This window comes from Poecilia mexicana, unplaced genomic scaffold, assembly GCF_051168715.1.
Source record: "Poecilia mexicana isolate PSO_F unplaced genomic scaffold, ASM5116871v1 scaffold_9, whole genome shotgun sequence".
Classification (NCBI taxonomy): Eukaryota; Metazoa; Chordata; class Actinopteri; order Cyprinodontiformes; family Poeciliidae; genus Poecilia; species Poecilia mexicana.
The window spans coordinates 18,827,482-18,899,570 of record NW_028263378.1 but is presented as its reverse complement, the minus strand read 5'-3'; the positions used below and the strand labels follow the sequence as shown (position 1 = coordinate 18,899,570).

The window sequence follows — 72,089 nt, the reverse complement described above, 5'->3', positions numbered from 1 at the left end:
GTCGATTGTAGGTGTGTGGAAATACTGCGGTTCATCTTAAGCACCCAGCTCGGTTTTTCGTTTCTTACATCCAAAGGTTTTGTGCCCTGCTCCCCGCAATGAAATTGAAACAAAGTTTGCTTCCCGAGTTCTGCAGAAAGCTGCGACCTTTTCCGCAATATTCTATTCTGTTGTTTAACACCCGATAAACAGTCCCCATTCCATTGTTCAACACCTGATAAACTCAATTCGTGAGGGGCCAGGAAACAATTCTGCTAAAGAGAGAGGCAAGAAAATAGCTGCAATCAGCCAGCAGATTGCAGTGTTTCGTCTGCAATTTGGAAGAGTGGAAAGATTCCATCTGGCCAGTTTTGCAGCTGATATGCTACTGGTAATATGTTCAGCCTAGGTAAACTTACGATGGGCTGAATGGATGTTTTATTGAAACTTGTGTGTATAGCAGCCAGGAGCTTGCATGGTCTATTGGAAGGAAACAAACATTCCATTTTATTTTCTTTTTCCTTCATGTGTAAAAGTTAAAGTATCTGCCATTTTTTATTCCCCATCAACCTTGAGCAAATCACTTTCCGTAAGTGTAGACTTGCAGCTGCTTTTTAAAGAAAAGCACAAACTACATACACAGTGTTACTGAATAGGAAAATATAACCTCTTCAAGTGGTAACATGTTTAAGGTCCAAGTATTTCATCTCAGTGATTTTATTTTATTGAGATTATCTTGAAAACATAAAAGAGCAATCCAAAATCTATAGAAGAGAAAATAACCTCACTTTTTTATCTGCTCTTCATGATGCAGTCCTGCTTCTAGTGTTGATTCTCCACAAGTAGTGCAAACAAATGCTTCCTTTCACACTTATTGGCACCCTTATTAAAGATGTGACATTTCTAAAACCAAGTTTGCAATTGCAATCTCAGAATGAAATATTTTAAAAGTTCCTGCCTACAAATGAAGCATCACTGGCAACATAAGCCTCTCAACTACTGAGGACAGAACTCTAAATAACCACTAATAGTCACTATTATTAACTAATACAAAAAAAAATGCTAATAACAAAAGCAATTTTGAAATTTGCATTTCACGTTTTTAAGCTGATCAAGGCATCTATTCGTAATCCGTGACCTTCTGTTTCCCTGGGTCATAAAAAATTCTAAAACATTTTACTTAGGTGTAAATGTGAGCGTTTGTGGTGCATACAGTCTTATTATAGCTCTGAAATACATGTGTTGTTTTTTGATGCAGTCTGCCTCTGAATAGTGCATGTGCATTGGGATGAAGTGTGTGGACTTTACAGTGTACTGCTGTATCAGGACAGGGTGTCTTTTCACTTGATGCCATTATTTCTTTTAGTTTTAGTTATTTATTTCCTATGGCAGTGAGTGGTCTCAAGTGTTCATATAAGTATTAGCCAAAAATATTTAAGAAGTTGGTCACTTATAGTTTAAAAAATCCAGAATTTCAAGGTGAGTGAATATATATCAGAGCAGAATCTTAGCTCGGCACGAATAATGATACTAATGTGTCATTACTAGGATGTTTAAGTTGCAGTTGAATCATTTTTCTAGCAGTGGTGCACATGTGCCACAACACTGATGTGAAATTTTTCAACACGCTCAAAAACAACTGTGGCAGCCTGGCTTATCTGCTGAGCAAATTATGTGTGTTACATCATGAAGTGTGTGGTAAAATGATCGAAGTGTGTATTTTTTTCTGTGTCACGGTGCGTACCTACGGCGTTGAATAGACACGGACTGGGCGTATCAATTATATATATGGAAGGCATTGTATGTGGGATGTTTTGTGTTGTATTTGTCAGCGTTGGGGTTGGAGGACCTTTCGTTCCCATCGTTTCTTAAAGCTAAACAACCTCACAGTACTCTCAGATCAATAAAGCGCTTGTTGCAGATTACTCTACATGCCCATGCCGCTGGAAAACTAGACTTCTGAGAAGCCATCGGAGACCCAAAAAGACACAAGCAGGATTACAGTAAAAAGGATGACCTTATTATAGGCAGGAATGGGTGTGGCACAGTTTTTTTTTTCCTTGCATGAAGACAGAGAAAAGGGGTGATAATGGCAGCATGATATGTTTTATTTATTCATTTTGAGGATATGAAGTTATTATTCAATAGATGAGTGTGTTGGCTTGAAATGACAGCCCATGTCAATAAGAGGCAGACGTAAATGCACGTCTGCTCGGTGCGGAGAAATGAAGTGAAGGAAAGGGAGGGATTTGTGTTAAAGCTGTGAAACCGTACTGCTGTTTAAACACAAATTAGCAAAAATCTGCTGAAATACATGGAATATTAGCAACGGAGCCTTTCTTAGATTTTTGTCGAATCCTTGTCTAGTTTGGTCATGAGCTGTACAGAACACCAGATCTATCAAGTAATTAATTTACTTCTTCTACATTCTGCAATTAGTGGAATCGTTATTATTAGTAGTATATTTTGTTGCTTCATTTTATTTCATTTTTAGAAATATATATTTTACATATCGTGTCTCTTAGCATAAAAACATACAAATAAAATCAGAAAGTGGAAAGTATTGTCAACATGTAAAATCCCTCTTTTTTTAGACTAACACTAACCTGTGGAAGTGTGCAGTCACTGAAACATCTTTCTTCCTCTGTCTGTCTCTCTCTCTTTCTCTCACACATACACACACAAATACACGCACACTCACACACACAAACAAAGCCTTTTGTACCATCTTCCACACCAGCACTTCTCTAGGGGCCAATACTGTGCTGCAAAGCCCTTTAGAGGGGCAGCAAGCCGGAAAATGACCCCATGCTGTCACCGCTCGCCTCAGCCCCGCCTGGTTACGCCCGTTTCCCAAGGACCCACCGAGGGTCCAATGCCCCCAGGCCTCCCTCTCACACCACTCTACCTCCTGGGGCCAAACGTTAACAGGGGCTCCTCGCTGCGGACAATGGCTGCCGGGAGACGTGGGAAAGAAATGTCACAAGGCTCTCTGACAAGCAGAGTTCGACCCCCTGACCTTGAGGGCTGGTCCCACTGGGCCTCTTTATGTAAACACGGGCTTTCCAAAGAAAAGCATACCCTGTGTTAATCAGATTCATAACCCATGTGAGAAAATACCAAAGAAGTTGAGGTGTGAACTGGAGGTTTGAACTGGTGGCGACTTCTTCACTAAGGTTAGCAAAAAAAAAGAAAAGAAACTACAGCTGCTTATTTCCTTTCTCTGTTTTTGTACGTTAAAAAGAGTTTAATAGCTTGGTTCAACAGAACTTCAAATTATTTAGTCGGATTTTCTTAAATAGTATCTTTTCAATCAATGTTAAAGTCCTGAAGAGCGCCCTTATAAAGTTCAGCACCTAACGTACTCGAAGGACTTCTGTTTGAGGTCTCAGCTGCCTTGTAAACAGTCCTGGTCATTTAACCTCCGACCTTCTGACTTCTCAATCTGTCCAACACCCTCTCCATATGGGACAAGCAGGTCAAATGACGATACCACGGGCCATTCTGCGCCGTAAGCAGGGAGGGGTTGGACACGGGCCTGGTGGCCGTGTTGTGTTAAGGGAGCAATTTGTTGTAGAATGTGGGCTAACAAGGAGAACTGGATGACTCATTGTCATTGAGTTAACCACAGAGTCACAAGCTTTCAGTGGTTTTGGATTAAAATCTGAGCGGTGTCTTGGGTCAGTCCATTCTGTTACATTAATATTGTTATTTTATCTCTTTGTAAATAATATGGTCAAATTTATTGTAAAGTTCTGCAAGAAATTATTCTTCAGTCGCCTCAAGTGATGAGCAGCACCTGAATAAATTATTTATCATATTGATTTGTTTGTACATGAGTCACATAATCTTAGTAATGGGTAGTAAAGCGTCTGGTCACCCTATTTACCACTTCCTAATCTACTTCCTAAAGACTGTTGACAAGGTCCTGTTGATGACCCCTCGTTGGTATTAGAGCCCATGAAAAAGGTCAGACCATTGTGGTCACCAGGGGCCAGAGTTCACAAACCAAACAGCCTGACCTCATTCCCAGGAGACTCTAGCTGATGGACTCCCCCCGCTAGTTAGTGGAGATCATTATTAACTAGCGCTCAACAAGTGACAGATTGATGGTTATGGATTGGATGGACTGAGATGCTGACCTAACCTAAAACAAGTGGCATACATAAATATTTTTTTCAGGTATGCATTAAAATAAAATAGTGGGGGAAAGCAGCATCTCAAAGAAAAAAAGGCTACCAAATATCCTTAGCTTAATTAATTTTTATTATTATTATTATTATTATTATTATTATTTTTATTTTTATTATTATTATTATTAAATTAGGTCTTGGGGCAAAGAAAGAATGAGGCTACATTCAGTTCATTGTATAGTTATACACTTCATATATAATTCCTGTTTTTTTTACTATTTGTACTGTGAAGTGCTTTGTGACTGCAGTCTAAGAAAGGTGCTATGTTAATAACATTTTCTTACTATATTGCAACATACGCCATCTTTTAGTTTAAAAAGATGTTAGTTTTCAATAACAGAAGATATATTCAAAGTAGAAAATAATCTATGCATTTTTATTGTGTCCGCTCCTACATTGATTTTTTTTTTCCTGCAAAAAAAATGCATACCTAAGTCGTCAAACTATTGCATATGTATTTAGGGGTTTTGTTATTAAATTATGGGAATAAATCCTCAGATCTCACATCAAATAAAATCTAATATTACACCTTTATATTACACCTTAATTCCATTTATTGTGGTTCAGATTTCCATTTGTATTTGCTTCCATATTATTATGAATGTTTATTTTTTAAAACAACAGGCTATATGTACAATACCGTGTAATATTTAAATTATTAGTTATTAAAGTGGGTGTGAAAAGTCCTTAAAGTTGAGATGAATTTATGTAAAGGTTTGTATAAAGTGTCCCTTGGCAGATGGTTTCATTTTATACACAAAGAAGTCAAGTATGAAACAACTAAATCTACAAAAATACAAAAATGGTCAAAAATGACCAGCACTGCTATTGTTGTCATCATTGTCCTCGGCTCCACACGACATTTGTATCTCGTAAGTGTTGTGATCCATCAGTTGTTTGACTCAAAAATAGTCTGTCGTAGCATCAAGTCAGTAAAGAAAATTATACAGGATTATCATATTTATACATAAAAGATGAGCATACATAATTTATGCATCAATTTCACATGCGTAAAGAGGTTTTTGTTAAAAACAGCACCACTTCATTTAGGTTTCCTCATCGAATCGAAAGTATCTGAACTTTATGACAGATTGGTACCTGCAATTCCAGCCGAATTCGCTTCATCATTAAGACCATCGCTGCCACAACAGCTGGGTGTAAACTGTAAACCTGCAAAACCTACTGTATACAAGCATACATGAGACGCCGAGCTGTCCCCCATGTCTCCTTGCAGCCCTCGTGATCGTAAATCTGCTTGCATGTCCAATGATCGTTTATGAGCGCTTTACATGAAAATCATTCTCACAAACAGCGCCCTTCAGCTTGTAATGAAAGCCAAGCAACAAAGTTAAAGATCAATGTCACGACAGGGATTGCTTGCAGGTTTAGCGACGTAAAGAGCGTCACAGAGGGATCTATAGCAGCATGCTTTGATCTGGTGCGGTAGATGCATTTTTATCTTGCGTGCAAAAAATTTTATTGGATGTCTCAGAACACAAGTGTCAAGTCCAACACTCCCAAGATTTATCGATGTAAAACCAAAAGCCAGTTGAAACAAACTGAATTCCCAGACTGGGACGTGCATTCAGTCCGTATTGGAGGTCAAGGGGTTAAATGGCTGAGGTCATTCAGGCTTGAATCAGTGTCTAGGGAACTCTCAGATCAATATAAAGCTGTTGAACATGTGGATGGAAGAAGAACACGCATCAGATGGGGTGATTGGTCTCTGATCAATGGTTCAGATGCTGCTGGAGTTTATTTATCCAAAAAGAGACTAATGGATTTGTCATCTTGATGAAGCAATATTCTGAATAATGAACTATATCACATAACTAATAAAAGATTTCTGACTAATTTGAATTCAGCCACATTTTTAATGCACAGGAAACCAGCAAAAATATACTTTGCTTGCAGATTCTACCGACCCTCTCATCATTTTTTATGGCTAAAATATTCAATTTCAGCTCATGTGTTCCCAAAAGTTGAAACTTTTCATCTAATTAATCTGGGTATTTTTTTAATAGATTTTTTTTTCTTTATAAAACAATTCTTTCATCTAGCTGAGAGAAATTCCAGCAAAAATGTGAAAATATTCAGGCTGTGCCAGTAGGTGGCAATAATTCTCATTTTCAACGTCAATCAATTGCATCAGTTTTTTTTTTTTTTTTTTACAATCAGAATAAAAACAAAGGCATGTTTAAAAGTTTTTTTTTCTGGTTGAAAATGCCATAAGCACATTGATAAGGAAAAAAAATTACTTGACAAGATATGGCAATGCTTTGACAAATCAAGTAATTTTCAGTCAAATCGAAATTATTGTCTTAGTTCTGATCAGTGAACGTACCATACTAAAGTAACGTCATGCTGCCAATCAGTTTTGTCTGTCTTTGGCTGTGTTTTTCAGTGGAAATTAGAGTCAGTGTTCATTATTTCAGTGCTGCTTTGAAATAAAGTCAGAGGAAGCGCAAAACTGTAAGAAGGTACTTCAAAGGAAACTGTTTTTTTTGGCAGATCACTCAGTGAAAAGCAGCAACACAAAAATCGGACAGCAACAAGACTGAAAGGAGGACATTAAGTTGTCATCATTTGGTTGACATTAAAGTGGATGTAAATCATTTTTGGCTTTACGTCTTTTTTATGTTTCCTAAAATTAGTATTGTCAGGTCAAAACTTTACAAAAAAAAAAAAGAAAAATGGGGACTAGAAATGATTCACTAACGTCTGACTTGGCTCATCTCATTTTAAAAATACACATATATTTTTCGTAAACATACTAACCTTTCGTCTTCACAGCTATGTAAAGCATATTCCCCGATTTGCTTTATAGCAATTTCCTACCATTGTCTTTGTTATTATAAGGGTTGTCTAGACAACACCACTAAACCATAATGTTTAATACAGCCACATTTATTCCAACTGATCTGCCTCCCACAAATCTTAACTGCCTGGTGTCGATCTGTTTCTTGGATCAGGCCCAGCCCCGACTGCGCTCAGGCAGGTAAGAGCTCAGATAAGCACCCCACTCCCTGGCCTGGGCCACAGATGAAAACACGTCTCCCCTTTTTACCACTTTCATCTTTGGCCAACATTCCACCCAAGCATACCCTATGGCTCCTTGCCCCCTGCGTCCTCTTATCCCTTTTCCTCCTCCAGCCTCTGTCATGCAGGGGACCAAGAATGGCATGCAGGGACAAACTTGAGACCTTGCAAAAAGAGAGGAAAAAAACAAAAAAAAACAGGAGGGGGAAGGACATTGAGAGGTGGGGATGGTGGAGAAGAAAGGAGTTGTGAAGAAAAAGAGAAATGCACATTGTACTTTTCAAATGGATGGGAAATGATTCGCTAGGATTTGCTGACAATTATACGGTGGGGTTTAATCAATTCGGACCATTCACAGCGTGGAGAGGGCTGATCCCCCAGTACAAAGGAACAGACCGTGGGAGGGCGGTACCTAAGAAAGCTCTGGCCTGGTGTAAGTAACATGAGGCAACACTCCCCTCCCCACACATTGCACTGCAGCATATGGCTCCTCTCTGAACTTATTAGCTAGCGGATTAAGGCCAATCGCACAGACCCAAGGGCCTGTGGCTGCCTCTGCTGCACCCTCCCTTGCTCCCCCTCACCCCCAGGAATGAAGCTGAGTGACAGGGAGCATTGTGTTGGGCACCTGAATTGCCACACCTCTCACTTACCCTGTCATACAGTGCAGTTTGATGAGGTTATTTGCTAGGAGGAACTGAATCCAACCACTAGCCCTAGAGTCACAGAACAAACCACACAGAGCCAATCAGTCAGTCTCTAATGTTGCATTAAAGCAGGTCCCATCAAGAATTTTCACATCTTTACACCCCATAAGAAAAATTTTACTCATTTTAATGACCCTCTCACAAGTCTGCCTCCAAATTAGTAAGCTGCTCAGCTATGGAGAGGATTGTAAGCACCTGAATGTGAACACACAGATTAGGCCTGTAGATATGATGTCTAATTACCATCTCATTGCAACTCGACATGCAAGCTCGACATGAGTGCCGACGTGCTGGGAGAAAAAGGTCCATTTGACAGAGGTTGATTATAGGTCCATTATGCACAAAGTACTTAGAGATGGGCTGAGAGTAGGAATTAAGAGCTTGATGGCTACTGTGAGGGGACCTGGACTGGAGAACAGCGGTGCAGCAGTCAACAGGGTCTTGGGTTTACAGGAGGCCACGGCTAGGGGGAGGGTGTACAGTAGTTTCTGCTCTTGTTGATTGGTCATCTAGAGAGATCTGACAAAGGAAGAGCCCCCTACTTAAGTCCTCATTTGATCTGGAAAGTGGCAGGTGATCCTCTGAATCTTTTTGTGTCAGCTCACAGGGGTCAGATGACCTAGAGTGACTTGTCTTACCTGGCACCCATCAAAGCTCCTCATTTGGAGCACATGGTGAATCAGTCTCGGGTATCCACCCCTCTGAGAGCTCCACCTGGCCATAGGGTAAAGAGGTGAGCTCCACAGTGAAGCAGCAGGGGTGTTGGATCCCAGCTTTACTAATCCTATCCTACATACTGCGAGGGGTTGAAGAACCCAGGGGTCAGAGATGGGAGCAGAGAATCTACATCTTTGTGGCTGGACAGGATTAGAGGACCAGGGGGGTTTTGGTCCTCGTGATTGAGGCGTCACGCCTGGACATCACAAATGTATTGGTGGAACTAACTGAAGAACCAACATTTGGTGGGATTGTGAGGATGCGAGACTTACACTGTCAACGATCTTTAATGTGCATCTTTAGTTTATTGTTTGTACACTTGCTTTAAAGTGCAGCTCTTGTTGAGAAATAAGAGTTGAAGTTGAAGACGTAGAAGAAATCCGACATTTCCAGACAGGTCTTGTACTCCTTATTCTGACACTCGTTATGTGTTGCTTGTTGTTACTGGATTTCAAGGAGATTGCCTGTCTTGAGAGCCGATGATTGATGGTCTTTCACATCTTTGGCTGTTGAAACCACTACATCTCGCATAAAAAAACCCAAGACACAAACAGTGATACTGCAGGTCAAATTTTGGAGAGGAAAACACATACTCTGCAGGAAATTCATCAACATAGATCTTAAAGAGCATCCTGATAGTCAAGTAATTTTCTTAGTTCATGTTAACCCACATCAGGCCAATCAACACTTCTGCACCAATTCTGACACTCTCTCACCCTTGACAACACCTTGAAAGCACAGCTTCACTTATCAAATGCTTTTCTCATAACAGAATTAGTCACAGCACAGCCAAGGCATTCTCAATAGGGCGTACATCCTGGCTAAACACAACGCGCTGGTTAAAGGTTATAGGGAGATAATATGTTACCTGCAGTTGAAAACTCTGACAGCGTCTTTAATTAGAACGAAATTAGATTAGTTGGTCCATGTGATCCATGTTGAAAGTCTGCCAAAGACATTACTTCTTCTACATGATTAGATTTAAAAAATCTAATCATGTTGGTGAGCTCTTGCAGATATATATATATATATATATATATATATATATATATATATATATATATATATATATATATATATATATATATATATATATATATATATTTATATTTACAATTAAGGATTTACAATTAAGCCCAAAATTATTCATACCCCTTGCTTAATTAGCTATAAAGTAATGTTTTAATTTTACTAACTTTTTTTTTTTTTTTTACTGACTGAATGCAATAATTATATTTTGGGAGTAGTCCAGCAAGAATCCTCAGTTGAATCTGATAGAGAAAATGTAGCTAAAAATTAGGGTAATGACAAGGAGGTCTTCAAAATTCAAAGACTTAGGTCTCATTAAGATACATCATATCACATCATGCTTTTACGCCTTTTATTTATTTTGGTTGGTAATGCTGCAATATGCTATATATATATATATATATATATATATATATATATATATATATATATATATATATATATATAGGATTGAAACTCTGGATAAGAATTATAACTGAATAAGTACTGAATGAGATAAAATTCACATTGGAGAATTATAGTGCTTGTCTCTGACCACCTCATTAAATGCATGTTATGTTCAAGAGCATTTAGCAGAGGGCATTGGATAGCCATAGAGATAAAGCCTTGAATAGAATGAATGTAAGGCCAATGGTTAACATTTGAGATGAGCTCCATGCTGAACCTTGAGGTTCATTCTGGTGCATATGCTTCCATTACTGACTGAATAGGCAGATTGTGCTGGCAGGGATCCATCTCCCTCCACGCACTGTAGCCCCGTATCACTGTCTGAACTCACTCAAATCACGTTAGGCAGTCAAATCGGGTTAGCCACTCTTTAGCATCAAACATACTTTTGATTCAAAGCATCACTTCATTGTCACTCGACGTGTTGGCATGCCAGAGACTGAGTTGTCAGTGCTCCTGCACTGATCCACATCCACTAGGGTCAAAAAGACTGGGATACAGAGCTGCTCTGATTGTAGATTTGTGTGCGCGTGTGTGCGAGTGTGGCAGATAAGCAGGGAGTTGATAGTCGGACCATGAGACTTTTTAGGGAGGGTTGAGAAGAGTTACTGACAATCTGGCAGTCCTTCACAGTGACACGTGTGTTTGATGGTACACACAGTCTGTACTCAGCCTCTGTGACCCGCTGCTGTCACTGAGGGTCAAGGATGTGGCAGCGTGCCACCGTCTGCGCTGCAGAGGGATACGTTTTGTTCAGGGTGGGTTGGCGGGGGCGAGGACAGAGGTGGGGGTCGGAGTGAAAGACAGGGGTTGTGTCAGAACTGCCAGTCTTTGTGGTTGTTGCAGAGTATAGACAGATACTTACAACTTATACTTATTTTTCCTGCAAAAATAAATACATTCTAACAACACGGGTGTTTCCTTTATATAAAAACTTCATCCTGGAAACTGAATTTGCATGAAAGAAATGCTTGCAGGACGTACGTCCTTTCTAGAACAAAAACAGGGCGGTGATAAAACAGCAGCAGATGAGACGTGATGTTTTACATTATGTTTAATTAGAGATGCAACAATAAATTGGCCAGAGGTCGGAATCATACAGGTTTTCCCTGATTGGCTCTGAAAAAATAAATGCCTGGTAAATGTATTTATTTTTCTTCCATTTCATTAAATGCTTCAAAACTAAGACCTGGTTCCATTTTTAGTGATTCTTGATCAAATTAATGTTGAGTTTGATAAAAAAAAAAAATCTGTTTATTTTGCAAGGATAGAAACAACACATAACTACTCTAAAAGCATACTCCACCATGTTTTTTTGTTGTTGTTTTTTTTTTTTTTTGCAATATTGAGGGCATCTGTATTGATATGATTTCTTGAAAATCTCTTATGACTTTACATCCTAGAAATTGTTCTCAGACCTCACTAATGCCATTTTCCTGTACCGTTTCCTCTGACATTTTTTTTCTTCGTCTGGAGTGGTAATTTATTGCACACTATAGAGCAATTATGTTCTTGAGAGTAACCGAGTTGCACGTCACTCTGATTCATATATGTATACGCTCCGAGGTGGATTCAGACGCTCCGAGTGTGTGAGGCTAATAGCAGAAGAGTAGGAGGAAGAGGTGCATGGAGAAGTTAAAAAGGGTACAAGGCTAACAGTGGGTGTAGGCAGATTTCTAGGTTTGTATGTATGTGTATGTGTGTGTGTGTGTGTGTGGGGGGGTGTGTGTGTGTGTATGAGAATGCATGTGCTTATATATTAATGTATAGGCAAGCTTGAGGTGCACTAACCCTACTCTGGTAAAAATGTGTGGGATGTGAGGATGGTTGTGGAGCCCCAGAGCCAATCTACCCAGGACCCTCACTGCTGCCTGAGGGCCTCTTCAGCGCCTTCCTCCACCTGTCTGCCTTTATTTTTTGCTCTCCTGATACACCAAAGGTTTTATATTTGTACTTATAGCTTCAACTTTTAGGAGATTTTTTTTTCTATGAAATTTAACACATCATCAGAATTGTAAAATATGCATTGAGCAAATTAAGGTCGGAAGTTTTTTTTTTTTTTCATTTATTTGTACCTCAAGAAAAGAGAAAGTAAAATGTAAAATAAGATGCATGTATAGCATATAGTAATTAATGTACCAACATAACACTGATTTAAAAAACATACCTGGATCTGATGGAACCATGAGTTTTCTACTTTTCTGCAGTGCAACAAGAAGAGTCTCTGACAAACACCCTGCATACTCTACGCATCAACAAACAGCCACTGCAAATTGTTTGAAATATACATCACACAAACACTTTGCAAATGTAATTTCTTTAGCATTTGAACTTGGAGTGGTGCAACAAACAATTTGGCTATCACATTAAGATTGAGTAGAAGTAGAAAAGAGTGATGCAAAAAAGGCCCCCCCTCAAAAAAAAAAAAAAAATTATTGAGCTGAGCAGCAGAGAGAATACGGAGGTTTTGATCAGGAGTTTCTCTGGGATAATTGTCAGGATCCGCCGTTTGGAAGATGACTGACGAAAGGAGCGGCATGACAGTGGAATTTGTTGAGGAAACATGACAATGTGTCAAACATCCATCAGACAAAGAAATGCAATATTTATGGATTCTTGAAGAACCTTTCTCTACCTCTCCTTACGTACAGACCCTTGCATTTTGTCTTCTGCTTAAATTGTTTCCCGCCTCGTCACGTGTCTTTCTGATGTTATAACAGGATTAACAAGCAAGAAAAGCCTGTTACTAAATGTAGTGTTAATAATCGTTAGGAATCAAAAATACACAGCCAGGATCAAGCCTATTAAAAAAAAAAAAAAATTATATATATATATATATATATATATATATATATATATATATATATATATATAACCACAAAAAAAGTTATATTTTATGGAATCAAGTTTTTAAAGTAAACATAAAGTAGACATATAAATCATTTCATTGAACTATACACTGAATATTGCAATGATGAACTTGCATTTTGTTTATTGATCTTAATTTTCCATTTCCCACCACTTCCTCTGAGCTGTACCATTTCAGATCTGGATCCAGCAAAAGTCCATCCAACTAGACGAGTCTACTATTTGTGGGAAGAATTGAAATGCATGGCACATGGAATTTGATAGCCTATCAAACATGCCACCCAAGCAGCGCTTTACAATTGTGACATTATATACACTCATATTACAGAGAAGATTGCAATGTGATATATTGCACAGCTCCATTCTGTCACACATACAAATCCTAAATAAAAAATAGTAATAATAATAATAATTGAATGATTACAAAATCATGTGATGGTTTATATATTCAGTTGAAAAAATAAGAATTGAACCGGTCAATATTCTTCTCCGTAAATATATTTCTAATGAGTCTAGTGACAAGACCTGGCGTCAAAAGCAACCCGAGTAATTCCCACATAGAGAGAAATAAACACAAATTAGTCCATGACACATGCTCAGTAATGAAGAATGACACAGGGAATAACGAATAAACACGTGCAAAAATAGATGTGCTAAATGACATAGAAACATGCGGAAATCTGTCTGCATTTAGAAAGCAATCTTCCTCTGTATCAGTCCAAGTTAATGTGAGCTGGTTTAGTCCTGAAAAGTGGCCTATAAAAAATGTTTCATGACCATACTTCTGCACAAGAAGTACTTCATGGTAGATAAAATCGATAAGTTAATTCAACATCTCTGCAACATTTTTGTTGCAAAACATGCAAGTGATAATAGTTTCCGATGTATTTCTAAAACCAGGAGCAGACAGAAGATAATTTGACCATAAACTAGTGACGTCCAGGTGCAACTGTAAGGAGTCAAAAGAACAATCAAGAAAATTGAAGTCACAGACTACTTACAAAGAAAGACCAAAAATTAGTTTTTCCATGAGAGCATGAAGTAACTGACTCAACCGCCACAGCTTTAATGAACGGTGACTCCACAAGTCTCTGCTGTTGGAAAAAAAAAAAAAAAAGCATTTTGAAGTCTATCAAAAATTTTCTGGACACCTTGTGGAAAACCAAAAAATTAGGGATCTTATTCCTAATTTTAAAGATGAGACCATAATTGTTTGGAGAAGAAAAACATCAACAGTAAAGTTCAAGGGGTAGAGGCTATTTGTCAGCATATGATCATTTGAGACTTTATACAAACTTTATCATTTGAGAATTTTACCAAGATATTCTTTACAGGATCCTTAAGACAAACAATCCAAAATACATAGCCAAGAAAACAGAGAAATAACATAAAGCTTCTAGAATGGGAATCATCACAACATGAGGGTAATCTAAAATCAGTAGAAAGAACAGATGATCGTAGCAGAGGGCCTCAGACCCTCCAGAATTTAAGGACAGTTTATGTGGAAACAATGAACAATGTATGCCGCCAGTTTCTGTATGCAGGTACCGTCTTGAAGCTGTCTTTACCAAAACAGACCCTCTGTCAGAATTAAATGCATCTCAAGTGTCTCAACACTTACTCCCAGTAATTCCTCATGAATAATTACCGACTAATTTGTATTTGAATTCCTTTCGCAAGTGGGTTACTTGGGTTGTTAGCAACATCTGGTGTGAACGTCGTGTCAGCAACTCCATTAGAAATACATTTATTGTTAAAACTGTTGATGTGTTCAATATTTATTTCACCCACTGTATTTCAAATCAGAGTGCGGTTCTTGAACGTCAACTAATCAAGTTACGAACAGAAGAAACAAACAAGCATCGGCAACTCTCGTCTGCAGACTCGCACACTGTCACTCTTAATAAAGATGCAGATGTTTAGAGGAAGAAAGAAGAAAAAAAAGAGGAAAAACCTTTTTTTTTTTTTCCTGAGGCTACTGATTAATTAGCACTATCTGTCTGAAGACCTCCTGTTATGATTAGACAACTTGCCCCTCCCTCATCTCTCCCTCCAAACACATACACACACCCACAAGCACACACACACCTACTAAGAAAACAAAACCCACTAATCATTTGAAGCCTGTGCTTTGTAGGTGGGGCCCCCAGTCATTATCAGGGCCCCCAGCAGCAGCGGGTTTTGTTGGTTTTAGCTTTGCATCCCCAATCAATCCCTAACAGGAAGAGCTTTAATCAGGGTCTTAATACAGCAGTACAAGAGGTGGGACGGCCCTTTGTCCGGGCCCTGAAAAGCCTGATCAGAGGGGAGTCCTCTCGCGTTTCTTTACATTCACCTGCTGGGCCTTATTGGGTCTCTTTCTGAGAGAAAAGGGGAGCAGGGAAATGAATAAAGAACACGGGCAAAGTGTGGGCCGGTTCAGGCGGCCTGTACGGGTTAATCAAGGAGCTACTTGTCATCTCCACAGAGTCTCCCCCGGTCTCTTTCCCATGCCAATTCAGGCACGCCGAGGAGCTGGGCAGAGCCGAACAACAGCGGGCCATAACACAACATTGAGCTAATGATACGCTACTTTAAAACGAAAGCGTGAAGCGGGGAGGTGGGAGGAGAAATGGAGGAAAGCCAGGGGGGAGGGAGGAAAAAGTTGATGATTTGCAGAGAAATGCAATTTTGAGAGTCTGGGAATATGAGAGAAAGATATAGGAACTAAAATAGAATCAAAAATATTGTACAGCAGGATGTGATTTTGTTAAAAGCAAACACAACAAGCACACAGAGCGGGTGATGGGTCTGTTCAGGCTGCAGAGAATATTCAGCGAATCACCCATAATCCGCACTCTGTGGGGGAAAAAAAATGAACTGACATTTCCATATGTTAGTTTTTGTGTTTTTTTGTTTTTTTTTCTGTCTACTGTATAGGGACGTCAACCAGAAAAACGAAATCAAATTTCTTCTTCGGCAAAATCTGTAAAGATGATACGAGTTTAGACTATAGATTTCTAGAGGTTCATTAACAAATAGGTGTGAAGGAGGGAGCGTTTACGCTGCTTCAAAGGCTGTGAAGTGATGCTCTTACTCCATCTAGTGAAAAGAGCGAGCAAATCCCTTCATACATTTGAAGAACTGCGTGTGTGTGTGTGTGTGTGTGTGTGTGTGTGTGTGTGTGTGTGTGTGTGTGTGTGTATTTAGTGTTCTATTGCACTAACATTTTAAGAAATGCAATTTAAAAGATATGACCATAATTCAGTACAAATATGCAGACATATGAGAGCAGGAAAAAATATGAAACGTAAACATTTATGCGGATTGATGATTACATTAATCTACTTTGCTTCAGTGTTTCCACTAGACAAAGAAATCAAGAGGGCTTTGGGATGTATCCATACTTCAGTTGATTTGTGATGACGCATCCATCAGTCAACCAGAGATCTAAAGCGAACAAGGTCATCTTGATCAACACAGATAGGCCAACCATTGAAAAATCTCTCTCTCTTTTTTTCACTATTCATTAAATGCATTAAAACTAAAAAGTTTCATCATTATCCAGCCCATAAGTGCAGCAACTAACACTATATGCTTTAATACACTTTGCTGCAATTAACAAACCTGATAAAAGCTTGGGAGAAATGCTTCAATGCAACAAATAAGAATAAACTCATAATTCCTTCATTTTCCGTTAGATTCAGAACTACATCTATCGAGGGCACATTTCTTATTTTTGGTGTCTTTGTCTTTAAAAAAAAAACAAAAAAACAATCATGGTAACACACAATCGGCAGATCTCACCAAAGACGGACAATCCGTACTGGTTTAGAAAAAAAACCTTCATCTCTGCATCTGTTTATTTCCGTCTGAATTACTTTCGAAACAATGTGTAAAATTGGACACAGAATTTACATTAAAGATATTATTATTAACAATACTCATTATTGTTATTATTGTCAAGAAATTGCATTTCTACCATTGCTGATTTTCAACTGTCACTCATTTTTTTAAATTTAACCAAGCAGAGGTCCAAAACAGCATTTTCCAACATGTTTTCTGTTAAAAAGAAAAAAAAAGAAAAAGAAAAGACATAAGTTCAGCCCAACGTCTGTGACATTTCCAGGGATAAAAACGCTGGCAATTTGTGCGACACAGAAAGCTCTGTCGAATTATGCGTGTACTTTAAACGTCAAATTTGTCAGAGACAATGTAGACTGGCGCCTAATGGCTGATCTACCTGACAGGGCTTTTTGTTGAAGTCCACAGAAAGTCCACGGGAAGCCTTCTGTGCTCTCCAGCAGGGCCTGATGCACTTACAAGAATGTGCTCTATGTAACGAAAAGGGATGGCAGCAATTAGAAAACAAAAGAGGTGAGGAGGAGGGGGCCTGGTGATTGTAGCAGGAGCACTTCAACACCCGATTTTTGCATTGTCAATTAGAGAAGCCACACAGTGTCAGAGAAAGACAGAAACCCCCCCCCAGATATTTCCTCCTGGTTGATTTTGCAAAATGTGTATATATATATATATATATATATATATATATATATATATATATATATATATAATAAAAAAAACATTGTGGCTACAGCAAATGAAACACAAATCTTTTAAAACGTGTATGCGCATGATCTTTTAAAATCTAAATTGCTTTTACTTCTACAAATAAAACCTATCAGTTAATTTGTTTTCCTTTTCTGAAATGAATTGGGCATCCAAAATGTAAACGTGTCGAGGGAGGAGGGGACGGACGGGAGGACTTAGAAATCTACACTTTGGTGTGGCAGCAAAATTAAAACCAAATGCTACACGACGTTATGCACAAGCACACTTTCAGTCCATTTAAAAATTTAATAAGCTGAAAGCTTATTTGTCTGATTTGCTGGCTCTTTGGCTTCATTTTTGGCAGGCGTGCGCTGCAGAAGGTCACCAATTCACCTGTAAGGAGAGAATTTACCCTGCCTAATTTTTCCTGTCCTTCAGGTGCAGCCTGCCACCCTGCTTTGCATTTTAATGAAGACTACATGTTTATTAAATCTTAGCGTCCCCCCCCCCCTTTAAAAAAAAAAAAAAAACCTGAAATAAATGGCTTATGGTTACCAGGCAACGCAAGTTGATCAAACATCGCCCTCCCCCAATTTTAAGCTCATAATTCATCATCTATATTCAGGCATCAGTTCTTAATTAGATTAAGATGCATAACACTCCCCCTTCTCAGCTGAAATCCTATTTATGCAAATGAATTAACACACAAACACACACACACACACACACACGCGTCCACGTGCGAAGCTAGAACAATTTAACAATGAATTTTGAAACGCTTAAATTGCAGATGAAAGGCGATTTATGGCAAAGTTCATACATTTCTAAAAAAATATTTACTAAAATAATATAATAAAAATATTTTTTTGCTTTTGTGAGACCAGAAAAACCTTTATATCATAAACTGTAATAACAGGAGTTGCTTCAGATCCTGTTTATAGCTCAGGGAATTTAAAAACCATCGTACATAATACTTATAAAAATATAAACAAAATACATCAATTAGTAACCAAACATTGTATTTCCAATAATGCTACAGGTCATTTGGAGAACTTACAGTAAAGTATTTGAATTCACATCACAAACATTGAGCCTTACTGTCTGTGCTGCCCCCCAAAAGCTAAGCTGTGCTTTTCACTTCCTGAAATCTTAATCAGCACAGCCATCTACAAACGAGAATGAAAGACTATGTTTTTTTTTTTTTGTTGCTGTCGTTTTTATCTAATTCATTAAGAAAAAGAAAGAGAAAACAGCAGGTGTTCTTGCACGGTTTGCTTTGGCTTCCAGGTAAAGTTAAAATGGGGTCATCGAATTTCATCACAATTCTCAAAGGTGCGACCGTGGAGAAGGAAGAGACGTGTGCATGGCAAACCAAGGACGGTTGGATTTGCTGCAAAGAGCACGGCTCGCTTTGCTCTCCCTGGAGCCACGGCTTTGATTGAGCGCCTGAAATGAGTTGAAATGTCACAAATCTCCGCCAGTACACTAGAAATGAAAATTGGCCTTGTGGCGGTTTTAAGGCTCCCATTAAGAGTGGGCTTAACGTTTTCTATTTAAGTGTGCCGTTGGAGTGCATCCAAAATACAACATTATTACACATCTCTGCGCACTCAAGGAAAAATGTTCCCCTGGAACTTGTCAATGCAGTCTCGGCTATATTAAAGAAAAAAAAAGAAAAAAACAGAGCTCAGAATCAGAGGCCTTGATAGGACAGAAGGGTAGGAATAAGCTCAGGGGAAGACAAGCTTGAATTAAATTTGCAACAAAATATATGTTCAGAATGGGAGAAATTGTCATGTGATTAGTAGCAGAATGCAGATTTTATTCCTTGATTCTGGCTTTTATCAAAAAAAAAAAAAAAAAAGAAATTGGTAAGTATAGCAAATCTGACACCCGAGTGTCTGGTTTTATCAAATACTAACACATCTTACACGCAAGCTTTTCTTGTTAGAACTGAATACACTGACTTGGTAAATCTACAGCCCTTCTATTTACCCCTTATTTCTTAGGTGGCTGGATTTTTTTTTTTTTTCCAGGGGAAACAGAAAAATGACTATCCTGGCTGCTTAGTATTCACATCACACAAAGTGGGTCTGTGTTCCTTATTTAGTCCCGTACTGTACAGCTGGGGAGCTGTCCAGCACGGAGCGGCAGTATGCAAATGAGTCTGGATTTGAATGGAGATGGAGGTAGACACAAAGCTCAATTAGAGACAGAAAGAGAGAAAGAGGCGGTGGGGGAGCGTCTGGACAGGAAGAGGTGGGGGGGGAGGATGGAGAAAAAAAAAAAAAAAAAAAAAAAACGCTTAATGCCAACCTGAGCAAAACCAGTGTACAAACATGCTGAACCACAAAGCTGCATGCAAATAGCCAGACGTATTTCTAAATTCTCCAGCCCGTCTTTCTAGGGGATCAGACGGCTCAGCTCTTCAGCGCGTTTCAGTCACAAAATCACACCAAGAAGATCCCGCATCATCCGTATCACACACACACACACAATAAAAACAAAACAAAGGTTTAAGTGCCAGCACGTGAAACAATAAAACGAACATATAAAAGGAAAAGAGGTGGCGGCCATTTTGTTCCCAGGTGTCATAGTTGATGCCCAGCAGCCAGCACGGCATGTCACCCAACTGTCCTTGGAGGAGCCTCTGACACGAGCACCGTCACCTCTTGTTACCCTGGCAACTGCAGAATCAATTATGGGGGATGGGAGCAGAATATGAATATTCACATTGCAAGGGAACCTTCATCAAAATTTATAATGTCTTCATACTGCGTGTTTTTTTTCCTACATTTTGGTATGAATTATTGACCTTGGTTTTTATGTGATGGAACAACACAAAATAGTGTCCAATTGTGAAATGCAAGGAAATCACATTTTTATTTTTTATTTTTTAAAATGCCTTTTTTATTCCTGCATTTTTTATTCAGCCCCATCCATGGCTTCAACATTTTTTAGATACCTTGCTTTAAACTTCACAACTTTATCCATTACCTGTCTGCTGTGTCCCTTGGTCTTCGTGATGCTGTTTGCGTTGCTTTTCTCGAACAAACATCTGAGGCCATTACTGAACATGCGTACTTACACTAAGATTTATCTAAGCTCAGTTGAACTCTTTCTAACTGCTGCAACATACAGTTCTACAAAGCACTCAGGCAGTGGACTGCTGCCATGGCTTTCACTGTTTCAACAGTAAAACATTTTTAAAACGGTGCATCGTTTTCCTTTCATTACACAATCATGCGCTACTTTTTGTTGGTCAGTCGCCTCACAATATAATATTAGAGCGCCTGGTTGCATTGGACCAAAATAACATGAAACAGTTGAAGAGGTGCTACCACTGTAGGTAAAGACAAATAAAGCGATTCAAGCAAATTGTTTGCAAGCTTTGGCATTACTACCTTGAAGAAAACAGAAAAGCTGTTCTGTATTTGGGCCGTACGGGTGGGTGTGCTCCAGCTTCTCCTCCTCCCCCTTTCATTCTACACCTACCATTATGACGAGGATCATGAATAGTTTACAAAACTGCATACAGTAAAACGTTGACGTCTTGCACAGCTTCATCGGCAGATTTTTAGCTGACTACATTGGGTCTGTGACCTGCAGTGCAGTCATTTCACATACAGCTGAAGTACAACAGACAGGAGTGCAGGCTTGGCTCTGAGGGGATGGAGCTAACCTAATCAGGGGAGACTGGCAATGCAATATAGGTGTGATTTCCAATAAAACACTGCTTGTACGATCAATGTTGTCTATTTCCTGAGGCCTCCTTTGCACGGTTTTATTCGCAACATCAAATCAGTTATTCAAGCAGGTCCAGTGTAAGTAAGGAAGAGGAATTGCCATTTCAGCCAAGAATACAAAGAGAATATATGGACAACTAAAAGAAACCCAGAACTATAGCACAAGAGTGAGCGCCAGAAATAAGTCATCACACACTACGGAATTATGCGAAAACGCACGTGGCACGGTGTGACCACAGGCACGAACATCCACGCAGACACTCGGTCTGCGTGTGCGCGCGCGCTCGTACAGTAAACGTTGCAACGCTCTCATCAATAATGCATCGGCACTTCATGTTTATGCAATTCGCAGGGCAGGCAAGCCCAAGCGATGGAGTCGCTGCAATCCTGATTCACGCAAGCACGCACAGGCTACAAGTCACACACGTCTACGGACAGACTGAGCTCCCACACTCGCACACAGACACGCGAGTTATTTATTTTTTTATCGCCTGTGGAGAAGGAGATTAAGATTATAAAACAGTCTTCAGCACATACCTGTTAAGGCACTTTTTCTCTCTGATTCTGGTTTTTATGCAGGCTGGAAGGGCTCACAGTAAGGCGCGCACTAAGGCTGTGCTGATATGCAAATTAAAGGCTCTGGCTCAATGCAGGGGCATTTATTATTCATAAATTACTCATGTTTATGCAAATGATGGGCTGATACGGAAACACTGGTGGGGGTTGAGTGGCTCAGTCTAAACATACTGTGTGATTCGATCGTTGTTGCGCTCAGCCATTTGTGATCCAGATTCAAACATTTGACCAACAGAGATAGTCATGGAGTAGTCGCTGTTCTCTGAACTTCTCGAGGTGGGATTGGGAGGGTTAGGTTTTACATCCAAAGGTGGGCCCTGTGCATTCTTACATTTATGTATGTAGCTAAAGCACAGGGCTTATTTTAATTTTTCAGTATGAACAAAAGGTTTCATTTATGTCTAGTGTTTTGAATGAAATAAACTGCAACACATGGTACATATTCAGGTTAATGTAATAATTATTGGGCCTTTCAAAACAATTTTTAAATATACTTTGGCTCATTACACCTACACATTTTGACCAACTTTTTTTTTGCCTTTATGAATTGTTGCCAAAAATAATTTAATATTAAGTATAATATATGGTGTTACTGTACAAAAACCCCATTCTCTCAAATAATAGTCATATATGATTATGGACTAAAATCAGAATGAATACATTGAAAGACAAAAAATAACTTGTCAGGTTCAAAAATGTTGAATGCACCTGAGCATATCTTTGTTTGTTTGTTTTATTTCTTTTTTTTAGTTTCCACACTTCATACCAGCTGCTGGTGGTAAAGTACTATCATGCTGTTCACCAACCATCTTTCAAGTTCTACAAGAAGAAGAACTTTCTGCCCTATTTATTTTTAACCTTGACACTTTCTGGACAGGGAAAATTAAATTGCAAAACTGTGTTGCTGACAAACCTATTTTGTTTGTTTTGTGTGTTTTTTTTTTCACACTATTGGCACTTTCTGGACCCCATACAACATTGTTTCGCGCACAGCACTCTACTTTACGGCAGCAAATGTATTACGGTACAATCATACGTCATCATTGGAAGACTCATGTTGGCGTTCAACAATGGTGACGCCCTGAGATTCGTATATTTCGAGTACTTTAGTCTGTTTTTACTCTGTAAAATATCGACTGTAGCCCTATAAGGAATTTAAACCGTGTATCTGAACGCACATAACCGCTGTACACCAAAGTCATTTTGTGGAGTGATGCGTAACTAGATCCACGAGCGTAAGTTGCTGGATGTTGTGAATAAATGTGAGCATTAGTCTGGTAATGTTAATCGGCTTTTGCTTATTCTTGTCAACTTTATTTTTTCATGTTTATTGAGACCGTTTGTCCTGTTTTTGACACAGAAACCACCATGTTCCACAACAGCTCACAGAAGAAATTCTGGACTTTTAAAAACGAGGATGAACTGGAGCAGATGCGGTACATGGCCAATGAGAAATTCCGTAGGAAAGCACTGGAAAGTGGAAAGGTAGGGTGACGCAGCCTGAAATGCTACCACAGCATTTTTTTCCGTAACATTATGTGTGCTTTTCATCGCAGTTTGATTCTCTGTTGAATTAGCCCGGTATCGGTGACTTCAAGTTCTTGGATCGCCACGAGGAGGACGCGTTGTTTCGACACTACGAGAGGAGACTGCTGGACTTCTGCAATGCTTTTAAACCCGCGATGCCCAAATCTGTGGTGGTAGGTTTCTGTGTCGAGCTTTCCGCAACGCAGCAGTCACTCCGTCAGACTACTGAACAAGCATGTTTCACCTGTAATCTCACCTCTGCAGGGCACAGCCATCATGTACTTCAGGAGATTCTACCTGAACAACTCGATCATGGAGTATCACCCCAGGATTATCATGTGAGTGCTGCTAAGTTAGGAGTTCTGTAAGGTTTGATGTGGTTTCTATTGAATATGTGCTCAATATCATTTGAAAACTACATAACACCATGTCTGTACGTATTGGCTGTTTCATTTCACAACCTGTAATGCAAATATAGTGGACAGGTGGGAAGTGGATGCAGTGAGTGAGTGCATCCCCTCACTCTGTAAATATTTTATGTCTTTTCATGGGACAACACTGAAGACATGTTGCATAGCAGTCAGTGTAAAGCTTGTTTAACAGTGTAAATGTGCCGTCTCCCTAAAAGGAAAATATACAGCCATTAGTGTATAATCTGCTGGCCAAACATCCTGTAACTTCTGTAACTTCTCATTCAAAATATCAGAATGATGAGTAAATCCCGCTACATGGGTGGATTATTTCATATTTCAACTTACCGTGATATTTAATAGTTTGTCCTACTTTCTATTGACTGTTTTTTAAGCTACTTGGCGCCAGTGCTTCCCTGTAAAGTTCTCCACCTACTTTTTCTTGGCCCTCTCCCCCTTGTTTCAGGCTGACGTGTGCATACCTGTCCTGTAAGGTGGATGAGTTCAACGTGTCCAGCACCCAGTTCGTGGGAAACCTTCTGCAGGAGAGCCCGGCGGGACAGGAAAGGGTCGCGGAGCAAATCCTAGAGTATGAGCTGCTTCTTATCCAGCAGCTCAATTTTCACCTGGTGGTCCACAACCCCTACAGACCCATGGAGGGTCTGCTGATTGACCTCAAGGCGTGTGCTCTCTGTTTTGATTATGATTACGCTCCAGGAGATCTTTCACAATTAAAACCTCGATCATACGGCGCTCCATAAGGTGACTTTTCTCCCGTCAGACTCGATACCCGACGCTGGAGAACCCGGAGTCGCTGAGGAAGAGCGCCGACGATTTCCTTACCCAAGCAGCCATGACGGACGCAGGACTTCTGTTTTCTCCGTCTCAGATTGCTCTGACAGCTATTCTGAACAGTGCTTCCAGAGCTGGCCTCAAGATGGAAAGGTACCGATCAGAAATGTTATTTGAATTGCCATTAATTAATGTATATAGTCAGGCACCACTTTATTTATTTTTTTCCCCCATTTAGCTACCTGACTGAATGCTTGGGCCTTAAAGAGGACAAAGAGACTCTTTCGAAGATGTACGACTCCATGAAACGTGAGTCAAGGCCACCTTCAGTTCCTCTCCACAAGATGGCGATGCTGAGCTGTGCAGCCATCACTTCTGATTTGATTCAAGCGTCTCGTCTTTATTTATGCAGGGATGAAAACCCTCCTGAAGAAGTATGAACTTCCCAAGCAGGAGGAGGTGAATGCTTACAAACACAAGCTGGAGAGGATTCACGCTGAATTTGCTACTTCAAGCAAGTAAGGAGATGAAGAAAGCTCTGGGATAACTCCGTTTCATGCTTTCTAATGGGAAATACACAGTCAGAACATCAATTATTAGGCAACAAACATCTTTGGCACCTGAAATACTAATGAGAATTAACACAAAGACAATGACGTAGAGTGATTTCTATTGAAAGTTTTTGAAAATTCCTAAATTTCCTATTGGAGGCACCAACAGTTTTAGACTTAAATTACGATTACATGTAAAATACAGTCTCTTTTTCTACTACAACCTGAAGACCGTCCCACTGTTGTAATCTTACGTCGTTATTTTCAATTTCATTTGGTTGTGTTCTTCACACATTCATGCCCAAGTGAATAATCGCAGGCGTTCAGTCGTATGCAATAACAGTTTTATTTCAGTCAGGTCGTATCTAAGATGCAAAAGGTTCGAGGTTCAGTCTCGGGTAGAAAAATAAAAAGGAACACATCAGCTGTATGAAATCCAGAGAAGCTGCGTCACTACTCGCATCATTCACACCGTAAAGCGTATCCGACACAGGTACGGCTGCCGACTTATAGGCTTAGTGGTTGTGACTCATTTCTCTCCGGTGGTTTGCTAACACTTTGTGAGGTCCGCGGTATCGTTAAGTGCATCTACAGTAAACTGTTTGGTAAACGTCCGAGCTACGGCAGGCACAGGGTCGGACTTCTGCAGCGACTCGAGCCGTTGGGCGGGCGGGACTGAGGCCGAACTTTACGGCTTCGTCAGGTCGACGAATCCGTGTGTGTGGTTTCGACTTGGAGTGGAGCCGTATGAGAAACAGTCGTAGCAAAGGTGCACAGAGGAAACGCCACCTGTTGTGGTGGCGTAGTGAGAGGTGGGGGGGAAAAAACTGCAATGTAGCTAAAGCTTTTTGTTTTCATCCAAAGGCATAGAGGGAGTAAAGGTGATGGTTTGTTAGAGCAGCATATATGTAGGCCCACGCACTAAAGCACGATCCATTCAGGGTTAATACATGCACAGGACAGGTTCTAGGTATGCAGCTTTCTCAGCACTCCTATGCTATATCATACACAAACACGGTATTTCCTTATAAGACTAACTACATAACATACAAAGCAGCATATACGTATATATAAAAAGTTGGGTTCGTGCTGCAAGGAAAAAAAACAAAAACAAATACAGTGTAAGTTACAATGGTTTGGTAGCGTAGAAAAATCAGGTGAAAGGACGATTGTGAGTAGAAAGGGAATTAAGGCTAGTGTTGTCTTGGAAAGAGGTGCTGTGTTTGAATTCCCTGATGACAGCAGAAATCGCTACTTCGGTACTTTGGGTTCTCTCCCCTCCGACGACACGTTCCCCCCAGTTTGTCCAAAGAGGAGTAGCCAAACAGGAAGCCCGTTGCGTCTGCTCCCTTTCCATAACTGGTTCAAGACTTGTGAGGAAGTGATAGAAACACCAGGATAGAAAAGATCAGATTTCTGCAGCGCAGTGCACCAAGATCCTCTCCCGCAAGGTCTCCACGTCAAACAACAAAAAAAAGAAGTTTCTGACGGATTTTGGATTCAGACGAGGGCTTTGGAGAGGCGATATTCAGTTGTGCAGCGAGGATTTTTTTTTTTTTTCCACAGAGGACAGTCACGTTGCGTTTGTACCGCCACATGCGCACAGTAAAAGCGCAGACTCGCTCGGAGTCTTCAGTTTCACAACTCGTGGAACGAGGCGTTGCTTTGGCTGCGCGATCTGATTACAGGATTTGCAGGTGGAGATCCTTAAAACTCACATTACCTGGATGGCAGCAGCCAGAGACATGATGGTGCACTCTGTCCTGTAAAATAAAACGGACACGTTTGTGAAAGACACAAGCTGTTCAACGTTGCTCTGTTAGGACTCCTGGGACAGCTACCGGTATGAATGGGGTAAACTAGACTATAGGACTATGAAGATGAGGAGCAGACTACCATTCAGTGACCTTATGGAGGACCAAAAGTGCCACAATTTTCTATAAATAACTTTTAGCACGTATTGCATCATGTTCTTTTTCTGCCACCCTTTCTCAAAGTCACTGTTAGCCATTTTTATAATATTTGGTCAGTATTAAACATAATGTAAATTCACAATTCATTTCAGCCAATTACTGAAGAAATGTTGCATTTACTTAAATATCTAACAATTTCCATGTTTTAGTTACGCATTTGAATAATTAGTGCTTCATTAGGTTGTGGCACATTTGGCACGCCATACTTTTATGCCTAATAACACTTAAAATGGTTGCATCAACACCAAGACACAAAACAGAGTTCACCCCTTGTTAATCCGCTTGTAAAACCTCTCCTATATTTCTTTTAATCTCGCAGCAAACGAAAAAGAGGATATGAAGAAGACGGCCATGTTGCCAAAGAACCTCGTTTGACCGAAGAGGCTAGACAGTTTTCTTCATTTGAGTAAAATGTTTTCTAAAATGTTTTCCCCAGAAATCTTAATCAGTCGCATTTTGTTTAATTGCAGGACTGGACTGATGAAGACCTCCTATGAGATTATCGAGTTGTGGAATGAAACTGTTGAAAGTTCCTGCTTTACTCCAGTATTTTATATGAAAAAAATCTAAATGTGGCAAAATTAAATGCACATTTCAGTTGTGTTTTCTGAGAAATAAAGATATTTTTCTACTAGTTGTTTTTCTTTTTTTTTTTGTCCTAAAACAAAAGTGCCACGTAACACCGAGTGAAAGCGTCTGGACGTTTGCGAGGGCACAATAAATGACTCAATCTACTTTACAAAAGAAACAGTTTAATAAGTGCATGCATGTCTGTTATACAGTCTGTACTATTTAAAAAAAATACCACTGTAAACTTTTACTTGGTTTCTTTGATTATGTGTTCTGTCTGGCAAATGGGATGTTTTAAAACAGAAAAAAAAAACAAAAAAAAAAAGCTGCAGCCAAATAATCAAATATAACTGATACAATTATGACCTGGCAAAAATTCAGCTTATCTCACATATACTCATGATTCCAGCAAGAGAATTTATTAATATAAAATAACCATAGGTTTTCTGCAAGACCTTGAAATACGAACAGACAGAAATGCTTCTTTCAGCGTTTTGCAGATATTGTCACAACCTTTAAAATTAATCAGTAACTAATTACAGTATAAAAAGCATATTTGCTCAGAATCCAGTTTACCATTAAAGGGGGTTGAGAGAACTAGCTTCTTCATGTCAGTTTCCTCACACTGAGTTGAAAGTAGGGGACCATAACTTTGGCAATTTGTGCCTTTTAAAGCACAGTAGGTACAAGAAAACCATATAAAATCCTTATATTTGGTCCTCTTGGTGAATGAATGAAACGCACCCACATCACAGTTATGAACAAAGTCCAAAGGGGAGAAATGTAGCAATCAGTCATTGGTGCAAGTTTTTTTTTTTCTTTTTTTTTTTTTCCCCATTTGCGGGTTGCTTGTTGTACTCGGACGCTGCTGTTGCATAGCTCTTTTTGTGGTGAACGAGACAAGATGATGGGTGAGGATGGGTGGGACTATCAGACGGAGACATGATGGGAGAGTGGTTCCGTTGTGATGAGGGGGGAAGAGCATGCTAGGTCTCCTCAGGGCTGCAGTACTACCTGTTGCTGTTGGACATGGCATACTGAGTCTGCTTCTGCTGGAGGAGCTCTGTGATGGCCAGCAGCTTTTTCAGTACGTGCTGAACGACAAGAGAAGCAGAAAGTGATTATTTTCTAGAGCGAGGGCGTGAGCTGTGAGGAAAGTGGAGCCGTCGCTCTGGGCGCCTGACCTGCTGTGCGCCCCGTTCGTTGCTCAGAGTGCGGAGCTCGTCCGAGTGCGTGGCGCAGACCTCGTGCAGCGCAGCCAAGTCCCGCGACAGGTCCGTCCTGAACGACTCCGGGTGTTCAGGGAGATCAGGGACATTCTACAAACGCAGATCATCATCATCATCATCTTTAGCTTTCAATTAACAGCTTCTGTTCCTCTCTGAGCCCGAATGAATCAGAACCACGTCACAGAAAACACATCCAGCCATTTCTTGGCTGGATGTTGCTTGCTTACTTCTAAGAGCCAGTCCTGATCTCTGTTAAATATAATAAAAGAAATACGAAAGAAACTCACGCCTAACTCATCCAGGAACATGATCATCCGATGCTTGTTGTTTTTAATAAATGGGTTAACTCCCTCCATATAGGGTTCCTGGTAAAATGAGAGAAATAAAGATCAAAATACCATCAATGTTTACGAAACTCAAAGCCAGACGGAAAAGGCTTCAGACCTTAGCACCAAATTCAACCAGGTTGGCCAGATTCTGGACAGACTTGGCCACCAGTGTGAGGGTCCTGGCTGCTGTTGGAGATGGAGGGTCTGTGAAAAGAAGAGGAAGTTTAAAAAAAAAAAAAAACACACACACACTGCATCATCTGTGTGATGTTAAACAGAAAACTGTTTTTCAACAGATGCTCACCAGCAATGATGTTGAACATTCTGGGGTTGAGAATGGCAGGGCAGATCAGCCTTAGAAAGACAAAGCCACTAGAGAAAAAAAAAACTGTTTACTCACACAGTAAGTGGGACACACCACTTACTGTGTGACTGCAGAAATATCTCATGTGGCTTTTAGATCTAATAATGTTTTGCCCTACATGATTCGCAGGTTTACCTCACAACCCTTGTCCGCATGGTGTGGTTGCTGGGGAACTTCTGCTGAACAGACTTCTGCAGGCAGCCATAGATGAATCTTAACGTCCTGGAGAGACCGATACAAAATGGATCATTCAACTTTAATACAGCTTTCACAGAAATATCCCTCAGCTCATTCTGTGTTTTTGCCTCTGATCTTACGGCGGTAGGATGTCCGCAGCCATGAAGATCTTCTCCACAAGCTCCGACAATATGTTGAGAAGGTGAGTCAGGTTGGTACTAACGTCCTCATTCTTTTCCAGTTTGGAAGGATTTAACTTAACACAGAGGGACAACTGGAAATTAGTTATTGTAATTCTTTACAACTATGATGAACGAATTTTCACATTTTCTCATGTTGCAATCCCACTCCGTTGTCTTTTACTAGGGTTTTATTTAAACCAACACAATGTTGTGTAGATTTTAAAAGTGGTATAAAACTGGAAAGCCTGTAAACCTGCCTTTTGCTTGATTTGGACCTGCACATATAGACCCTAAAGGTTTTGCTCATTCTTCTGTGTGAAACAGATCAAGGCAGTTGGAGATGGCAGAATTCATTTACCTTTCTCAAAGAAAATGAGACTAAATGCAAACATCAGATGCAGTTTTCATATTTTTTTGCACATAAAGAAAATCGGTTTCCTTTAACTTCAAAACAGGCATTACCTTATAGGTCTCATAGAAAATCCTCCATGATTATATACTTGTTGCAACAGAGCAAAATGTGACAAAAGAGCAAGAAGTATGATTTTTATTTACTTTTTTCTTTTTCTGCAAGGAACTAATAGTGCAACTATATTTTATTTCACAATGCACAAACTCTCACAGATATGAGTTACGGTGCAGCAGCTGGGAGTTTCTTGTATAGTTACCTCACACGACTGTTTGCTCTCCATGATTTTGAGGATGGTGTCCTTCAGCGCGTAGTGGACGAAGGGCGTGGCCGTGGCCTTCATGTACTGCTCCATGAGCGTGCTGGCCAGCGTAGTTGCTCTGAACAACGTTGTTGCCTCATCTGGTAAAGGCCCGCAAACGTGAGATGTTATACAAATTGCTGCCGTCACACACATTCCTCAGTTTACATCACACACAACAAAAAAAAAGTGCTAAATCCTGCGAAACAATGAAGAGTATTGCTAAGCTGCAAGACGACTTGTGACAGCATGCCCTCACTGTGAACAATCCCCTCATGTTTATCCAAATTCCTGAAGGAGGCAGCTAACCGATTCTTGGATCCAGATGATCGTTGCTTGTTTTTGCAGGAGTTTAATCCCCCACATTTGTGATTCTTACCCTCCATGTTAATTTCTCTGTCGTTGAGCGTCCTCAGTAGAGGCGCTTCAGCCTTCTCGTGCCTGAAGATCCGCAGGAGGAGGCTGGCCAGTAACGTGCGGTCCTGACCACAAACGTTGGCCAAAGCGTAGATTGCGTGGAAATCTTTCTGCAGGATCATCTGCAGAGAACACTTTGGGTCAATGGACATCGCTGGCACTGAGACGAGACTGCCGTTGGAGGAACTTCACAATGAGTCGGACCTCTTTGAATTCACTGTACTCCTCCTCCGGCATGATCTTCTCCATGGAGTAGCGGTGGCGCACGCGCAGCGATCCCGGCTCGATCCCCTTCAGAGGGACGTGGGAGCTCAGCGGGAACCACTCGTCAATCATCTGACCCTTCTGCAAGCGACCCAGCTGGCACCGCATGAACACTGCAAGGGACGCGTCAAATAAGCGAGTTGTGAAACAAGGAAGGGAATAAAAAGCCGCAGTAATGACCGCCGTACTTACAGATGTCGCTTTCTTTGTTCTTCTTTGTTTTGTTGCCCAGACTGATTTCAAATCTGTTTACTTCACTGGACAGATCACTAAAGTGAGGGAAAAAAACAAACACACACACGGTTTGTAATTCTGCAAAAGTTAACAGAACAAAACGAGGTGGGGAGTCCCACACGCTTACTCGAAGATGAACTCCTCGGTGAAGACAGGATTCTGCCCTTCTCGCGGCTGCGTCTTGGCAACCTGGACGCTGTTCAGGTAGATGTTGCAGTAAGGGTTGGTAAAATACTTCACCGGCAGCTTGTGGGCCTCCTCCACATACAGCACCAGGCTGCTCACCTGAGAGACAAAAGTCATCAACACACACACACAAAATGCTACGGATGGGCAAATTCATAACATGTACAAGGCGACGCTTTTCAGAGTACATAAGCAGGTCTAGCGTGTGTTGTGCGGTACAGGCATTGGCAGACGATCACTAGTTTAGTGAGACTGACAAATAAATCGTCAAAATGAAGGATTTTTGAGAGCAATTATCTCTTTTCATTGGTGCGACCATCAACTGTTTTGCTGCACTTTAAGGAACACAAAGCGTACCTGCCGGAGCCTTTTGTTTGAAGTCGGTACAGTGGTTTTTCTTAGGTTACTGCAGAACGTCTGAAGGCATTTCATCCAATCCTGCAAAAACAGAGCGATGTTATGCCATCCGAGAGACGCAAAATGACAAAACTGAAAGAAATGCATGATAGATACATAAACATTTTTTGTATAAAATTATAAAAACAGTTTCTACTCATTGTGATCTGCAACCTGGAGCACGTTTTGGTAAACAGCAGTAAAGGTTGGGTCCATCCCTTGTGACTCACTTTAAGGTTCAATTCTGGCATTTCTTTCTTTTAAGACAATGAGATCATATTACTAAAAGTGTGTCACATAATATAGTGCTAAATAAATGTATTTACTTCTCTAGAATCAAGACTTGCTCAATCCGTTGCTAATAATTTCAGACCTGCATTTGAGGCATCTTGCAAACAGCCGAACGCTTTGTGTTTTAGCAACCGAGGCAGCAATTTTAGCAAACATGGCATCTGGACAACGGCAAGATTGTTACACTTTTGATGAAAAAGCTGAAGCTTTATTTACCTGCGCCTGCTCTGGGACCTCTCCTGCAAAGTAGAATATGTACTGTTCCTCACTAAAGTGCTGGACAACAATCTGGAAACAGTTTGGCCTGAAAACGTCAAACAGAAAACAAAGCTTTACAATTTTTTTTTTTGCTTAGGTAAAGCCATTATCTCACGTCTTGTTTTCTGGAAAACTGCCATCAGCACCTGCCAAACAGACTGTCGTGCACACAATACACGGAGCACACACTTAGGTCTATCAGCCCTTTGGGTTTGGTAGCTCTCTTCTCGCTCTCAAAATAGATGAGCTGTGCGTCGTTGCCTTCCAGGATGAAGTAAAGGGTCTTCCACCTTTTTCCTTTTCCTAAAATCATAGGGGGAAACTTAGAATCCTGCCTTATGCGACTGACAGAATTTGCAAATAATAGGAAACCACTAGTGGAGCTGGACAAAGACAGATACCTTTGCTGAAGAGGAGATAGCCTTTTTTGACTATGTTTTTGTAGAAAGCATCTTTTGTTCTCCGTCTGATAGTGTTATAAATTTCCCTCCCATCCGTTATGTCAGTTAGTACTTGCTCCTGGTGCTGCGTAAGAAGACAAATCCACCCAAATTACAAAATAACTATGAGAAACAAAAATACTCCTCTTTCATTCACAAAGCCATTAAATGTTGCATCAGAGACAATTCGAACGTCTACAGCTCCAACAGAAAAATGTTGCATGGATATTTCTTCATTAACTGTTTTCACAGCTTTGTTAAAGTATGCAGACAAATTCAGATTTTGTATTTTCTTTTAACCAGAGTATGAGATGGCTGGAAATATTTGCGTCTTTACTTTACCAGGAGCTTTTCTCAACTGATCTTACTTTAATTACACAATCACTTCTTGTGCTTACCTGTATGGAAACGGGTTCTTTCAGGTTGTAGCCCTCAACAATCTGTTCTTTCTTATAATGGTCAATGATATCGTCAAGGCTGCAGCAGAGCAAAAAATAAATAAAAAAAAGAACAGACAAACATTGAATGGAAGACAAACTGACTCAGTTCCAAAGGACAAGGCAAGCTGAAGCTGTGCATGGCAAATGTTTAGTCAAAAGGCGTGATTAATGCCAAATGCATTCCAGCATGGCAGACGTACCTGTTGTAGTACCTCCCTCCCATCATGTACTGATTGTTTGGAGTCGGGGAGATCTTGAACCTTTGGATGTTTTCACTAGTGCGAAAAAAGAGGGAGTAGTCCCCGGGTGTGTTGTCTGATGGTCGGACCAGGAAGCTGCAAACCTGGCCAACTAAGACATCGCAAAGGGTGAGGGAGACAAATTCATAAAAACTACACTATACATAGTTCATATAATCAGATATTTGTGAGAAAGAACAAACAACTGCTGTAGTGACAGCTCTAACTCAGCAGAAAGTAAAGAAAATGCTACCTGACATAAGAAGGTTGTAAGCCTCCGTCTTTGTGATCTTTCCATGATACCAACTAAAGGTGAACATTCAAAATGACAGGAAAAAGAGGAACTGAATTAATCACACGTCACCCGTGTTAAAATATTCAGGAATTGTAAATCTGTTCTTCACAAAACGTTAATAGTTAAAAATGATATATATATATATATATATATATATATATATATATATATATATATATATATTTTTTTTTTTTTTTTTTTTTTTTTCCAGGGATCAAGCAGCTTACACTTTTCCCTCGTGTGGGTCCTCCTCCCGGCCCTGCAAGACAACATGCAAACACAAACTTATTGTTTTGAAACTTTTCTCCTGCTGCAGGGAGCATTCAGGGAGACTTCTCTAAACTACCCACACCTGTTGCTGCGCTTTGCAACAGGTGTGGGTAGCTGATGTTACCTAATGACTAGCAGAGAGTCATTAGCTAATATCAGCTCCTTATACTTATGTTACTTTGTAAAGAGCAAGATACCATGTGGAATAAGCACTTACAATTTCTTGCTACTTATGCCACATTTATCAGTCTACTTTTAAGTCTATAACAAAATAATGAATGTTATAAACGACTTTATGTCAACTGTAATAGCCAATATCTTCTATTCTGTCGGGGCCTTTTTGTGCAAACTTCAGGAAATTGTTGTAATCGTTATTCAAGATTATCATCTACGTGTTTCACTTACCACCTCCTCCACCAGATCCTCCACTATGAGCCCCTGCTCTTCTGTGCGAACATTGGCGACCCACATCCAGCCGTCCTCCAGGTCGTTGTGAACAATGAACATGTCTCCTTTCAGAAAGCTGTGGGCACACACGTCAAAATGCCATGACAAAGCTCCTCGTTTTGTGTAGACGATGGTCCTACACTGCGGCCAGCAGGTGTCTCCTGCGGCTTAAAACGGAGGTAGATTTTGCACGTCGTCTGCACTGCAGAGCTTAAGGCTTGCAGGCATGCCGACTTTTCTGCCTGACTTTAGACAGATGTTTATCAGATTTAGGAAATGAGGGACACAGATGGGAGCATCAGTGAGTGCGCGCGTTGCAGCTTAACAACTGCTTTTCAATAAGTCAGATGATGTTCTCTGCAGGTCGCTGAAGCATTCCACAAAATCAGGCTGTTCTTTGTGAGCAAAACAGGCAGATGTTTTCCTTCTCTGCCTGGGATCTCTGTGCTCGTGTGTGTGTGAGTGTGAGTGTAATTCACAGTAATGAAAGTGCTTCTAAGAACAAATCCGAATGGGACAAAAAAAAAAAAAAAAAAGACATTCAATTTTTGATTTGTCTAATAAGTGTTTACCTGATCTCATCGGTATCTGGCACTTTGGTGTATGGAAGTATGGCCCTGACTCTCCTCCTGTCTTCTACAGGCTGTGGAAAATAAGAAGGACAAACTCTCAGCGTTGATCTTCCAAAATCATCAATCATTTGTTTGGTCAAAACTGATTTTACTAAATAAGTTTCAACTTATTTAAGGCAATACAGCATGAAAATATGATTAGCATTAGCTTTGCCTCAAATGACCTCCCTGTCGGCAAAAGAAAAAACAAGGGAATAAGAGGATAATTTCTTGTACAATGTGGGTGGGGAACAAAAGAAGCAGAAGAAAACAAATCACTATTCCTTTTCAGTCATCCTAAAAATATATTAATATACTTCCATCCACTTTTCCCCAACTTTAACACAATTCATATGAAAAATAACTTTTGATGAGATTCCAAGAGATTTAACGTCCCTCGTGCACAAAGTTATCTGGAGGTTTAAGTTTCACGAGCTTTTGTATGATAACAGATCCAAATTATCAAGGGAAATTTCTTCTCATTCCCATTGGACTGCTCTTTATTTTTACAAGAAACATTAAAGAGATTTACTGATTTTAAAAGATAATAATGTGGCATTAATGGGAAATCTGGACAATTTCACTAATGCTGGAATATGGCTCACAGTAATAGAGGGTCGAAATATCACGCATACCCTATTTGCAAATTTGACACTTTTCCAGGATTCTCACAAAGTGCAATAAGTGAGGAAGAACTCCTTTGACACAATAATCTATTAAAAAAAAAAAAAAAAAGACCAATCATATATTTAAAGCTGTGAAGTCAGTCTCACCTCTGGAGGTGCCACTGGTGATAGGAGCTTCTCTCCTTTTAATAGGCAAGACACATAGCTGTAGTAACCAATCAGGTCTGATAGAGAACAGAACCGTCGACCACCAATGTAATAGTCCCCACACATGGCGATTATCCTGGAAAACAAAAACAACATTAAGCGACAGCAGATCTTTAACCACAGGTTCTTTCAGTTCTAATCGGTTCATCAATCTCACTTTTTATTCATGTAGGACCCAATGAACAAACTTTCACCACAAACAGCATGGGGGAGGAGGTGTGTGTGTGTGTGTGTGTGTGTGCGTGCGTGCGTGCGTGCGTGCGTGCGTGCGTGCGTGCGTGCGTGCGTGCGTGCGTGCGTGCGAGGAGTAGCTTGGTGAATGTGTGTAAAAATGTGCCACAACAAAAGCATGATGTCATTCATGTTGTCCTCATAGATACCCACTTAGCAACCAAAGACTGCTTAGAGAGCAGCCTGCTTGTAGAATCGTAGCATAAAAAGGACGTTTTGTAAATAAAACAAGCCTTTTTAAGAAATTTAACAAAATTTTTCAGTTTTTTTTTTTTTCTTTTTAACTTTACTTTTGCATGACGTTAGATTTATATTTGGATTTTTGTTTAATTTACATCTACTGACTATTGATTATGTTTTTATCTAAGCTTAAAGACAAAACTATTACAGATCAACTGTGGTCTCAATATAGGATACACTCAATAACCCCAATGTGAGATTCTGACTAATTATATTCAAAAAAGGGTCACTTAAAATAACTACATCTGTGAAAAAATAAGATAATTTATGTGGATACAGTCAATGTTACTTTTCTTAACTACATTTTAAGTAAAAGCTCATTTTTAAATATCAATCTACAGTTAGATAGCAACAAAGAAATGTGTTTGTAACAGAAATGTTTCTGATATATCTCCAAAGTTAATTAAATAATATTTTTTTAAAGAAAATGAATAAAAATATAAAACAACTTGGTGTTTTTTTTTTTTGTTTTTGTTTTTTATTTTTGCTTAGCAAAAATAAAATTATTTACGCCCACCCAATCACCGGAAAAATCTTTTTTTCTATTTACAGCCATCAACCCCTTCGTATGACTGAACAAGAGTCTGAGATTTGACACGAATAAAAACATTTTTGGTAACATTTCTGTGTCCATTGTGAGTGTTGCTGTGACAAAGAACCAAGACATTTTCAGAATATTATGTTGATTATGGCTCAAGCCTGCCAGCTAATACGCTGCCATATTTAGGCCAAATCAATCAGGACAATTCCACAAAATAGCTTTAAAATTGAAAATGTTGTTGCAGAACAGAAACTCCTGAAAGTGTCTGTGTAATGTATGAAATATAAATACTTTGTGTTAATACTCCAAATTAGCATGCACTGCGGCTAATTTTAATTGTTCCAACTAATAAAAACCTTTTAAAGCACTCTGACGTACCTGAAGTGGTTGACCACATTGGTCATACTGAGGAAAGACAGGACAAATGAACCGGGCCGGCGGTCACTCTCCCTGATGAGGTAGCTGCCAGGGGTCCGGGCCTGGCGTAAACGCTCCTCTGCAATGGTTCGGTCTAGTTTGCCATGGTACCACCTGAAGACGACAAATAGCAGAATGAATAAAGGAAGAAAAAAAAAAAAAGACATAACATTCATAAGTTACTACTTTTAAATGGAAGAATAAACTACATGAAGCCCTTAAAATGTAAATGCAGGAGCTATTCTTTGAGTTTTAACTACCAAATGTTAAAAGTTTAACATGTTTTTCTATTATTTTTTTCTTTTGACAACTTGCTCTTCTAAAAATAGGTCAAAAAAGTAATAAAAAAAAAAAAAAAAAGTATAGCAGTAAGATAGAACGAGGTGCAGCAGCAGCAGCAGCTCTTTTCACAAGAGACCTAAGTGGCTTCCACTTGGTTTAGGGAGCACAGGTCTGTGCTTGTAAAGAAAACATGATAAAATATGCTTTCAATCATTAGGCTGCTGATAGTGTGCTGACAAAGAAAGCACAACCAGCAGGAGAACTGCTGGGATTTTTATATCATTAAAATGAGAAACGGTGCAGTTGTACAGAACAAGAATAAACAGAAATAGCATCAACATGAAGGAAAATTTTAAAAAAAAGTAAACAGGCTAGATTTTAGTGGCAACTGTATTACACACACACACACACACACACACACACACACACACACACACACACACACACACACACACACACACACACACACACACACATTACCTAGAAGTAGGCCAAGAACGACTCAAACAACCTCCAGTTGCAACAACCAAAATGATAAAATGCAACATGAAAAACAAGATTCAGCTGTGATTGCTTCTGCTTCAAGCCAATCTTGGTAATCCATGTTGAGCCTGCGTAAGACGTGCAGGGTTCAACTCTGCATTGATGCGCCTTGACAGGAAGATGCTCAACTTTAACAAGCGGCTCAGTTTTCCTGCTCCAGGTTCAGGTTTCCAGGTTCAATTCCTGCTGCTGATGTGAAGCAACCAATCAGACTTTTACAGTGATAATATCAGAACATATTTAAATGTTAAAAACACAACAAAGCTGCCCTTCTCCGTTAGGTTTACAACCCAGTTTCGTAGTAAGAGGTTGGTGCAAACACAGCTGATGTATGAGTAAGAACTGTATTAGCCATGCAGGAGCAGGTCAACCCGACACAATTTCTAAACCATCTCCACCAAATGAAAAAGTTTAAAATGCATTAGAAGTTGGCTGATGACAAGAAAAGCCGATCACTAAATCAAGACTGAATACTAGAAGAAAAAAAAAAAAGCATGATTGAAATTAGTCATGGCATGATAGTAACAATAATCTTTTTTTTTTTTTTTATTAGCCATTTGCAAACCCCAAAAACCATCTGTGCCATTTGGAGTGTTAATTTTGCCATTTGAACTGCCTCAAATTTTTACTGCCTACCGTTAGCGGTCACTAAAAGATGAAACAGTCGCTAGTATTGTTGTCTCAAAACTAGAATTTCCTCTTTAAGTAAAATAACATCGTCACATGTACTTAAGTCAGTTGTTTAAACTTGTTTATATGTTACTGTGAAATCATTAAAAACCATTTAATAAGTTTCAAAGACTTATTAAAGGAAGGATTGTGATTTGTTGAACTGCCCTTCTGCTTGTGAAACGTTTTTTTTGTTTTTTTTTTTGTTTTGCTGGATGGCAACTTTGGTGTTGACTTTTCCAGTGACTTTGCCCACTGCAAACACATCAGTGTCCAGTATTTGTGAATGTTGAAAACTCATGTGAGCAGAATGGTGCAGAGGTCCCGCTCTGTCTGTGCTCCCTGAAACTTAAAGGAAACCCCAACAGCAAGCACACGTCAAAAAGAGACGTGACTTTCCATTACCCCACACTGACGGCACCTGGTATCGACCGATCCGCTTTGAACCCGCTCCATTCAGAAGCCTTGACACTTCTGATAACGCTTTCCAAGGCTGGCACACTTCAGTGCAACTCCTCTAATGTGGGTTAAAGGTGACAACTTGCATCATGTTAGGAACAGGTAATGTGGACATAAACATTTCTGGTATGCGCCAAGAAGAAAAATATATATATTAAGATTTCACCAATCTTTTGACTACAAATATCACTGAGCTAAAGCCTCATCAGCTTACTTCTCTTCATAGTTGATATTTTATGCAGTGCAGGCATTCTGCTAAACATTTCATTTCCTATGCCTGCTTTGCCTTTCAAGGGCCACAGTGACTTAAAAAAAAGTGTGTAAAATTTTCTTGCAGACCTATAGAATAAGAGTAATTTACATGATTTAATAATTGAGAGATGCAACAGGACAGTATAAAGTGACAAACAATTACAAAGTGTTAGCGTTTTTTTCTGCTTTGAAAACAGACTCCATAATATATATGAATAGCCTTTTCCAGCTATTGGATGCAAGAAAAAAAAAAAAAAAAAAAAGCTCTCAAAAGGCAAGATTTCATTGAAAACGTTGCTCTTAGCCAACATATGATGTCACAGGCAGATGGAGCCTGAAAGTGTGGCACAAAATTAATTAGTTAACAGTTCAATTTTTTTTCTTCTCCATGAAATACATATTGCTTACAACAGTATGATAAATTTGCAATCCATGACATTGGGGGAAGCAAATTTCTACCCATTTAATGCCTGCAAGGAAATAGAAGCAAACATGCAAAGAAACAGAACCGAGTGTGACGCTTCAAGCCGAACAAGCGTTCGAGCGACGGAAGATGAGCCGTGTCATTGGCAGGGATGATCCTAGACGGCGGTAATAAGAGACACCCATCAACACACGTTCAGACACTGAACAGCACAGTCATGATGGGCTTGTAATCAACATCCTGATACAATTTCACAGAACAACACACAGATCTTCATGACCTGGAAAGTTGATTCGTAAACTGAACGGACTGTAAACCTCAACCATGGAGATTACAGTATATGGTTCTACCATCCGTTTCAGGAATGGGCCGTCATGTCAGCACACGTGTAGCAAGGAGAGCAGAAATATCTTGGCTCCGCTGAGTAAAGCCGAGCCAGCTTTTCAGCAAGCAATTCCCCCGATGGTCAACAAAAGATGGAAAAAAAAAAACTTCCATTTAAAAAGCTAGCAGATTTTTTTTTTTTTAATTTTCAGTGTTTTTAATGCCATTATGAAATTCGGTTTTAATGCAACTATTCTATTAACTACACATGGTTCTAAGTCATAGATGTGGTGTTTGATTCCGTTTCTTGCCATTTAGCAAACAACAGGAAGACAACTGGATACTGTTATAAAATAAAATCATAATATGTGATTTTACAAATACCTCCTGACCAGCCACCGCCCCTTCCCAACACACACACAAACGACAACAAGATGAAAAAATGCTAAAAAAAAAAAAAAAAAGCAGGTGTAACTGCAGACATTGTTATGGTCTACTACAATAGCGTATATGACTAATATTCTTTTGGCAATTTTTGATTTGTAGACCTTTGCCGAGGCAGATAAGATCAGCGGATAAGATGGGCTTCGCAGTTAAATATCAGCCAATCACCGAGATAAATCTGGTCGATTTATTGTTGCGCCCTACTGCTGAGCGAAGGAACGGTGCAAGTAAAATTCCTTAAGTGTCACAGCTGAAGGCTGTGAGCAGCCATAACTAATGGGCTTCGCTTCCAAAGTGCATTTGTAAAAGAGGAAGCTCTCACAGGAGATCATACAGATTATGACCAACTGATTAGAACAGACATGAATATGATTAATGCAAATCGCTGAGCATCAAATTCAGTTTGCTTGTTTAGCAAAACGAGTCAGTAATTAAAACAAAAGAGAGTGTGCCAAATGCCAATCTCTATGCAGCAGCAGTGTGTTTAGGAAGGGGCCAACAGTGGCTGCGTCACCACATGGGGGAGGGAGCCCAGCCAGAGGCTCTGCACCGTTTATTAACTTCGCAACTGCGGCTGCGCTCGAGTTCTCGTGTCGTTCCAGTCCTGGTACCTGCATGTGGGTAATTACACACACAGACCAGCTCGACAGTGTGTAAGCAGCTTCTCCGTCTAGGTAATTCACAAAGATGTGACTGTGCAACATCTGGAATACCACCAGGCAAGATCACATGTGTGCCATCATTTAAGCTTCAATCCAAATGGATTTAGATCTTTAGAGGTTTACAGACTAATCACTCAATAACTAATCTGCAATTGGTAAATCAAAAACAACATGAAAACATTGCTAAAGTGCTGTGTTGCTTTTTTTTTTTTGTTTTGTTTTGTTTTGAACAGCTCTTAAATCTATATTTAAACTCTCACCAAAGTGCTGCACAGCTGAACTGAAACATTCAAGTCTGCATAATATTAAACACATTTGTAATAGAGGAACAGTTGGGGAAACAGAGAAGGCAGCTTTTTCTGAGCTTTGCAAGTTTTGACGCTCGCCTGCCCTCCGTGTGCAAATGCAGCTGATTTCACATTTCCCTCTCAACCCCCGCAAAGCATTTTGTTTAAAAGAGAAATGTCCAGAAAGTAAATGGAATGCATCTTTAATGCTTTTTTTGGGGAGGAGCTAGGATCATAAATTAATGAATTAGTCCTTGGTAACATTTTGAGACGCTTCGAGCCTAAAGTTAAACATTATTTTAAGTGCCGTTTTATTGTTACCACAGAGTCGGAATCTGGAGCTGGACTCTTGTCTTCAGGGGGAAATTAGAGCAACAGGACAGAAAAATTGCTGTGATTCGCTTGAGGTGGACGTCGTCTCTGCCTCTGTCGGTCCGTCTGCCTGACTCATTAAACTATCATGTCGTCCTCCACTGTTGCTATGGGTGCATCTGTACTTTGACATCTCAAGAGACATGCTGTCTGCCCTTATCAAAATCAAACAACAAAAAATGAATTAAACCCAACTTTATTGTATGTCATCATTCTCTGTATGCACAACTGATATTTTTGTATATAGTCAATGTATTTTTATGGGAGGTTTTTGTACGACACCAACAAATGACGCGTATAGTTTAACTTCCCTTGTTATTTGACTATCTACAAAACAAAATCTTTAGCTGCACAGTCGAGGCTCAACTGGAAATCACAACAATAGAGGCAACTTCTGCATCACAGTTACAGATATAACCAGTCTTTAACGGTCAGATATGCAGCATAGAAAAATTAGCGTCCCCTTTCACCTGCCAATCTTGAAAAACCATCGACGTGGATCAAACACCAAAAGGCTCATTGGTTGTTTCACAGGACTTCCTACGTCCTACAATAAGCCTTTATTACATTTATTTTAAAGGAACAATCTGTAGCAAACAGAAAAACAACTAAATAAAGAATTTAAAGGTAAAGTAGAGCTCAGTCATTAGTCATGTAATCAGAAGCACGTGGAACCAGCAAATGAATGAGTCACAAATTCAGTCGTTTGAAGATATATTAATCGTCTCCAGTCAAACATCTGCAGCTAATCAATTTGACTAGCTGCGTTGTCGCAAATGTTCAGCATTTGGAGCGCTAATCCATCCATCCATTTTCTTTACACCCTTGTCCCTCAGTGGGGTCGGGAGGGTTGCTGGTGCCCATCTCCAGCTATCGTTCCGGGCGAGAAGCGGGGTCACCCTGCACAGGTTGCCAGACTGTCGCAGGGCAACACAGAGACACACATACACACTCTCTCACCTAGGGGCAATTTGGAGAGGCCAATTAACCTGACATGTTTTTGGACTGTGGTACCCGGAGAAAACCCACGCATGCACAGGGAGAACATGCAAACTCCATGCAGAAAGACCAGGGCCGGGAATCGAACCCAGAACCTTCTTGCTGCAAGGCAACAGCTCTACCAACTGCGCCACTGTGCAGCCCAGAGCGCTAATAACTGAAATAAAAATTGCTTTTGTTTACATTAACAGGCTAAAAATGGCGTATTTGGCACAACATTTGGGGTTGGATATGTTTGTGGTTTACTTCATCGCATTAAAGGTTTTAAATCAGGAAAAGATCACGTCGTACTGAAGTCAGCCACATTAACATTTAAACTTTGTGCAGAAAGCAATTAAAAATTGATTCATAAAACAACATATTGTGACAAAGGCATTTGGGCTGCATGAGATGAAAAAAATATACGATATGTGACGATGTCAATCCACACTGCGATGACGGTATTACTTGGAATAAACGCTTACAGAGTTAATGCTGTTCTACTTTCGGTTTATTGCACTCACCAACCCCAGATAGTGACCACAATGACGTTTATATAATCAGATTTATTGCAATACATGCGATTCTTTGTCCTGTTAATAATGCTGTCACTGATACCGTGATGATATATTCACAGCATATTGTAAAACCCTACTAAGGAGAAGCAATAATCATAATAGGGAAAAAAAGTTGGTTAAAACGTTTATCTACTAAAAATAACTTCTAACCGCATGATTTGGATTTCTTCTTTTTCAGTTTGTAACAATCTATCCTCTTGGTGGTTCTAGGAGGTGTTCAAAATGTCTTATTTTTTAAAATAAAATAAAAAAAAGCACAAAAAAACTATTGAGTTTAATTGAACAGATGCAATCCTGAATCCATATTATTGACTTACACTTCTTAAAGTTTTATTTTTGGAGAAGTGTGGCGCCGAGGTTCTGCTGGGAGGGATTCAGAGCCAACAAACTGTTTAATACGTTTTTATCATCACTACAATAATTACCTCAAAACATCCTGAGAACATTTTGAGTGCCCGTCTCTACTCGATGCTATAAATGAATGTTGGGGATTGAAAAGAAACTTCAAGGCTGAGTGGAAGCCTCACTTACGCCGAGTTCGCCCTCTGCTGCATCTCCCTCCTGTGTCCCGTACTCTCACAAGGTGCATCCACTCCACCAATAGCGCTGCTGCCCTGGTAAAAAGTGCAAGCTCCAGCGTGGGAAGACGACCAAAGAAATGTCTAAATCCAATAAAGGCATTGGGGCTTCCCCCAGTTGGAGCCCTGACACAGTCATCTCTCGAAGCCAGGTACGACGAGCAACATCCGTGGAGAACAATCAAACGGGAAGACGACAAAGACCAAAACTGGCTCAGGTGGATTCACTTGATTAATCAGTCTGATCAACCAGTTCAGTAACGACACATCTCGATCTTATCATTTTAAAGGTCGGTTTAAAGAAAGACGGTGGTGCTGTAGCCTTCTGGTCTTTGCTCCACTTAATCCTGCAATGATTTCTCTTCCTCCGACTCGCTCCTCTTTCTCTCTCAAAAGCACACATCCTGAGCATGCTGCCTATTGGTTTCTCTACCACAGGGAGGCAAGGATAGGGAGTGGCATATGTTAACAGACAGATGTAAAAATACCCATTTAGGTGCAGCCTATGAAAATTTGAACACACCGACACACGAGCTTCAGCTACATTAACATTGACACACAAACTCACAAGTTTGTCCATCTGAAGTGTTTCAAAGTGGTTTTAGTCTCACTCCAAGCGCTAACTTGGGAAATGAATGAAAGTCGTTTTGATGCAAACACCGTTTAGGTTTATGAACTCTCCAGCCAGCCTAAAAATCCTCTAAACTTCTGTTATTGTTGCCTATTCATGTTTACACAACAGATAAAGCCAAGCAGGAGATGACTGATGCAGGAGATAATTTACGATTTTTATTTATTTTTTTTTGGTAGTAGTACCGTTACACTTTTCAGATTGTTTTTGTCCTTAAATCGTCAGAATTACATTGACCTACTGGTCTTGTATTCTGTAAGGAGTCTACTGTCGGATGAGGAAATCTTAAGCCACATGATCACCAGGATTCAGTAAAGCACCCATGATGCAAGATGAACCATCATAGCTGTTTACTTTGTGCAAGCCAAGACGATGACAGGACGAGTGCCAGACGTCCGACTGATGAGTGCAAGAGCCATCTATGTGTCCGAAGCAGTGATCTGCGTCAGCGCTAGCCAGCCAGTGAGACAGACGAAGATGGACGGCGGAAACCCAACATGTTGGCTTTCCTGCTGTTAGTCAGTTTGCCTGAAATAACACCATTAAATCAGAGGTAATAAGCTTCACTGTGACAATCACACAGTTTTCCTTCTGAGCTTTTAATTTCTAAAAGCACAACTGCTGGAAAAGTAAGCTTACGTTTCTAGTCGAGCACTGTTATTAGGGCTGCGACTAACGATCGTTTTAGTTATTGATTATTCTATTGATTATTCTGAAAATCAGATGGAAAAACTTGGCAGTGGACGACTGTTTCACGGTCACGATTAATCGTTTCAGCCCTACTCGTCATGCAAACATTTACAACGAATCTGCCATCATTTGAAAATGATGCAGATGGTTTATTAGTGGGAATGAATAGCTTTATTAAAACAGCAAATAGATTGTTTGTAAAATACTTCAAGTATATTTATTATTAAAATGGAGACAACAAACTTTTCAATATGCCATTTTTAGTAAGATGTAAATGTTTTCCAAACTTGTTACCCCATCTTCATGCATGTTTATCCATTAAGAAATGGCTGTTTTTTTTGTTTGTTTTTTTTTAAATCAGAAAACCTTACTGGTTGAATGAAAAATTATCTCCAGGTATTCCAGCGATAAGAATTATTTTGGCCTCAACCCTTCTACACTTTCACGTTCGGTGCAGAAAGAAACAGCTTCCCCTCATGAAGTGAGTCGGCAATTTCTCTTCATCGTGTTTTACCGACTCGGTGCTTCACGTTTTTCTGAAGTTCTTTTACAAATCTTCACATTTTCTTCCAACTTTTGCTTTTCTTTTCTCCTAAAAAAACGAATGATTTCATCGTGTAATAGCAAGCTTTAGTATTTGTGTGAACGCTATGAATGACAAGGCAATTGTGCAATTTCATAGCAGAACATTAACAAAGGCAGCAACAACCCAATAGAGGTGGTTCCCAGGCAGCAGTACAAAGTAAGTACTGTAGTCACTCAACATTTGAATGTTCCAGAAATATTCTAGCATTACCATTAAGTCTTAACAACAGGATGGCGTAGAAAAAAAGCATGGTGGTAGTGTGAATGTCAGATGAGGATACAATATTGTGTAACAAAATAGCAATGCATTCAGACCACAGACTTTGCCTTGCCGGTGCAAAACCGATTTTACAGCTGGAAAACTTGGGGTGGATTTTCAGCCAGCACGCCTGACAAACCAGCTCTAAGAAGGTTTCTGCAGGTTTACCAAATAAAGGAGTTTTAAGACCTTTTTTTTAAGACCAATATGAATAAAATGTAGAACCTACATCACAACAGAAACGTGCAGAGGAAATGTGAGAGTGAATTTTAAAGGCGCCACATTCTCAAAAAAAAAAAAAAAATGTGTCACAAGTACTACTATTACGCATATACTCCCTGCACAAGATACCTGCGTTTTACAAACATGGAGGAAAATTAAAGGAAACAGATTTTAAGTGGGATTAAAACACGGAAACAAAAAAGTACAATGCATAAAATACAACAATGGACTCTGCTGTTAGAATAAGACTTATTCTTGTGCCGTTTTCACGTTTGACGCAAACGCCTCCAAACAACAAAAAGGCCCGACTCTACAGAGGAAAGTGACTCGTATATAGTCGTGGCAAGTTTTATTTTCCTGAGGAAGATTCACTGAGAGCTTATTGAAACCATACGGCCTCAGAGCAGAACTGGAGAACTTCTTTACATCAAGTTAAATGCTGAAAGAGAAGAAAATATTGTCCAAACTGCAGCGCACACAAAAAGTACAGGAGCCTGTGCGTTGATCACACATTACGAAAATCAACAGCGTTAAAAGCAATGAGTTTTCATAGGATTATTGTGTTAGTTTTGACAGCCCTAATAAAAGCATAGATTTATATACACGCTTGCATTACTTGGAAGTGTCAGCGTCCCCATCTAAGAAACTCAATTTTCTGTATTAGCGTTGAGATTGTGGGAAATGTCTCCATCAACGCATAAACAGCTTAAAGAGCTTCCAAAGGTCTGTATAAGTAATTTTATAAACTATTTGCTGAGCTCACCAGCCAAATACTTGTGTAATGACTGAAAAAGGCTCACTAATATAGTCCTTCCACTTTTCCGAGGAGGAAAATACCTTTTTAAGAGGATATGATCTGAATGGTAACAATGTGCCGGCCTTACAGACTGCGTCTACTAGCCACACAAAGGTAAACAAGACGGTGTTGATATTAAATTAATACGGTTGCAGCAATATTCCTCATTCAACCAGCAAATCAGGTAAACTCATTAACACAGCCGCTGGTTTTACAATCCCACCATCTAATCAGGGAACCCCTTCATGGCTTAAAATCTCCTCTAATCTTCGTGGAAACTCAAAATCAACCACTCATTTCCCAAAGAGTTGTTAGTTTAATCTGAGGCACAGGCCCGCGTGTTTCCAAAGGTGGCAGGAACTCACGGTGTTGGGCACAGGTCGCACACTCTATTCAAGAGTACGTAAATCTGTGTGGACTTGTGAATGAAAGTCGCAGTGGCCATTTGTGTAGAATTTATAAAGAGAGATTTCAGAGATCTTCAGAGGTGTAAAGACTGTGCTTTCTTTATTGACCACGCAGGTTAAGAGCTTATCTTTTGTCTTCTGACCTGCTCATATCTTGGCAGAATAATGAGACTGTGCTTTCTGAGCCAGAATGATTTATTGTACTGGGTGGGTCAATTGAGAAATTTGTCAAAATTTTCACACTTCAGTTTTTTAGTCAATCCCTTCCTACCAAAATGTACATGGATGTCTTCTGGAGAAAAAAAAAATGTATTACCAGCTAAACTCAATTTCTTTAACTACACCATCACCTTGGACTCCACAGTATCAGGAAATCATGCAATAATATTTAGGTTTGGGAATCATTTCAATTTAAATGATTCTCAGCTTCTCAATTTTAAGTCCATGAGTTTTTTACCTTTTTTGAATGTCATTGTGAATTTTTATACAATTTTTATCCAACTACTTAAATATCCCATACCTACTCTAAAATATAAATTCAATCTTTTCTAATCAAATGAATAAATCTTTATTCCAGACAGAGGGGTGCATTAAAAATAGGAAAGAATGAAAGATAAACATACAAAAAGATAAAATATTGGACCAGGAATCAAACCTACGACCTATAAATCTAAATTTAAAAATCTGAATGTTTCTGGGCGAATTGACATGTTAGTAACGGTTCCAATTCATTCTCAAGACTTGATGCCCAAACCTGACGATAACAGAGATATCGCTGTTAAATATTACACTTTGATAAACCAACATTTACCTCATTCTTCTTCGACACATCTGTGCCAGGACTGGCAAACTACAATTCAGATGCAATTCAAAAATATATTTAGCTCATTCTGTGTAGCACACCGTCTTCATAGTGATACAGACACAGGAAACTACTATTTAGTTTTGTTCCTGCTCTAAAGGTAATTTTAAGTATGCTCGGACGTCTTGCAGTGACAAAGTTGGTGTCATTCATCCAGTAAATGTTGGCTACATGTTTTACAACAGATTTAAATACTTTCAGCCGTGGCGGAGGCCATGATGCAGGCTTGACAGGACAAGGTGTTGATGGAATGGAAGAAGCATGAGAGCGATATGGGTGAAACGTAAAATAGATGAACTGACAAGATCCAAAATCTGGTTTCTTTCTTAAATTAAACCCTTTATTTATTTAGAATAGATCACTGCTCAATATTCCCAAGTATAACTGATCATCATACAATCAGTACCACAAATAAAAAGTAGTACATGCTAAAGTTTTTTTTTTTTTAATTTAAAACTGTTTCCCAATTATCATATTTTCCACACTACAAGTTGTACGTTTTTCATAGTTTGACTGGTCCTGCATCTTGCAGTCGGGTGCATCTAATGTTCTTTTTTCCCCTCTTTATACCGCATTTTTTAAATAATGCGACTTATAATCTGGAGCGACTTAGAGTCCAAAAAATATGGGAAATTCTCAACGGGGAGGAGAAAGATTTTTGCTAAGACTAATCAGACTTAAACTTGACTCTTTTAGATTTTTTTTTTTAAATAAAAGTTGTAATAGATACTTCAGAATTAATTGTGAACTTTTTACATTTTGAGCAACTTAAACACATAATATACTAATTTCACTGATAATTGCTCACTCCTAATTTAGTGGAGTAAAGAATTTTCTTAATCAGAACATGATTAATCTATTGTTTAGCTTAAAATAGGTACACAGAGTCCAATCTCAATCTGACTGGGGTACCAGAGCATTTTTACTTTCTATATTTCACTTATTGATCAGGACAGTCAGTCTTCATTGTCTGCTCAATTCAAAAGCACTACATCTATCAAATAACTTGCAGCATAGTTGCTACACGGTTACTAGTTAAAGATCTGCAAAAAATCCAATAGAAAGACGCTGGTCGAGCAGGTCTGGCATTAAAAAGCCAAATTGTCAAGTCAGACCTCAAAGAAAATTTGTAACACCTGCAAAACCCTGATTAGTGTCCATCTGGTGTATAATAAAAGCTTTATAATAATAAGTTTTTCATACTCTCCAGGATGGAACCATGTTAGAGAAATGTCCCTGTCTTTTACTAGAGATCTAAAAATAAAGTGTTCTGGGTGAGTGGGCACAGTGTGTCATGCAAGTCAAATCCAACTAAAAAGGAATCACAATGCACACTATAATCTAGAGATTGACTGCCAATTTAACCTTTACCTAACCAATATTGGATAAAAATATGACTCTGGGACATAGCGCCAAGGAGATACATTACATTTACAGGTCATAACATGCCAGATATAGAAAACGTGAAGTCTCCAGATGGCTATTTTTACGACAAAGCTGTGTAACGAGGGTGACCACTCAGCAGAGACGTCACAAGTTCCTATTTTGCTATTCATCTCCCAGCATTTTTATTTTTTTTTTCCAAATGCCAAAGACAAAACTTGCCAGGCAGGTACTCAGCTGTAAGTCAACACACCCCGTATGTACAGTAAGTGTAGGGCTGATAAGCGAGCTACCTTCGTGGTATTGAAATGGAGGAGCGTTGTTGTAACCACAGCTTTGACAAACTATTAAACTGTCAGTGTCAAATAATTATTTACATTTCTCTTCTGCTTGCTAATTATAGCTCTCACAAAGCAGTCACCTGTTTTTGGTGGCAGCTGGCGCTACAATTAGAGCTGTTAATGTTATGGTGCCGACCAGTAGCTGAGCATCGCAGTGTACGCTAAAAACAACAAAAAAAAAACACACCTTTTTTTTGACACGTTGTACTTTCACCAACAGGATTTGTGAAAGTGTCACAGATTTAAATAAAATAAAAAAATCGAATGCTGCAACGTTTTCATTGAGAAAACGTTGAGAATGGAGAAAAAAACAATAAGCATCTGATCGGAAAATGGTTTAAAAAAAAGAAAATATATTGCTTATGTTTACTTTACATGTGCCTGACAGAAGAGGAAAGGGCAGAGCTGACCAAAGGGTTGGGTTTTAGATCAAGGAAAAGTAAAGTGAATTTACTCCACATTAAAAGCTGCCATACCTTTCAACAGCAAAACAACTTCATACAAACACACTGATGTATTTAACAATGCCTACAACATAATATGCTGGCTTTGAGCCAGTGTCTTTATGCACTGATTTGAAACAGGCTCGGAGAGGAAATTGCTGTCTCTTTTTAACAATGTTGACACTTATAAAAGGACGTACTGTTGTGCCAAATGCGGTGTTTCAGGTTTTTCTTCGCCTCCGCTAAACACCTAATGCAGACTTCAGAAGCTTCTGACAATAAGAAGAGAAAACAAACAAACCCGTAACCGGCTGCTAAAAAGCTCCTGACGAACTCCTGGACAAAAATATGCAAGATCGAGGTGAATAACTGAATAATTACCTTGTATTACTGAAATAAAATCTTCTAGAAAGGATTTCTAATGAATATTTAATTGAGTCGATCCTTTGTGGTGGACTGACGCACGTCCATAAAAACACATGACAGAACAAAAGGAAGGGGCAGCTTTAAATGTAGGGACCTTCCTGAAAAGCCGCCGGTGTAGCACATGTAAATCCAATTAATTCATTAATGGATTACACAGTAGAGCACTGAGTTACTGAAATATTGGATAGCTGCAGGCCTAAACAAAAACACTTGGCTTTAAGCAAACACACACAGAGGCTCAGGATCTGAAGGTGTGGCCGACAGGTATGTTACCGTACGACAACAGAGGCCAGTTGTTGTGCCTGGACGCTTGGTAATTTACAACCCGATAACCGTAGGTTTTAAACTGTCTAGTCATAATTTACATTTCTCCTCTGCTGACACCATCCTGTAGGTGTCACCATGTACGGAGCTGGACTCAAAGCGATAGCTGGTTGTAAACAAAAGTCTGTAGCTTAGATATTATTTAGCAGAGTAGTAGATGTACCTCTGCAGAAAAAGATTTATTTTTTTCTGTCCACTTCCACAAGAGTGGGAAATCAACAGCATCAGATACTGATACGAGTACATCAGACTTTTTTGACTGACTGGGTCAAATTAAAAAAAATTTTAAAACTCATAATAATCGATTTTTAGCCATCATTTTTTTTATGATACGATATATTCAATTGTAGCCGATTTTAATTCCGTTTGTTTTATATCCAACGATCCAAACATCACACGACAAGAAGATGTATACTTTTTCGCTGCCCTGAAGAAGTTTTGAAATCAGGACACATTTCTGCAACTGAAGCGATCAGAAGTCGGCGAGACTCTGAACGGTGCGTGATCCCGAAAACACTCAGCGGAAGTGGAACTCCTTATCACATCGTTTCCAGATAGCAAGACACGTTGAGACCAGATCAGGAATGATGCTTTGTTAATTCTCCTTCTATTGATTGGTTTAGTTGCCGCCATGATGTACTCTGTGCATAAAGTTGAAAATGTTTATGAATCTGCACCAAGAGGTGGTGTGTGTGTGAGATCTGTCAAAATGACAGATGGCCATCAGATTTTTTTCTTCACCATTTCAGAAACCCGCCAAAAGTGGAGATTATTCAAGAAATGCCACCACTGGTGTTTAAATGTGTCTTCATCAGCTTTTCAAAAATAAAGTTTTCTTGCAAAGTGTGCCCCCTGTGAAAAGATTCATAACATGTGCATTCACGTACATGTTGTGCTTGTGAATGAACTGGCCTGAAATGGTTCTGTCAAAAAAAACTCGTGGTAAAGTTATGAGGTAAAAAGCTCATACAGTTAACATTAATTCAGAGGTTTAGACTATTTTATCCTGAAACACCTGGTTATCTAGCCTAATTAAACCATGTTGATGTTTTTTTTAACCCCGTCTCTAAATAGAATCATTAGAAATCGGAATCGAAACGAGGAATCGGAACCGTTCAAATTCAAAAGACGCCTGACCCTTCGCAAAACACATGGCTGATCATTTTGACAGTAATACAGTAATATAATGCGCTAGCCTCATTTGAACTGGAGGCTTAAAAACAAGGAGTGTTCTGTCGCGTGTAGAAAATGTCCGGGTTGGCAAGTGTCCTGAACAAATGTAGCATTGTTTTAAACCTGCATGCATGCAGAAAGTTAGTGTTTCAAAGCACTGCTTTTTAGAAGATAGCACATGAATCTGGAAAAGCATGCACAGGAACTCCAAACCTTCACTCAGGTCTGTCTGATGTTTGAGGACATTACAGTTCCACTGTGAACTAGAGATTTAACAAAACCCTTGATGTCAAACGTATGAAACAGTGATAGACTATGTGGCTCACGCCATAAACATGCTCATCATGTTGTATTTTTACCTTTGTGATCTTTTCATACTCAACTATCTTGGAAAAAGAGTGGTTTGCCATGGGACATTTCATAGACACTCTCCATTACGTCATACCCATCAGTATTTAGAACAAAAATGTAATTATTAAGTTTATTATTAAACTTGGCTACCTGTGTCATTCAAAGGAGCACTTCACCAGCAAGCCAGGACATATTTATAGACAGACTTTCAGCTGCACTATTAAAATTAATTTCCGGCTGCCAGAACCTCTTCTGAAATGATAAAAAAATATTCCAAACATGCAAATGATACGCAGCACTCCAGGAAACTGTGAATCGAGGATCACAGATACTACCGGATCCTGAATATCAACTTCCACATTAGCCGAAGCAATGTTTAGAGACTTTTAAAACAGTTGCAACTTAATTATTAGTAGACTGAGACAAGTATGTAACAGTAGAAAGGAAGTCGGCACCAAATTAAAAAAAAAAATAAAAATAAAAAAAACTTTTTGCTTGCTGTTGGTGAAATTACAATTGCTCGGTGTCAAAGAACAGCGCGTCGTTTTGAACTGGTGTCATACTTACTGGTTCGTGGGAGGTGCAGAGAGAGGAAACACCAAATCTTCCTCATCCCCCCAATCCGGCAGGTCGCTTTCATCAATGGGGGGCGCAGGTGGCAGAGGTGGGAAGCTCGAAGAGCCATCTGGGCCTGTAGATGTGGGTGAACTCCGACTGGTTGGACTCTCCGAGGTGGGAGAGTTGCACATGCCGCCCCTTGTCCCTGAGTTGGTTCCTTGGAAAACTGCCTGTCCACCACTCCCAGCTGCGGAGAGCACTGATCCCGTTATATCTCCACCAGGCACCGGAGAGATACTTGTGTCGGGAAGCGAGTCCGGAGAAGTGTCTGAATGTTGGCGGGTGGTTTGGGTCGGTTCTTGTCCCAGATCGGTGACTCGCACTCTGTTATGCTTAGGATAGTAGGGAAAAGGGGCCGTCTCCGGGCCTCCTCCTCCGCTTGCCACCCCTGTCCCTGTCGTGACCGAACCCGCATCCTCACTGCTGACCTCTGTAGCCATCATGTTAGAAAAGTACGCAGAGGGGGAAAAGTCCAGAAGGGAACCTGCCCTTCCCCTCTGTCCTCAGAATAATCCTTCAGTGTTTGGGCTTCGTGGAAACAACACGAAAAGTTTCTGAAAAAACACGTTTAGCTAGCAAGCTAACGTTAGCCAACAGCTAACTTAGCTCCCTTAGCTTTGCAGCCCCTTCGCTCGCTAACGCTAGCAGCGTCGAGACACTTGATGAGTTCTTGCTGACTAGGTCTTCATTGTTTCCTGAGTTTAAAGTTCACACAGAAACGGTACTTGGAAATAAACCACGCACAATATGCTCAGAAAAATACCTGTTTTCCGATTTTTTTTTCTGTTTTTAATTCGGACCTCACCCTTAGACCAGGCAGACCACTTCTCGAGGAGTGTTTTATTGTCACTGTTGTGTGTAATCCCCGTCTTTTTTCCAGTGTTGTTGCTTTCTTTCGTTCTTAGTTCGGTGCCTTAAAATAAAAACCGAAAACGGCCAATCCTTGTCGCCTAATTCTTTGAATTATATGTCGTTTTAGGCTTGAAAAATGAATTCTGTTGTGCAAAAGTTATGCTTTCTTGATCATTCCCGCTAAGTACGCTGTTATTTCTGGGTTTCAGGGCTGGTGGCTTGTTGCCCGCTGCTGCTCTGCTGCTTTTTCTCTCCCCTCCCTCTGCCTCTCTTCTTCAATCACAAAGCAGACGCAGCTAAGTGAACGCCGAGCGTAGAAACTTTAATCCATTTCATCTTCAATCGGTGTTAGCTCGTCAAATAACCTCACGCTTCTGGTATGATCTTAAACTATGTCATTGTTATAGTGTTGAAAGAGATCGCCCTAACAAAACCGGTGTCCTGGCACGCAAAAATTATTTTTGATAGATATTTCTGACCCTGAGCTTGGTAAGCACATTGGTGTAATAATAGATTACACCAATGTAATTGAATAGTGAATTGTTTAGAAAAATGATGATAAGTAAGTCATTCTGGTCAGATGAGATGGAATTATGGCAGAAACATTCCTCCATAGTCAATAGGCAAAATGCAATGGTGGAAAACTGATATTTTTTTCACTAATGTCAACACACATTCCCAAAGTGAAGTATGGTGAGGCAGCATCATGCTGCAGGGATGCTTTTTATTCATTTGGGAAAGGGAAAGTGGCCTTAGCTGATTGGAAGAAATAAGATAGTGGTGGAGGAAAATCTAAAAAAAAAAAAAAGCTGGGGCAGTACCATGATCCCAAAGATGCAGGCAGAGTTAATATTAGATGAGAGTTACTGTAATTTTACTTTCACTTTATTTTTGGTAAATTCACATTTCACAAAGAAAAGAAACACAAAATACTCCTTTAAAACCCCATAATTTACCCAAAAAAGGGAATAGGCTGAAGCCAAAGCTTGCGCTTGCCTACCCTGTTATGTTGATTTAGCATAATAATGATATATATTTTTCCTTCCACTTTACAGTTCTGCATTATGCTCTGTGTTACTTCCGCACCTACAATCCTCATAAAAAACACTGAGATTTGTGGTTCTATTGAGACAAAGTAGGAAAGAATATCAAAGGTCCTGGAACTATAGTTATTAGTCTCTATAGGTTGGAATCTGACTTCAAAATGATTTTTAGAATTTCCTTTGGTTTGATCTAATAGTGAAGACAAAAAGTTCAGACATGGGGTAAGAAATTAAGTGATTTTTTTTATTCCTATTTTACTCCCAGAATCCTGAAATCATTAGTTATTCTTTTACCTTTTGAGTTAATTTGAAGTTTGTGTGACAAGAAATTAAGTCATCTCTCATCTTGAAAGCTCATTCCAGTCGAAAATATATTGTAGTTGTTAGAGCAACATCTTGCCCTAAAACTAAACTAAGTTGAAATGTACATCCCCATGATGTTCTATGGTCAGAATAAAAGTACCTTTTGGAAATACCAACCTTTAAGATTGTGTTAAACATATGTTTTAAACTCACTTTTCTGTATGTCTTTGTTTTTAATTATTGCTCTGATGTAATTTTCAAATTTTCAATGGTGCATTTGTATTATAAAAAACAGAAATAAAAGCCTGAAAATATCAGTCAGTGTGTGACTAATCTATGTAGCACGTTTTATTCAGTGCATTGAGTTACTGATATGTTCGATCGTCTTCTGATTTATTGAGATGCTATCGAAGGCATCGGATAACAGTTTTTAATATCAATTTGAAACGTTACTCTTGCACAGACGAGAAAGGTCATTTCTTTTAAATCAGCTTTGGGTCAATGTTGCTCCGTTTCAAGGCATGCCCTCCAGGCAGCGGCTTTTCCTGAGCCACCTCCACGCTGATCCATTCCTGAATAACTTGTGCTGCAAAAAGGATATTTTGATGTCACTCCTTCTCTGAACGCTTGCTTAAATCTTCCCTTCGGCAAAGTTTCCTCGGTTTGCGAACCTTTCTGGTGACTTTGTCTATTTTTAAACTACAGTTTCACAGTCTAGAGACTGAATGACATGCTCTGCTATTTTCGATGATCCTTCCTATTTTTATGGCACTCTCAAAATAATTATTATTGGTAAGTGAGTACAGAGAAATTCGAGGAGAGCACTCCTTCACATCTATATCGGCTGCTAGGGGAGACAATGCCCATGTTCTCCACTAAAGCGCCGGGCCTCCCTTAAGTCCAGTGACACAGAAGGTCAGTGATGTGTAAGATCTAAAGCACTGGCTTGACATATTATTATCATATCTTTTGACACATCCAGCTATTGTAGCATATACTTGAGTGTGCTCTTTTAAAGTATTACAATAAAACGATTTGTTTTCATTGCGATGCGGTTGCCCTCTCCGTATACTCCAAATGCAGTATTCAAGCTTCATTGCCTTTAGGTCCAGTAGTTCCCAGTCCTCAGCTGACCTTATCTGGTGTTTTTATCAGTGGGATTGTGATCGTCATCCTTCCCTGCATGGAAGCACAACTGGGTCCCATGGATCCTCCCTGACTGAGTGTAATGAGATTACAGACAGGAAGCAGCCAATCGCTGTTCCTCAGCAGACAGATAATATAAAAAGACCAACATTGTACCTGCTTGTATGTTCTTTACCACGTCCATATTCAGTCAACACTGCACCATTTAACAGAGGAAGTGCAACAAAGGGGACTGCGTAGGCATTAAGGCCAGTTGAAGAGTTGAATCCGTGTCGGAGAGTGTTTACCGGTTTTATGTGCTTTTGGCAACACCTCCATGTGTTTGACTTCCTCTTTCCTTCTCTTCGTGTGTGTGTTGCAGAACGAGAGAACGCTGCTAGCACTGACAGATGGTCTGGGGTGAGGGGCGGGGGGCTGTGTATGAACCAGAATGGTACAGGGCAGCAGTGCTGTTCTGCTCTGTTTCCCCATAACCGCACTGTGGGATGTGAGGACGGGTGCTGATGTGAGCGCCAGGGGAGCCTGACCGGGTGTTGGCTGATGGCGCTCCTTCACATTCATTCTCCTCATTTCTGTTCGCCAGAAATGTACCAATCAATTTCCTATTTACTTTTTTTTTGCTTGCATGTTGGAGTCGTGAGAGCCGGTAGTAATCCATTTTAACATCATTTTCTGTTGGGAAACAAAATATCTCATTGTCCTGCACTGTTCATTACCACTTATGACAAAGTGGTCAGGCTGCTGCAAAAAGTTCAGTTTTGTGTGACTCTTCGTTCATCCTGTGTGGTTAAGGTGTCTGATGTCACGAGAGCTAAAGTTTCTGTTTAGCTTTCGTGTGCATCTTCCTTACCTAATCTCCCTCTGTCATACTGTTCACACATGATCCGGTCAGAAAAGCAATTTTATCATCTTTTTAATACTCTTGACACCTTCCAGAGTCATCACCCCCTTGCCGTCTCATTTAATTCCAAAAGCACAAAGTGTGCGAGGTGAAGCACTCCCGTGAACACATGGGTCATAAATGTGTGTTCAAAGTGATGGGTTCAGTGCACAAGCCCACTTCAATCCCCACTCAAGCCCTTTTAATCAGGATACTTGTAGTCACCTCAGGTCCTGTGTGAATAATTCACTGGATCACCATAAAAGTTTTAAAAAAAAAGCGAGGAGTGAGTGGCACACGGATGGATAGCGTGAGCAAACTTACCCTCGGGTTGGAGGATGGTTTCTAGTCGTTGCTTTCATTGCATTTATGAAGCCTTCCCATGCCATGGCCAATGCTATCCAGATGCTCTCAGTTTAATCTTATATGCGAAACAGAAAATAATGGCATAAAACTTTAAGTAGGCATTTGAAAAAAAAAAAAAAAGCACTTAAGTGTGCACATGCTGTTTTACTATTGGCTGTGCTATTAATCTGTGTGGTTTAGCCCACATTATATTTGATTTTGATCGATGCTGCTGCATGTAACTCTGCAAGCAAACACTCAAAAAAAAAAAAACTGCATATTTTAAAGTAAATGCTTGGGAGAATGTTGTATAATTTATCCTCAATTCACCTTCAGTTGTTCTAACTTTGCTTGGACCCCCTTTTTTTAAGTTTCTACATAGTCAGGCTGTAGAATGAACATATTTTTAGTTGACTTCAGTTGCCACTGGTTTGCTTTCATTGACTTCAGTTCCCCTTTTGAGCCAAATGCATTGAGATAAAGGAAGCAACAGGTTCATGTCTCATTTTGTAGATGTGGCATGTGTGTGTTTATCTGCACAGCTAACTTTTATGAAATACATATGTGGTGTTTGTGAAAGAGTCTAAAGGTCTGTCTGCAAATGTTGTATCCTCCCACATGTAAACTCATCTGCAGACTTACTCTGCACTGCATTAGACTTCCTATGGTGTTGAATATTGATGAGCTGAATGGCTGACTTTGGTACAACTGTCAAAGGAGATTGACGGTACTCTATAAAAATATCTGAGAGCTAGTAATGGTGTGATGACACGTGCACTTACTTATTTGGAAGACATTACGACAAAAGAGGTCTTATTTACACAGTACTTATAGATTAGCGCTTTTGTTTTTTAAGCATGCCCCTTCAATGGATAATAGCAGAGAGATTGCCATTAAGTCTCTGTTTTTTTTTAACCCCCCCCCCCACACACACACACTAAATATGACACCTACACCAGAGCCTCTGCGTTTTTCTTTCCGGTTCTTTCAATCCCCACCCAGTCGTCAGTAATTCTTTCACACACTGAGCTTGGTTTGGTTCTGCAGCAAATTTATTCCAGTTCAAATGGAGTGGATCCTTCCCACTGTCCCCAAATGTTTGCTCAGGATGAGGTATTACTAAAAAGTCAACAATTTAATCTGTTTTACTGGGCTTCCTCAGATTAATAACTTTGTTTTTTTAACCTAATCACATCACACAGACAACAGGATTTGCAATACTGCAATAAACTGTAATGTAACTCGGACTGAACTGTATTGTACAACATTCGGTCAAAATCTGACTCCATGTATAAATTCTATTTTAATGAATTTTATTCATTTAAACTGACTTTGACCTGTGCATCTTGTTGTGAGATAATATATGTCATATGGAATTGAATATCACCCACAGTGGCCACCAGATAAAGGCTGAACAGAAAAAAAAAAGAAAAAACACTTGCTGTCACTGTATTAAAGGGCAAGTGGTTGAGTTTGCAGCTGCCTCTCATGTGCACATATGGTCTGGGTGGTGGTTAGGAAGGAGGGGGTGGATGGGGAGCACATGGCCCCTGCAGTCACATTTCTGACAGACATAGCTAAAGAATAAGAGACTCTCTGTGTATGAGGATCTCTGCAAATTTGGCATCAACTTCGATGCAAGAGTCTGAAAAAGATCCCTTTGCGATGTCTTGAATGCGATATGCAATATTTTACTCTCAATTTATGGCAATAAGACCTCTGAAGGTAGTATTTTTAGTTAGTGAAACTCCAGTCGAAGGCATCACAGCCTAACACTACAGCACCAAGGTTTTGAATTAAATACAGAAACTTTTTTTTTTTTAGATTAAACTTAGCCACAAGCTGAATCATTGTGAATTAATTGTCGTTTTTAATGTTAATTCAGGGGTATTTCAAAGGCTAATGTAAGGAGAGCTTGTATACTTTATTAGTGTATTGTACAGGAAGCCCTCTGTGGCATGCACCAAATGAAAATCAATACCTCTTAAAAAATAATTTGAGAACTAATCAACTATCACTAAAAAAAAAAGAAAAAAAAGACACATTTAAGTTGAGAATAAATTTGCCACTTACTCTAGTTAACAAGCCCAGAGTAGTTTCCACTCTTTTAGGTAAATATAATGCTCAGAAGGTTCCTTTTCATGTGATGCGCCAATTTTCACTCATCTGGAAGGATCAATACAGGGAGGAGAAGAAAAGAAACTGAATGATGAGGCATTTTTACTGTATTAAAATGCAGCATGTGGCTCAATGCCCGGCTCTGAGGTTGATTATAAGATGATGTCACCCTGGCACCCACGGTCTGGGGTGGTTTCTTTTCCCGTCTAAGGATGCTATAAGGGATGAACAACAGCTCCCTAGGGAGCAATGAATGGCATTGTCATTAAAGATACTTCCTGTAAAAAGTTACTTAGAAATATAAGCCATAAGACACACACCTGTGTGGGCGCGTGTACGTGTGTGTAAGAGCGTGAGAAAATGAATAATATCACCTACTGTACAAATGTTTAGAAGACTATGCATGCATATTTGCACTAAAAATAATATCTTAATCCTGAAGAATTAGAAGTGCCTAATATTATTATTACTATACACAGAGTTGTCAAAGATTGCCCTAAGTGTATGTACAGAGTTTGTACATCTTTAATTTTTGCATTTTCTTAAACTCGATGAGATTGTTTACTTGATTCTTTTATAGCTCACAGCCATAGTGTGTTGGCTGGCGGCGTCATCTGATGAGTCACTGCCCAAATGAGGTTATCCCATCAATTCAGATATGCGGGCGGAAACCAGAAGCTCCTCACTGCCCAGCCTATTTTATCAACAGCTGAGAAATAACACACCCCGCTGACTGTCCACCGACTGCATGACATCATCTCTACTCCTGTGTTTTATATGCATGCATGAGGGATTAGTGTCTCTTTGGCGATATTACCCGCTGCCATTCCTCTTTTAGCTATTGCTTTAGTGTTAGACGTAAATTCATCTAATCCCTTCAGCCACTCTTGTCTCTGTTCTTCTTCTTCATAAAGAATCCCTTCCCTCCACTCTCTTGTCTGTCCCCTTGTTCCTTCCTGCCTCCCTCAACTCCTTTTCAGCCCTCGGGCTACATGAACATGTGCGCCGCAATCTGCACCCTCCGTACTCTACTATGTCCTCAGGCCTCCCCATCACCCTGTACCCCCGCCCCTCTTGTGCTTTTAGGTCCTTCTGTTTAATTCATAAGCTTCCTGTGGCTCCTGTCATGTCTCATCGGGGCCACAGGAAGGCAAGCTGTAAATAATGGAGCATCCCCAAAGACATGTTCAGTGCTAACTGTCACAGCAGTGCACCGTACGCTCACATGGAAAAGACAGGATAGCAGTGCATTCTTGGCTTTTCTAACATGTTCTTAAAGCTCATAATTAATATAAAGATTTCCACACTTAAGGTGTCCATACAACATAAGAAAACCATTTGTGTGTCTTGCCACATGTTGTATTCATTCCCTTTAAAGAGATTTTCTCCTGGACAGGAAGTCGTATGAGCACAAACCTATTTTATTTTAGATTTATACAGGTGCATCTCAGTAAGTTGGAATGTGATCAAAATGGGAATTTATTTTGACAATGCAATAAAAAAAAATGAAGCTCATAAAAGCTACAGTTTCCTTACAAACAATGGTTTATTTGTTCTAAGTTTGATGATTACGACTTGGTCAGGTCTTCTTTTGGATGAATTACTGCAACAGTGCAGCTTGGTGTGGAGCCTCTGGCTCTGCTGGAGTGTTAAGAAAGCCCAGTTTGCTTCAGTGGTGGCCTTCAGTTCAAGTCGTAACTGTCAGCAGTCCTCCATGTGATTCTGTGGGCCACATTATAACATTTCCAAATTAAAAATAGCATTCAAATGTGGAAAAAAAACAAACAAAACAAAACAAAAAACAACACTGTGGGCTTCCATAAGCTCTAGATCACAGTTATCGAAATTAACAAAAATGATCTGTGTGTAATAAAGCCATACGTAGGTGTGTCTTTTTGACATTAGTTACTAAAATGAATTAACATTTCAGTGATATTCTAATTTGACGTTCCACATTTACTTTTGGATGTTTTCAGGCAGTCTTCCTGTTTTACTTTAGATGGCAGTTTAATTTACTATATACCCAGTAAAACAGGAAGGTACTTTTGTCTCGAACAAGCTTAATATCCTCTCTATGCCACAATCTTTAGTAGTTATCACCTCTGGGTGTTTTATTGACATTTTTACCACGGAGGTGAAACTGAAAAAAACCCCAAAAAAAAAACATCTCATTACTGATGTACTGCAGACGGCCTCCTAAAACCCAACAACTAGATAAATAAATCAATTTCACGGTGAGCCAAACATAAGAAATCAGAGTATGGCAGGAGGAAGAAAAGATTCTTAATTTCCAGACGCTAGACTGTGACCTGCTTATTATACATGCTATTGATGAGCACCAAGGATTACTTTTTTTTTTTATCCTCAGATATGAAAAGCATGTTCTACATCATACATCAATGAAAAAGGGAATTTAGTCTAGATGGAAATGTAGACCTCCATGAATCACAGTAAGTACATGTTTAAATGTAATTTGCTTTTGTACCAAGTAAGTGTTGCTGCCTCTGTGGAATATTATCAGTTGTCAACGGATCAACCGAATCATCAAAGCCTCCCCCTTCAAATAAAAACTCATATTTAAACAGAAATGCATCGCTTCAATAAAGTTAAGAAAAGCCAGTTTAGGCAGCAGACACCATCATACATCAGCAGTGTGGTCAAATGCAAGAGGCGAGCTTTTGTCATTTATTTATGCAGAATTCTGCTGATATGGATGCTATAGAAACTGTGCTACCTGGAATGTGATGAAGCTAGGTATCAAGAGATCAGCTCCCATGGGGTCTGTTGGAGGATTTGTCTTATGCTAAGCAGAGGAGCGATGGAGGATTAGACACTGCGATGAAAAATAAGGGCACTCCAGGTGAGGATATCTAGGCCGAGCCTTTAGTGTATGAGAAATGTTTATTTCCCGTGCACAATCCACATAGCCACCATATGAGACAGAAAAAAAAAATGCTATTTTTGTTAAAGCAAGCCGATTTGACTCGTGTGTACATCTCTCCTTTAGTCAGTATTGCAGTCACTGTTACTAAATCAGCCTGGCAACAAATCTGTGATGTTGTAGTACTTTGAAAAAGTATTCATACCCTATGATTCCCCCCCCCCCCATTGTTACAAACAAAAAACTTACAAGTGTGTCATTATTATTTAATGTAATGGACAGACACAAAGGAGAACTAGCTATACATGGCTTTCACAACAGAAACATTCAAATTTTAATGTGCTTTTGTATTAAAATTAAATTTTGTCTAAATTTAACCCTCTTTAGTTGGAGAAATCAAGAGCAATCAAAAGGGTGCTGTTAAGAGAACAATGAACAAACAGAACCATTAAGCTCAATGAACACAGCAGAGAGGTCAGGGGTAAAGTTGCAAAAAAAAAGTTTAAAGCAGGACTGCCGTTTAAAAAAACGATATCTCAAGCTTTGAGCAGCACCGTTCATCCACCATCCTAAAGCAGAAAGAGAACGACACAAATCAAGACGTGGCTCTCTATTTAAACACAGAGGCTGGGCAAGGACAGCATTAATCAGAGAAGCAAGCAAGAAATCCATAATAGCTGTACGCCAGTTGCTCAGCTTTTCCCGAGACAGCAACTTAGGTGAGAGAAACTGTTCACAGGACAAGTATTCAGTATGTGCTCCACAAATTTGCCCTTTGTGGATGAGGGGCATGAGGAAAGTCACTGATGAAAAATATATCTTTGTAAGGAATCCTTTTGACTTTTTGCCTACGTTCAACATTATATATGCAACAGCAAACATGACACAGGTAAAAGGAAAACAAACATTTCATCCTCACATTAAGACATGGTGGCGGTAGCATTATGATACGGGGATATTTTTCTTCAGCAGGGACAGGGAAGCTGGTCATAGTTGATGGGTTGATAGAAGAAACTAAATATAGGGCAACCCTGGACGACAAAACCTGTTAGAGGCTGTAAGACTTGAGACTGGCAGCGTTTTCTCCACCCTGTGAGCATGCAGTCACATCTAAAGTGGAATGGTTTTTAGATGAAAGCAGTGATCAGGTCTTAGCGGTTCAGATTTTCGTTTGTAAAAAAACTTGAAAAATGGTGCGTCCTTTTTTTCCATGCGCTACTCAAATACACACTGCTTTGTGTCGGTGCATTGTACAAGATTTTATGTAACAAACCTGTGCTGTGATAGTACAAATATTAAAGAGGCACTTTATTTTTTAATTGTGACGGACTTTGTGTAGACTATACGACTGAAGTACGTTGAATGATAAAGACCATGAGATTGTATCTCCACCACAGGCCAAACTTCCCAAGATGACAATAAAACAGAGATGAAGCATTGTTGTAAATTATTTAAAAAGTACACGAGGAACATACACTGGCTTAATTTAATTATTATGGCTGAGGTTTGTGACCATCTTCCAAGAGATGCAAACACAAAAACAGTAATACACATTTTCTGCCTTGTTGGCAGAGTCACTTTATCTTCTTATACAACTGAAATTAAAGTTTTCCTTGCGTTTGCAGTAGCTTTTAGAGATTGAAAATAAATCAGCAGAATGATTTATCGAAATGCTTACGTGCTGTTTTCTGTTAATGTCTGAATTAGTCTAAGATTCCTCATTTTGACCTAATGTTTCCCTTTTTTAAAAAAAAAAAGAAATAAAATGCAGCCTATTTCATGATTCGCTATGGTTTCATCATTACTGGTCAGACAGGAAGCAGTTTTATTCCTCCCTTTTCACTGTCTTTCACCAAACCAGAGAGAAACAGCATCGAACACTGTCTGTGGTGTAGTGAATGGAGCTGCTTGGCTGCACATCCCAGTTCACCCTTTGCAACAATGGCAGTTGTTCAGTTCATAATTGGAGACTGCAGAAGCACTCACGCAGATGACAATTTGTATCGTGAGCAAAGTGAGGTTTCAACATTTTTGAGAAAACTGACTGAAGGCAAAACTACAGTTAGTTGAATGTAAGCGGTAGATGCATGTCTGCAGCGGAAGACAGCAAAAACTGCAACTGTGGATGCCTTTTGACCTGCGAATGCTGTTTTTTCTGTCTTTCTTGACTTATTTCTTTCTTGATTCGTTCCTTACTTCTTTATTTCTTTCCTTCTTTCTTCCGGCACATGCTTCCCAACTTGCATCCGAAGGCATGTTTCATAAACACCATAATAAGATGCAAAGCTCTACATTTAGTGCTGATCCACTGGGAGCCTCCCTACATAACTGGGCTTAGATTTATACCCCATCCCGTTCGGAAAGGCTTATGAAAACGCCTGATGCATGAGTAAAAAGAAACAAAACAAACAAAAAAAGCTGACAGTTGGCTACTCTTAGAAAGGAGAGGAACAGTCTGCAGTATGAGGAGAAGGAGAGATTGTTTTGGCCGTCAACAAAGAGATTAATGTCAAGATATTCCAAGATGATGTTTCAAACTGCTGCAAAGTGGCCTGGTTTTATGAAAAGCGCGTTTTGAAGACACCCGTGAATACATTCAGCTGTGTATTTAAGGCTGTTAATTTAACATATAGTTTGTTTCAAGATGGCTGAGAGAAAGGCTTCATAGTTTCCCTGTTTTTATATTTTAAACCAAAACTAATTTCAAATACAAAAAGGTGTGGCTATAGCCCCCTCTTCTGGTCAGAGTTGGCAACTGAAAACAAGAAAAGTCTTACTAATTTTGAACTCCCAACACAACAATTTAGAGCACTTTTTGTCAACATCTGCTTTTTGGATTAATGTTAAAATTTAAATAACAAATTAAAAGACATATTTTCTTTCCATTTATTTTATTTTTTTTTATTATTCCTTACACATTAGAAACAAATGGATTTGATCTTAAATAAAGATCAATTTATCATTTATCATTTCAATTGCCATTCATGTCCCCTTCTGTATGTTGATGCCTTTTGCATCGACGTAAAGGGCCAACAGTGCTAACAATCGCGGAGTTTCAACGTGAGCAAGCCACACACACGGTAAGGGTCCAGCTCACACAGTCACTGTCATGTGCTCCGATGGCTCGATGGAGAGACGGGAACAAAGAAAGGCTCTGTAGCTGTTGAGACAAGCAGGCATGGTACACTGGATCACATGTTCAAAACCATTTTCTGTTCGACCACTAACCTTGCCAGATAAAGAAAACCTCTGTCAAGCCAAAAGATGGCACTATAACATCAAACTGCAAAATGACGGAGAAGGAAGAAGCTGTACAGCATGGATATATTTAGATCGTAGGCTATAGAATGCCTTGTAAAACCTTGAAACTGAAAACCATGACATGTATTTATCGGCTTTTTATGTGGAAGGCCTTCACAAAGTGGAACTTGAAACAAAAATGATTCAAGGTTTTGGATTCTTTTACTGTAATAAATACAAACGTTCAGTAAATGCATCAGTGCTAAATTAAACATTTAGCACTGCTAAAGACCAAAGAAATACACTGGACAGGTCGGGAATAAAATTGTGGAGAAGTTTAGATTAAGTTTAGATTACAAGTTATCTACATCTTTGAACAACTTAAAGAACGCTAGATTATGGTCTAACGGCAAACTCTTTAAGACATGGCCATCCACCTGAACCGGCAGGGTTGGGAAGATAAGTCAGAGAAATAACCCAGAGGTAACTCTGGAGGAGCTGAAAAGCTCCATAACTTAGATGGTAATTCTATCAACAAGGCAACTATTAGCTATAAACTCTACAAATTAGGCCTTTGTAAAAAAAAATAAATAAATAAATCCTGTTAGGAGTTTGCCTCAGGTCTTTTAGTAATTCGGCAGTCATCTGAGATTAAAATGAACCCTTTTTGCCTCCATGCATCATGTTTGGTATAAAACTCCCACTCCTTACTCACGTCCCCTATGGACAGGGAAACTGGTCTGATCATATTTTAGCCAGAAGCTGGTTTCTCAGTTTCTAATTCCAGAAAATAGGTTACAAAATACAAGAGACAGAGGCAGAGATTTAACTTTCAGCAAGCACAACAACACTAAGCATAGAACTACAATGGGATGAAGTAGTTCAAAGTATACTCCTGTGTTATAACGTCCTGGTCAAAAGCCAGGCAGAAATGCAGTCAAACATTTGTGGCAGAACTCGGTAATTGTTGTTCACAACGGATCTCCATCTCCTTGACTGGACACTCTTAATTTTAACTTGCAAAGTTATTGAAAAACAATTTAATGTTTTTATTTCACTTTCTCTTTTGTGTGTTTCAGCAAATTCAAGTTTGGAGTACCTTGAACAGACTGCACCGCCGGTGCCGACAGTGGTGGAAATTGTGTGTTGACAGAGGATTAGAGGAAATATTGCTGCTATGTTTTACTGCAAAAAAAAACCCCGACCTTGAAACCATTATTGATCTAATACAGACTACATAAACATTCAGAGCTCCCTATTAAAACACGCGGTCCACATTCCCGGTCCTTTTGTCCTCTGGTTTCGCTAACAATGTGAAATAAAGGACAGACATTACGACCTTTTTGTTTGACTCATGCTGTTGTAAAAGTCCCTCTTGCAGTAAATAACAGCTAATTGCGCAAAAGCTTAATTAAATGACATAAATTCTCTTTACGACATTTGGCTTTTACAGAGCAGCTGAGTCGCGACTGTGCAGACAGCAGCTGAAGGCTTCGTGTGTCTCTTCCTAATCTCCCTTTCTGTGAAACTTTGGCAACTCGGAGTAATAATTCATCTCATTTATTATGATCTCGACGGGTTCCTGCGTGTTTATGGGGCTGTCAGCTAAGCAGCCTTGGTATTCCACACCACAGATAACTCAAGACGGTTCAGTCAAGCGTCCATCGCCCTGTGACCCAACTAGAACATATTTAATCTGCAAAGGCAGTGGGTCAAACGCACGCACGGAGTTAAGGATGTCCTTATGTTTGGCAATAATCTATTTAGGCAGGTCAGGTTCAGGAGATGTTAAAAAGAAAAAGGAGACTTAATTAGGTTCCTCTATCGATTCATAAAAGCGTTGTGTTGGTCTACACAGAACCTAAAACAGAACCTGCCTCCGTCTATTAGTCTCGGCGAGCTTCGCCCAGCGAACACAATCTCCTGTGATTGATCGATATTAGGCTGAGCTGGCTGAATGTTGTTTCAGCACCGATGACTTCGGCAAGAGCTGCAGCTGGAGATTACAACACTGATTGCATTTCAATTTTTAATGGGAAGTGCCAGAATATCTAAAGTTCCTACCGGTGAGTTCAGTCAGAGAGTTTTACGCCATTAGCAACTCTCACAAAGACAAATTGGCCACATTAGCAGCCGCCTAATGTTCATTCATTCATTATTTGCATTAATAAAGTGGCACATATTTGCTCTCCCCTGAAATTTGAAATTGCGCAGCAAGGCGTTCCTTCATGGAGGATGAGGATTTTTTTTTTTTTTTTTTTTTCGTTACCCCAGAAGTCATTTGAGTGTGCCTGGAGGTTATTTATCTCTCTGTGGGACTGAGCCTTCTTTGTTTGGGTTTTGTGGAACATATTAAGACACAGTAGGTGTCGTAATAAGTTTGGTTTTGGGATTTAGATGATGATAAATAGTGTTGCATTCAGTGCAGGCAGAGTATGAGGTGACGGTGTGTGATGCAAAAGAATGGACTATTTAGTTTAGGTTATGATATGGGTGATATATCTCACTGCTCCGGGTGTGTGTGTGTGTGTGTGTGTGTGTGTGTGTGTGTGTGTGTGTGTGTGTATAGTTGCAACAAAAATATGTAATCTCTTTTACTCTTATTATTATTTCCAGTCATCACAGAGGCAGCTGGCCAATGAAGTTAGCATACTATTTTAGATTTCTCTTTGGCACTAAGTTAAATCTAGATGTTTTCTTTAGAATAAGTTTTCCACAAAACTTTTGATTCATTAATTTAAAAAAAAGAAAAAACACACATTTAGCCTGTTTTTGTAAACTTGAATAGTAAACAGTAAACTGGCGGTGACACCCCACATTGCATCAAATCATTCTGAGTTGTCTTGAAAATATAGCTGAAATTTCTCCTCAGCTCGTGTTTGGAATGTTAATATTTTGATGTTTCACATCGGGCCCAGAAGGAGAGGATCACCCGGCACGGCATATATGCTACAATCCCCTTTAGATCCATCCATTTTCAATTTAAAAATTACCATTGGACTGCTGTCTTTCCAGCACCGTTCCTTTCAGTGGGCCACAATGGAGGACAGAATCAAAAAGCAAGAGAGCCACGATTTTGGAAGTTCCAAGAGAATCAAGCTAGCCACTGAAAGATCTAAATCATCTCTGTAGTAATGTGCAAGATGAATAATTCACCAGCACAAATGGTACTGTTCTCACTAATACATCTTCAGCTTTCTCTCTGGCACACCATACAGTCGTGAGGCAGCCCATAATTGCTCAGGGCATGAAATAGTACTTAAAGCCCGGAACGATGTAGATCAGGGTGCAGTGCACACCACAAAATGACAGGCACAACCAGCGACTAGTCCATCATGCTAACCTCTTTACAGTGGCAGATGAAAAAGTTAAAGGCCCATAATACTGTGATGCTGCTTGCACTTCACTATGGTTTATATTCAACATTCACCGTCGGCAAAAAAGAAAAAAAAAAAAAAGGTGCTGAGAAGAAAGGAGCTTTTGAGTCTTGGGGAAGAGAATTATAGCTTTAGTTAGAATTTAATGAAGGCGCATAAAGTGGAAATCTCAGTGTTCGAGACCTCAATGAACTGCTAGCTGGGAGGAAGGAGTTGCAGCCAAAAGCACCACGAGGAAGACTTTGATCCGGCTGGAGCAAATCTTTAAACTGATTTGAGCGTTCACGGTGCAGAAGTGGCATTGTGGTTCACTTTTTAACAGTGAGATAAACGATTTCTCACATAATAACCAGAGCTTTAGGACTCGGAGATCATGTATAAGTAGAGAACTCTTACAGGAATGCTCAAGTTGGCTCCTTTGTGCTCTCTTATCCCGGCGGTGTGCCGGGGAAGCACTTCTCAGCGGCAGCAGTGAAAAACCCCCCAAAATGATGTCCAGTGCTCAAAACACCAGCGAGCCCTCAGCCCCACCATTACGTCTCAGTGGATTATTATTGTGTGAAGCTATTCTTTGAAAGGTCAAGAGAAGTGATTTGTCTCTCTGCTGTTTCAATCTTTCCCTTGCTCTAAATCCCACCGGTGTCTGGGTGGAGATGATAGAACAGCCCATTCCGACTCTCTCAAACTCCCCAACTCTCCCCCGCCCCTCCCTCATCCAGCTGTTACTCACTCCGCTGCTCAATTACATGTAAATTAATGTGAGAATGCACATTTTGTGTTTTTTTTTTAATTTTTTTTAGTTTTATAATTTAGAGGCCACACACATAGCCATAGCTCATGGTGCTGTTTCACACAGCTTATTGCATTTCTCTCATGGTAATCCTGGTACTGGCCACACTCATGTATTTTTTATGAATATGCTTAGCCTTGTGGGGAAAGGCCGAGGATATTGGGGGGGAGGGAAGTTAACCGAATATCCAGTCACCTCTTTTCTTAGCATACTAACAGTTAGGAACGATTTCTCTCTCCTGTTGAAAAGCGGCTCTGCTTCTTCTTTTTTGTTTTTTACCTCTTCTCTTCCTTTTAACTCCCAGGACGGTAAATTTTCTGCTCCTGCAGCTGGTAGTGGATATTTGATTCAGCATTTCCCGAGTTCCCAAACTCCCCTTTGCTTGTTCTCTCAGCTCCGCTCGCAGATAACTGCTGAAGAGGCTTCAGGGACGCTGCGTCTTTGGAAGACCAGCTGGCTGGACGCTTGGCTGTGCTGTGAGATTACAAAACCCAACCAACTCCAATTTGTTGTGCTTTGACTGTCTTGCTTGTTAACCTGAGTTGGAGCGTATTTTAAGTACCTTTGTGCAAGAAAGGTACTCAAAACAGAAGGTCATAAATGCAGAACACTGGTGGAAAATCAACATCCTAAAGATCAAGGAGCACAGCTGGGATAAAGTTGCAGAAGGTTAACAGTATCCCACAGTTTGAACTTCCTCAAAGACCATTGTGCAGTATATCATCTAAATATAGGAAAAGTATAACACAATCAAAAACCTACTAAGACGTTGTGTCCACCTAAACTATTTGGCCGGGAAAGGAAAGCATTCAGCAACGACAAAGTCCTCTAGACTCTAGAGGAACTTCAGAGATCCACATTTCAAATGCGAGAACCTGTTGACATATGTTTGTTTGCACACTACACATTTTGGCTCCTATGATTGGCCAGAAGAAAGGAATTGTGTGAGGAAAGTCACAAGTAGTCCCATTTGCTTTTTTTTTTTTTTTTTTTTTTTTACAAACCATGTATGGAAATGGTGGAAGCGAGCACTCTGATCAAATCAGAGCAAAACTG

The 72,089-nt window shown here is 39.7% G+C and overlaps 2 protein-coding genes across 3 annotated transcripts; one reads left to right on the top strand and one right to left on the bottom strand.

The window, feature by feature from the left end:
* Window positions 1–22,857: 22,857 nt before the first annotated feature.
* Window positions 22,858–27,718, top strand: ccnh (cyclin H). 2 transcript variants are annotated; one of them, XM_015011970.2, is made up of 10 exons: window positions 22,858–23,066; window positions 23,192–23,316; window positions 23,409–23,531; window positions 23,623–23,696; window positions 24,235–24,448; window positions 24,550–24,713; window positions 24,799–24,869; window positions 24,973–25,078; window positions 27,404–27,467; window positions 27,555–27,718. In XM_015011970.2, exons 2-10 carry the CDS (start codon window positions 23,200–23,202, stop codon window positions 27,579–27,581), a joined length of 960 nt encoding a protein of 319 aa, XP_014867456.1. In that variant the 5' UTR covers window positions 22,858–23,066; window positions 23,192–23,199; the 3' UTR covers window positions 27,582–27,718. The 2 variants fall into 2 exon arrangements, with proteins under 2 accessions (XP_014867456.1, XP_014867457.1); XM_015011971.2 differs by having other exon boundaries at window positions 22,858–23,093.
* A 98-nt stretch (window positions 27,719–27,816) lies between these two features.
* On the bottom strand, window positions 27,817–55,270 carry rasa1a (RAS p21 protein activator (GTPase activating protein) 1a). Its single transcript, XM_088008937.1, has 25 exons — window positions 54,008–55,270; window positions 37,657–37,809; window positions 36,207–36,342; window positions 35,395–35,465; window positions 34,781–34,898; window positions 34,333–34,364; window positions 34,064–34,116; window positions 33,772–33,922; window positions 33,530–33,608; window positions 33,093–33,216; window positions 32,838–32,994; window positions 32,650–32,737; window positions 32,104–32,184; window positions 31,688–31,845; window positions 31,519–31,595; window positions 31,267–31,439; window positions 31,025–31,184; window positions 30,604–30,746; window positions 29,894–30,009; window positions 29,712–29,798; window positions 29,517–29,584; window positions 29,328–29,416; window positions 29,171–29,248; window positions 28,839–28,973; window positions 27,817–28,748 (listed from the first exon to the last, which is right to left on the bottom strand). Exons 1-25 carry the CDS (start codon window positions 54,499–54,501, stop codon window positions 28,665–28,667), a joined length of 3,105 nt encoding a protein of 1,034 aa, XP_087865063.1. The 5' UTR covers window positions 54,502–55,270; the 3' UTR covers window positions 27,817–28,664.
* Between the last annotated feature and the right edge of the window lie 16,819 nt (window positions 55,271–72,089).

Bases quoted from the DNA above. Each gene is read 5' to 3' on its own strand.
- ccnh (XM_015011970.2), top strand. From the start codon at position 23,200: ATGTTCCACAACAGCTCACAGAAGAAATTCTGGACTTTTAAAAACGAG. The intron at 24,870-24,972 runs GTGAGTCAAGGC...TTATTTATGCAG, and splicing joins GATGTACGACTCCATGAAAC to GGATGAAAACCCTCCTGAAG. The intron at 25,079-27,403 runs GTAAGGAGATGA...TTAATCTCGCAG, and splicing joins GAATTTGCTACTTCAAGCAA to CAAACGAAAAAGAGGATATG.
- rasa1a (XM_088008937.1), bottom strand. From the start codon at position 54,501: ATGATGGCTACAGAGGTCAGCAGTGAGGATGCGGGTTCGGTCACGACA. The intron at 36,343-37,656 runs GTACGTCAGAGT...TTTGTTTTCCAG, and splicing joins AATGTGGTCAACCACTTCAG to GATAATCGCCATGTGTGGGG. The intron at 32,185-32,649 runs GTAAATAAAGCT...CTGTTTTTGCAG, and splicing joins AGGTCCCAGAGCAGGCGCAG to GATTGGATGAAATGCCTTCA.